General features: G+C 46.2%; 1 protein-coding gene across 3 annotated transcripts; it reads right to left on the minus strand.

Moving 5' to 3' along the window:
* Positions 1 to 2,485: 2,485 nt before the first annotated feature.
* Positions 2,486 to 59,620, minus strand: FZR1 (fizzy and cell division cycle 20 related 1). 3 transcript variants are annotated; one of them, XM_073543815.1, is made up of 14 exons: positions 59,464 to 59,620; positions 48,160 to 48,323; positions 34,151 to 34,276; positions 32,948 to 33,011; positions 22,450 to 22,577; positions 22,132 to 22,214; positions 21,847 to 22,030; positions 17,704 to 17,769; positions 14,132 to 14,234; positions 13,830 to 14,014; positions 13,511 to 13,744; positions 12,293 to 12,397; positions 4,236 to 4,328; positions 2,486 to 3,699 (listed from the first exon to the last, which is right to left on the minus strand). In XM_073543815.1, the coding sequence occupies exons 2-14, from the start codon at positions 48,226 to 48,228 to the stop codon at positions 3,658 to 3,660; spliced, it is 1,482 nt and encodes a 493-aa protein (XP_073399916.1). In that variant the 5' UTR covers positions 48,229 to 48,323; positions 59,464 to 59,620; the 3' UTR covers positions 2,486 to 3,657. The 3 variants fall into 3 exon arrangements, with proteins under 3 accessions (XP_073399916.1, XP_073399921.1, XP_073399926.1); XM_073543820.1 differs by lacking the exon at positions 59,464 to 59,620 and adding an exon at positions 59,318 to 59,438; XM_073543825.1 differs by lacking the exon at positions 48,160 to 48,323 and having other exon boundaries at positions 59,464 to 59,617.
* Between the last annotated feature and the right edge of the window lie 12,469 nt (positions 59,621 to 72,089).

Here is a 72,089-nt window from a genome sequence, read left to right on the forward strand (position 1 = left end):
TGCACCGACTGGCCGGCACCTCTCCTGACCTGAGCATGGCAGCATAATGGAATACTATGCAGCTGTCAAGCTCAGGTCAGGAGAGCAGACAGCCAGTGCGAGTTTTACCAAGCGATTCTCACACGAGAAATACGGCAGTCTGTCTCTGCCCTTACACTGAGCTTTTCTCATCAATTTGTCCCTTCTACTGGGCGAGATTTCATCTTGTCCGCAAACTCTTAGTAACAATGGCCATTTCCTTGTGTCAGTATGTCCGGCTGTTATGGTGTTTGGTTCCACCTAAGTTATATCTGATTTTTATTTACTTTTAATATGTCTAAATTTCTTGGATACACAAAGGATGGGGATGGACCAGACGGTGCAGAAAAGTCACTTCGTCATTAGCATAATCTTTGGAGAGTACCATTAGCCAGGCACCAGTGCCGATCATATTCACAGGTCACTTTTTTTTATAGCATAATCTTTGGAGAGTACCATTAGCCAGGCACCAGTGCCGATCATATTCACAGGTCACGTTTTTTTATTTCAATTATTAATTTATTTTAATTACCGTATATACTCGTGTATAAGCCGAGATTTGCAGCAAAATTTTTTTGTGCTGAAAAAGCCCCCTCGGCTTATATACGAGCCATTCAGCAGAAACCAGCTGGGGAGGGGGAGGAGCAGCAGGAGCCGGTGGCCGGGAAGTCATACTCACCCCTCCCGTGCCTCGCTGAACGTCCCCTGCATCCTCCTTGCCCAACGCTGACAGCTTCTTCCTGCCTTCAGCGGTCACATGGTACTGCTCATTAAGCTCATGAATATGGACACCTAAGGGCGTGGAAGCATATTCATGAGCTTAATGAGCAGTACCATGTGACCGCTGAAGGCAGGAAGAAGCTGTCAGCGCTGGACAATGGAGGATGCAGGGACGTTCATTGACAGCACAGCAGGGTGAGTATGAAGGTGGAGGACGACGGGGGGCAGCACGGAGGAGGATGGGGGGGCAGCACGGAGGAGGACGGGGGAAAGACAGGGAAAGCATGGAGGAGCCTGTGCCCGCTTGCTAAAGAGAAAATATTCACTGCGCTGGCAGTGAATATTCATTTCTCTGTAATAGCTGGCACAGTAGTCGCACTCGCTGGTTTCCTGCAGCGGCCGGGCGGTCATGTGCGAAACTACTTGAGAAATGAATATTCACTTCTCTTCACTCCTCTACCATGCGCTGCTTACAAGCATAAATCAGCTTTTTGCACCGGAACAAGACGTTGCGAGGGAGCGCAGGAAGGTAAGTAGGATAAAAAAAAAATAATGCTTTTTGATAGAGGCCATGCATTCGAGGATTAGGATGAGGAGCCAAGCAGACCAGGATGGGGACTGAAGAGCCACGCAGACCAGGATGGGGACTGAAGAGCCACGCAGACCAGGATGGGGATTGAAGAGCCACGCAGACCAGGATGGGGATTGAAGAGCCACGCAGACCAGGATGGGGATTGAAGAGCCACGCAGACCAGGATGGGGATTGAAGAGCCAAGCAGACCAGGATGGGGACTGAAGATCCCATGCAGTCCAGGAAGGGGAATGAAGATCCCATGCAGTCCAGGAAGGGGAATGAAGATCCCATGCAGACCAGGAAGGGGAATGAAGATCCCATGCAGACCAGGAAGGGGAATGAAGATCCCATGCAGACCAGGAAGGGGATTGAAAATCCCATGCAGAGCAGGAAGGGGATTGAAAATCCCATGCAGACAAGGAGGGGGATTGAAGATCCCATGCAGACCCAGGTAGGGGGATGAGAAGGTCATGCACAACAAGATAGGGATGAGAAGGTCATGAAGACCGGCATGGTGATGAGGGGGCCATGCAGACCCGGATAGGGATGAGGGGACAATGCATACTCTGCATACACTCGAGTCAATACGTTTTCCAAGTTTTTTTGTGGTAAAATTGGGTGCCTCAGCTTATATTCGGGTAGGTGTATACTCAAGTACATACGGTAGGTTTTTTTGTTATTTTATTTATTTTTTTTTTTAAGTATGATCCCATTGAGAGCCCAATTTGAATTTTGGTAGATATGGCTAGGAGCATAGGAGGCACATGTGACTTTTTTGAAAATTTATTATATTGATTTTTCGGAAATGCGTTTTGAAATTTTGTGTTTGATTCTGCATGGGTAAAACATTAACGAAGATACTCTTGTGACATATCAGGCCTGCACTGTTCTAAGTTGAAAGGTGTTCTTCCCATTGCTTTACCTTGCTTTTTGCCCGACTTATGAGAAACGTAAAAGGCATGCAACACAGAAATTTGCATTTTTTTCCCCACAACTTTGAAAAAAATTCTCAAAAGAATTAAGAAGATAGTGGTAATATTCATTGGTTCACTTGACATAGAATGACCCCGGTAGGTCTTTATTTGGGGGTGGGGAGGAAACACAGAAGCCAATTACTTCTTGTATGGGCACCGTTACCAAAAATATACTTATTAGTAATGAGAAAACGACATCTTGGGTAGAATATTGGACTCTTATAAGAAATAAATTGGCAATTACAAATGAACACATCCTTCACAGTTCAACATCAAGTGGCTTTTTTTTCTTTTTCTTTAAAAACAAAGAATAATGAAATTTACATGCCCCACGTCTGGGGAGAAAAAAAAAAAATGGAGGACTCCAATTTTTAGCATAGAGCAAAGGGCATCAATAAAGTTCTTACACCAACCCCATCGCTGTTATACATTATTCTACCGACTGAATCAATATTCAGAAACTAAGTGCTTTCCTTTAGCAAACAGACTTTCTTCTTCCTCCGCTGTGCAAAACAATGCAAGAAAAAAAAAAAAAAAAGTTGTTAGGGAACAAGATCAGGCAATATGTCTGACTGATCCTGAAAAGGTTACTTTAAATTAACATTAAAAATACAGAACATCACCCATAAAAAAAGAAACTGCACAGAACTAAACACAGATATTTTTGCTACAATAAGACTATCAATCGGTCATCCACACGTCCATAAAATAAGTCCCCTTTATATACGCCCTCCCACCTCAGAGTGAGCACATATACATATATATGTCACAAATAAAAAGTTACGTGAAAAGCTGTAGTAGAGTTGTAATGAGTGGGTTCTTTAAATATATATATTAGTAATAAATATTAGTAATATATATATATATGCACATATATATTATAATATATATTAGTAATATATATATATTTATTAGTATAGGATATCCTTTGCATGCAAACAAGACATTTGGTAGGGGGATTCTCTGTGCCTCTATAAAACAGAGCATGGTCCCAAAAAGTCTAAAATAGGTGTATTCATGGTAGCTTCAAATTGCAACTGATTCTTCAAGGGTTCCATCCCAAGCAATATGATATACATAAGCATTTATATTCAAGCCCTTAAATACATATCTATAGAACATGGTCAGTAGGGTTCTTATACCCACTACCCATTGTACGAAAAAATATGTGGCTCTTCTTTCCTCCGACGTCAATGATGGAAAAATGAATGAGATAGAACAGTGTGGTTTAATGCTTCCCATGCCTGTATAGGCGACTGATGAATCCCTGAACTGGACACAGCACATTAGTCTCTCAGCTGAATTGGAAAGCAATCGTTTCCGGGCTCCGTGAAGAAAGAAGAGAAAAACAGCCAATGAATGATGGACAGATTATCGTATCCTAGTGAAGAGGTTGAGAACGGAGACTGATTCCTAGAAGAAAAAAAGGGAAAATTTAACTCTCTGACTTTGTCAGATCATAAGAACACAAAATATTGACATTTTTAAAGAGAACCTGTCACCAGGTTTTTGCCACCTAATCTGAGAGCAGCATAATGTAGGGGCAGAGACCCTGATCCCAGAGATGTGTTACTTACTGGGCTGCTTAGTGTAGATTTCATAAAATCACTATTTTATCAGCAGGAAATCATTACAGGACTAGTAATCAGAGGTAGTTCATGAGCTTTGTGTAACCCCGCCTCCACCACAGATTGGCAGCTCTCTGTGTCCACAGCACATGAGCTTCCAATCGGTGATGTGGGCGGGGTTACACAGAGCTCAGCATTCAGAGAACTTTTAGATCTGCAGCAGAGAAAGCAGTGGTTTTATCAAAAGGACAGCAAGCAGCTCAGTAAGTTCCATATCACTGGAATCTCTGCTCCTACATCATGCTGCTCTAAGATGGGGGAGCAAAAACCTGGTGACAGATTATTATTTTTTAAGAAGAACAAGAACTGCATTTGCCTCACCTTTGTAGATCGCGTTTTACTAAAAACATTCCAAAATCTCAATGTTTCATCTCCAGCACCTGTAACAATAGCTTCACCATCTGGAGACATGGCCTGTGAAAAACAGAAATATATGTCGAAATGTAGTCTAGGCCAAAAAATACAGTGCAACATTAAAAGGAGACTCCTCATGACAAGACCTTTAGTAAAAAGGTTCTAAATGTAGTTGTAAATGAATATATAGAATATAGACAGCCTTTAGGCTATGTTCACATACGTTGTGGTTTTGCAACGAAAACCCCCCAGCATTTAACTGTCACCGCAAAGTGAATGAGATTTCTGGAATTTCATGCATGTGTTGCTAATTTTTTTGCTTACAGATGTGAAACTGTTCCATATCCGCAGCTTGACAATTCTTTCAAAAGTGCATGTGTTTTTTCTGCCAACACATCAGTACCTGCGCCACATTCTTCTGACGCAAATACTGAATGTGCGCACAAACCCTTAGAAGAGACAGCCTTCCATGAGAGCTGCAGAGTAACACCTTCCATGATGTAACTGGACAACTTATTTCTCCACTGTAGATACCACATTAGAATGATAGGAGATTAAATCAATGTATTTCATCCACATGCCATAAAACAGGCAGGGCTTGGAGATGGGATGAGTACAACTTCTAAACCTCTGAGGAGAACAAAAACATGGATTTTTGCGAGAACTCACCGTAAAATCCTTTTCTCCGAGACGCTCATTGAGGGACACAGGTACTGTGGTGTATGCTACCGATACCTGGAGGCTGACACTAAGTGAACAAAAAAAGGTTAGCTCCTCCGCCGCCGCATACAACCTCGCCCCGATTGCGGGCGGAAACCAGTTTAGTGCAACAGCAGTAGGAGAACACAAAACAAATCAGCATTAATGCAGATAACAATATGTCTGGAAAGGGACCACCCTAACATCAACAAAAATGCATATTAAATAAAGAGCCAATTGGCTATCAGGGTGGGTGCTGTGTCCCCCAATAAGCGTCTCGGAGAAAAGGATTTTACGGTGAGTTCTCACAAAAATCCATGTTTCTCCTTCGTCTCATTGGGGGACACAGGTACTGTGGGATGTCCTAAAGCAGTCCCTGGGTGGGAAGTTGACTCACCGATCCAAGCTACATGCACCTCACATCTAAAGGTGCGCCACCGCTGCTTGGAGAATCCTTCTACCCAGGCTCGCATCTGACAAAGCCTGAGTATGGACATTGGAATGTTTAGTAAACGTGTGCAGGCTGGACCAGGTTGCTGCTTTGTACACCTGGTGCCGAAGCGCCCAAGAAGCGCCCACTGCCCGAGTAGAGTGTGCTCTGATCCCCGCTGGAACCGGCGCACCCCTGGTGCGGTAGGTTTCCTGAATAGTTAGACGGATTCACCTGGCTATGGTCGATTTTGAGGCTGCGAGTCCCTTCCTGCGCCCCTCGGGTAGCACGAACAGCGTGTCCGTCTGACGAAAGGGTGCCGTCCGCAACATGTACCTCCTGAGTGCTCACCAGGTCCAATGTGTGAAGAACCTTTTCCACACGGTGTACTGGCGCTGGACAAAGCGAGGGCAAGACAATATCCTCATTAATGTGGAATGAGGAAACAACCTTCGGCAGAAAGGGGGGGAGCTGGTCTGAGAACCACCTTATCCTTGTAGAGGGTGAGGAACGGTGCTCGGCAGGATAGGGCCGCCAACTCCAAGACTCGCCTAATGGAAGTTATGGCTACAAGGAATACCACCTTGCAGGAAAGGTACGACAAGGAAATGTCTTGAAGAGGTTCGAATGGAGCTTCCTGGAGCACACTCAGGACCAGGTTAAGGTCCCAGGTGTTCAGGGGCACCCTATAGGGAGGTACCAAGTGGGAGACTCCCTGGATGAAAGTCCTCACCTGCATATTGGTAGCGATTTTCCGTTGGAAGAGGATGGACAAGGCCGATATCGGTCTCCTAAGGGAGCTCGGGGCCAACCCTGAGTCTAAGCCCGACTGGAGAAAAGCCAAGATGTTGGGGATAGAAAATGTCAGTGGAGAAAAATCGCGATCTCGACACCAACCAAAGAAGACCTTCCAGGTGTCATGGTAAATTTTCGCCGAGGTAGGCTTCCGGGCGCTAACCATTGTAGCGACCACCTCACGCTCAAACCCCGCCTGGGTCAGAATCCATGATTCAACGGCCAAGCCGTCAAACATAGGGCCCCTGAGTTCGGGTGGAAGATCAGGCCCTGGGCCAGTAGGTCTGGGCGCTCTGGCAGTTGCCATGGGACGTCGGCGAGCAGCTGTACTAGATCTGCGTACCATGCCCGATGGGGCCAGCAGAATCGCTGGAACCCCTTCTGTTTTGATCTTCTTGGTGACCCTCGGAAGTAGTGGCAGTGGGGGGGAACAAGTATGGAAGGCGAAACTGGTTCCATGGCAGAACCAACGCATCCACGGCGATCGCTCACGGGTCCCGAGACCGAGCGATGAACCCGGGCACCTTGGCATCCGGTGTTCCCCACCATTGGCAAATCTGCTGGAAGACCTCGGGGTGCAGAGACCATTCCCTGGACGCGACACCCTGCCGGCTGAGGAAGTCCGCCGCCCAATTTTCCACGCCCAGGATGTGGACCGCTGAAATTACCGAATGGTTCCTCTCGGCCCAGTGAAGCACGTTTCCCACCTTGCGCATAGTTGCCCTGCTGCGAGTGCCCCCTTGATGATTTACATAAGCCACCGCCGTGGCGTTGTCCGATTGAATCCGGACAGGACGTCCTGCTAGAAGGTGCTGAAAATGTTGCAGCGCCAGCCGGACCGCTCGTATTTCCAACAAGTTGAACGGGAGGCGTGCCTCCTGTTGCGACCATTGCCCCCCGAGTCGTGTGGTTGGTAGCGAAAAACTGCTCCCCAGCCGAGGAGGCTTGCGTCGGTTGTGACCACCAGCCACTGGTCTAGGGGGAAAGGTATCCCCTGAAGGAGGGAGGAACTGATCGTCCACCACTGTAGTGACTGTCTGACCTGAGAGGACAACCGGCACCGACGATCGAGCGTGAACGGGTTCTTGTCCCAAGATGACAAGAGGGCATGCTGCAGGGGGCGAAGATGAAATTGGGAAAATGGAATCGCTTCCATTGCCGCCACCATCTTCCCCTAGTACCCTCATCCCAAACCGAATAGTGTGAGGGACTGGTTGTAGAAGCTTCTGGACTCCTTGCCGGAGCACTAGAGCCTTGTCCTGAGGGAGCATTATCAACCCTCTGGAGGTGTCAAAAATCATCCCTAAAAAAGAAATCCTCTGGGCTGAGACAAGGGATGATTTTTTCCTGTTGACCAACCACCCTAAGCGGGAGAGGGTATCCAGCGTGATGCTGCCGTTCTCCTCGCATGCCCGAAATGAGGGGCCCTTCACAAAGAGGTCGTCTAAGTATGGCAAGACGACTATGCCCCGAGAGTGTAAGATGGCCATGACGACCGCCATTACCTTTGTGAACACTCTGGGGGCGGTGGCAAGCCCAAAGAGCAGTGCTACAAACTGGAAATGTTGGCCATTGAGGGTGAAACGTAGAAACCTCTGATGAGGAGGAAAAATGGGGACGTGTAGCTAGGCATCCTGGACGTCGATAGAGGCCAAGTATTCCCCTTGCTCCATGGCTGATATAACTGAACGGAGAGATTCCATTCAGATATGTTTGATCCTGATGAACTTGTTCAGGAGCTTTAGGTCCAGAACCAGCCTGACTGTCCCGTCCTTTTTGGGGACCGCGAACAGATTGGAATAAAAACCCTGAGCCTTCTCGTGCTCTGGTACGGGAATAATGACTCCGTTGTGCTGGAGTGACTCGACGGCTCCTAGCAACGCCTTTGCCCGGGCCTCCACTTTGGGAAGCTGTGAAAAAAAAAAAAGAATCATTTTGGGGGATACCTGACAAACTATCTTGTACCCAGAGGACACCAGTTCCGTCACCCATGAGTCGTGTGCTACCGTGACCCAGACGTGGCGAAACCGGAGCAGGCGGCCGCCTACTCTGCTGATGTCGGCTAAAAAGTGCTCCGAGTCATTTAGCTGAGGATCTCTGGGACCTGGTTCCTCTCAACCTGGGCTGGCGAGCACGCATCCTGCCCAACGGGTTGGCTCTATATGAGACCTGTCGATCCCTATCCTGTTTGGAGCGAGCTGGAGCGCCGGAACTGGCCGCTGCAGTCCAGCTGGGGTTGCGAAATGCCCGAAACGGTGCCTGAGGCTGGCGCAATGGCGGTTTGACCCTCTGTTGCGGGAGGAAACTGCTTTTTCCCCCTGTAGCATCGGAGATGAGCTGGTCTAACTTTTCCCCGAATAGGCGGCCGCCTTGATAAGGCAGGGAAGTCAAGGACTTCTTGGAAGTTGAATCGGCCCGCCACATTCTTAACCATAGGGCTCTCCTAATGGAAATTGCGTATGCGGCCGCAAGTGCCGCGTAATTGGCCGCATCCAAGGAAGCATTAAGTAATCACCAGCCATAGCGATCTGACACCTCCGTAGGCAGGTCCCTATCCTGCAGGGCCTTGTTCAATGATTCTGACCATGACATCATGGCCTTGGCTACCCATGTTGCCGCGAACAAGGGAGAGAGTGCTGATCCTAATGCTTCATATACCGAGTGAGCCAAGCTCTCTATGAGCCAAACAGTGGGGTCCTTAATGGAAGAACCACTAGGTACGGACAACAGGGTTTTAGAGGCCAAGCGTGACACTGGTGGATCCACCACTGGGGATTCCGCCCATTTTTTACAGAGTTCCGGGGCAAACGGATATCTTGCTTCGAGCGTCTTCTGGCCCGAGAAATGCCTATCCGGCCGTTCCCTGTGACGCTGCACTATGTCCTCGAACTCTGGGTGAGTGCAAAATACCCTATGGGGTCACTTAGCCCGCTTAAAGGATACCTTATGACCTGAGGTCAGGGTGACGTCATCCTCAATCCCCAAAGTCTGATTGACAGCTTCGATGAGGCTGTCAACTGTTTCCCGACACCCTGGGGACGGTGAGGAGGGCACTCCCTGATTATACGAAGCGTGGCCTCTAGGGTCGGGGTCGCACTTACCCCGGTCCTGTGTCCCCGTGTTCTTGCCGCGTGCTGCTCCTCTCTGCACTGTGCGTACTTTGGCTGTGGGTAGGCTGACGCGTCCTTTCCCGGTTGCGGCCCACCCTGGAGAGAAGCCGGGGGCTCAATTTACTCGGCAATGACGTCGCGACAGGAGGGCAGCCGAACACCGGCCGAAGCCGCGGGCTGGATTTTTTTAGCGTTTGCCCGCCAAGGGGTGGCGGTGGGCGGGTAGGCCGCCGCATACCAAGGGCGCAGCCGGCGTCGGGACCCGGCATCAGGCCAAACGCCGGGGGAAGAGCCTGCCCTTCAGTGCTACACATCCTGCCTTTGCACCTCGCATGACGCTAAGGGCTCCAGCTCTCTGGATGCTGCCACAGGGCCCTCCCAGGCCATCCTATGCATGACGACCTCGCCGATCAGGTAGAGGGAAGGAGAGTAATATCCAGGACGGTGCAGGCACCCTAGCTCCGTCCTCCTTCCAGGGATGAGGAGAGGGACCGTCCGCCGCCTTGCAGCACCGCCGTCTAGCGTTGGTGGAGCAGTGGGGGCCGCACGGACTAGTCTTGTACCTCTGTACAGCCCATGGTTTCAATACCTAGGGGTGGACAGGGCTAAGTCCGGCATCATGTCCCACGTCGCAGGAGAGAATACGTGGTGGGACACTCGCACGTGCTCGCCCGTTGATGGTCTGGTGAAATCGGACCCTTTCAATAGGGTCCGTTGCCCCTGTCTTATCTTCATAGAGAGAGAGAGAGAAAAAAAAAAAAAAAAGTCTGGGGAAAATGGCCCAGATATGTCCCACGGTGCGGGAGAGGGTACGTGGAGGCGATACTCAACACATGCTCGCCTGCTGATGGTTTGGGGAGATCGGATCCTTTCAATAGGGTCTGTCGCCCCTGTCTCATCTTCATAGAAAAAAAAAAAAAGTTAAAAAGGAAAGAAAAAAAAAAAGAAAAAAAGAAAGTCTGGAGCAAACCAGACGTGTGTGCCTCCAAAGGACACTAAGCATAAAACTGGTTTCCGCCCGCAATCGGGGCGAGGGTGTATGCGGCGGAGGAGGAGCTAACCTTTTTTTGTTCACTTAGTGTCAGCCTCCAGGTGGCAGTAGCATACACCAGAGTGCCTGTGTCCCCCAATGAGACAAAGGAGAAAAACCCGACTCACATTTTAAAATTATAGAGGACGTACAGGAATAGGAAAACAGCAGTTTACTCACAAAAAAACGGTGAGGGATTGTGTGTAGTATTGTAGCTCAGCGCCTTTAAAGCAGAGGCCTTAAAGGGTTAATATCAGATATTTCCAGGATCTTAGCTTCTCCTGAGACTGACCCCCCCCCCTTGAAACATCTGTATATGGTTAGATGGGGGGGGGGTCTCTCCTGTTAAGGACGTGGTCTCCCCAATGATGGCAGAATACATGGGAAAAGGCATCCAAATCCTCTATCTGCACCCTTTGTAAGGAAAGCCGATATAAAACTTTGATGTTTTGGCGTCACTCTGGAGCACCTTCGTAGACTGAGCCACCAGCTCCCATATATTTGCTGGCGCTGTTGCTCAACATCGGGTTCTCAGCTTCACATTTTCTGGTCTTGCCCTGGGCTGGCTTGATTTTGGGAAAAGGTGAAAACCTTAATACAAAAAAGTTCTATATGTGGAGGTTGAGCTGGACCCTGCTATACCCCTATTAAATGTTTCCCCTACAGGGATGGGGAGGAATTCGATCAGACTGCTGTTACGTCTGTTGGTGGCAGCTAGATGTTTGATTGCCCTTCATTGGAGACAGACTTCGCCTTCCACTTATCAGAAGGTTTTGGATAGAATAGCTGACATCCGCAGGATGGAGTGGAGCACATGACAGACTTATTGAATGTAAGTTTGGACAGATTTTAGACTGTCTGGGCTCCCTGGGACTATTTTAGGGCCCAAAACAACAGTTAGGAGCATGTTGGTTTTTGAACAAGTTTCTTCTTCCCTTCGTGTATGTCTTGTCTTATTTAGTATTGTGGTTTTATAAGAATTGTAATCTGAGTATGGAGATGGAGTCATCTTAACTTGGCATCATTTAGAACTGTTGTTGGACTTTTGTCTTTTTCGGTTCTATAGCACAATATGTTTTGATGCCACTGGGGAAAAATGTCTTCCATGAGTTCATTCTAATTGTCAGGGCTGTGGAGTCGGAGTCAGAGTCCGTGTCATGGAAATTAAGAAGTTGGAGTCAGAGGTTTGGCTTACCGACTCCACAGCCCTGGTATGAGGGAGTCGGAGTCGTGGAATTGGTGTCATGGAAATTGAGGAGTCAGAGGTTTGAGTTACAGACTCCACAGCCCTGCTAATTGTACTCCATTCATTCTGATCCTCTAATTTGTAAGCCAACTTGTGATTGTGTTGTCTCATTTCTGATTGTAAAATTTTACAAAATTGAATAAAAATTACAGTTAAAAAAAAAAAAAAAAAAAAAAAAAAAAAAAAAAAAAAAAGCATATAGGCCTGAGCTGTAAACCACACATCCCGTGCATGGGTATGCGTTAACTTTCTGATCCTTACAACCCCCTGAAAGGGAACTTGTCAGCTTAAAAAAAATGCTATTTACCTGCAGATAAAGTGGTAATGTGCAGGTAAATAGCGCTTATGTTTGGCTGAGTAACAGTGGCTACAGGGAGAAAGTGAGGTTATATTCTCTCTGCAGCCGCTCACTGCCAGTCATCGGGGCAGTGCAGGGGGCTATAATTTATCACTCACTGTATAGGGAGCGCTGTAGTCATTCCTGCCATATTGACTGACTTCGTACACACACACACACACACACACACACACACACACACAAACACACACAGGTAAATGGCATTTTTTATAGCAGACTCAAGTATTCCGAGCTAACGAATTTATTTTACCGAGCCCCAAATACCAAGGTGATCCGTGTACTATGATGCAAGGCCGCACAGTTACTCGCCCTCTAATTTTTCTAGACAACCTATACAATATATACAAAGTACTTACAAGGTAGAGAACTCTATAAGAGTGTCCAGTCAATTTTGCCACCTGCGTAAGAGATGGATACTTCCACACTAGGATCTGATTCTGAGAATAGCCATGTGTGCTCACCTGTGAGTGAGGAGAAGATAGCTTACAGTCAACAATGCTTGTATTTTATGGGAGACATTCTCCAATCTGTACATCTTTTTTATAAAAAAATACAATGGTGTCAGCTGATTTACTGCACCTACCTGAAAACATCCATGTTATTTACCACACAATATACACATTTAGGCTGCAAATGATATACAGTACAAAAATGCCAAAAGTAAAAAAACAAAAATAAATAAATGTTTAAAAATAAAAAAAAATAAAAAAAACATAAGTTTAAACCATTCCCCCGTCCCAATCAAAATAAAACAAACAAAAAAAAAAAAATCAAACCTACACATATTTGGTATCGCCGCGTTCAGAATCGCCCGATCTATCAATAAAAAAAAAGGATTAACCCAATCGCTAAACGGTGTAGCGAGAAAAAAAGAAAAAAAAAATCAAACGCCAGAATCATGTTTTTTTGGTCACAATTTGGTTACAATACAATAATGCGCGATCAAAAGAATGTATCTGCACAAAAGTGGCATCATTTAAAAACGTCAGCCCGACACACAAAAAATAAGCCCCCCATGTAGCTCAAGATCACGAAAAATGGAGATGCTACGGGTCTTGGAAAATTGCGCATTTTTTTTTAAGGAAACTTTGGAATTTTTTTTCACCACTTAGATAAAAGAGAACCTAGACATGTTTGGTGTCTATGAACTTGTAGTGACCGGGAGAATCATAATGGCAGGTCAGTTTTCGCATATTGTGAACCTAGCAAAAAAGCCAAACATAAAACAAGCATGGGATTGCACTTTTTTTTGCAATTTCACCGCACTTAGAATTTTTTTCCCCATTTACTAGTACACGACATGGTAAAACCAATGGTGTCGTTCAAAAGTACAACTCGTCCTGCAAAAAATAAGCCTCACATGGCCATATTGGTGGAAAAATAAAAAAGTTATGCCTCTGGAAAGAAGGGGAGCGAAAAACAAAAAAGCTCCGGTTATTAAGGGGTTAAAATCCCCACACTGTCTACTACTGGTGATCTTACACATTTCTAGGGGAGGGGGCTGACAGTCTACAAGGGGTTGGGGGAGAATCATAAGAGGTAAAAGCAGGCGGATCTGACAAGAGGCCACTTACCAGTTCGTTGGCATGCTTGGACCAGGCTAGGTTGCAGACCTGTGAACCAGTGTCAATACATTGCAGTGGCTGACCAGTAAGTGTGTTCCAGAACCTAATGCAACGATCAGCTGTGCCCCCGCCAGAAGCCAGCAGACCATGTTGGTGAGGAGACCAGGCGATTGCCTTCACTGCAGCCAGATGCTCTGTATATTGCTGAACAGGGGTCAAACTTGAGTGATTCCACACTAGGAGCTGGAAGAGGAGAAAGATATTTCACGTGGTAAAGAGGAAACCATCAACATTATTATATCTTCTATATACTGTATATACGTAATACCTTGTTGTCATTCCCTCCTGAGGCAAGCAGTTGGTGGTCGGTGGACCACTTGAGGCCACAAACTTCTTGCCGATGCCCTTGTAGCCTCCTTTCAGACTGCACTGGTGGAGTTCGGATATCTCTCTGAAGGATCATGCGGTCTCTACTTCCGGACGACAGCTGATCTGCATTCCAAGCCAAGGCACCTATAGCAAGTAGACGGACAACACTGCTGTGACGGTGCGCACAGGTTACAAGAATAGGACAGAAAAAAAAGATGATCTCTACCAATACTGGAGACAAGACAATAAGCTCAGCCTTACCGACTCTGGCTGTATGCCCCTCGAGTGTGGACAGCTTCTTCCCTGCAGATGCATCCCATATCTGTACAAAACCTTTGTGCGTCCCAACAGCTACAAGATTTCCCTGAAAATAAGAGGGACATTAATACCGTTAATTCTGCAATCATTTTTTGGATTTTTTTTTATATATATGGTGTTCATTGTTCAGGAAAAATGACCTTCTTATTGAATTTTATTGGATTATTATATCATACATTGGGTACAGTGGTACAATGCAGGATGTGCTGGAAATGTGTTGATAAGAATTTGGGAAAGTTATGAAATGTCCTATAAATGTCTGTTCTGTTCCTGATCTTAGGATCTGGGGTTTTAGGGGAGATGAATCTGTGCTGCACTTTATGTACATGCTCAGTAGTGACCAGTGCTGCACTTTATGTACATGCTCAGTAGTGAATCTGTGCTGCACTTTATGTACAGGCTCAGTAGAGAATCTGTGCTGCACTTTATGTACAGGCTCAGTAGAGAATCTGTGCTGCACTTTATGTACAGGCTCAGTAGTGAATCTGTGCTGCACTTTATGTACAGGCTCAGTAGTGAATCTGTACTGCACTTTATGTACATGCTCAGTAGTGAATCTGTGCTGCACTTTATGTACTGGCTCAGTAGTGAATCTGTGCTGCACTTTATGTACATGCTCAGTAGTGACCAGTGCTGCACTTTATGTACATGCTCAGTAGTGAATCTGTGCTGCACTTTATGTACATGCTCAGTAGTGAATCTGTACTGCACTTTATGTACATGCTCAGTAGTGACCAGTGCTGCACTTTATGTACATGCTCAGTAGTGACCAGTGCTGCACTTTATGTACAGGCTCAGTAGTGACCAGTGCTGCACTTTATGTACATGCTCAGTAGTGAATCTGTGCTGCACTTTATGTACATGCTCAGTAGTGAATCTGTACTGCACTTTATGTACATGCTCAGTAGTGACCAGTGCTGCACTTTATGTACATGCTCAGTAGTGACCAGTGCTGCACTTTATGTACAGGCTCAGTAGTGACCAGTGCTGCACTTTATGTACATGCTCAGTAGTGAATCTGTGCTGCACTTTATGTACATGCTCAGTAGTGAATCTGTACTGCACTTTATGTACATGCTCAGTAGTGACCAGTGCTGCACTTTATGTACATGCTCAGTAGTGACCAGTGCTGCACTTTATGTACAGGCTCAGTAGTGACCAGTGCTGCACTTTATGTACATGCTCAGTAGTGAATCTGTGCTGCACTTTATGTACATGCTCAGTAGTGAATCTGTACTGCACTTTATGTACATGCTCAGTAGTGAATCTGTACTGCACTTTATGTACATGCTCAGTAGTGACCAGTGCTGCACTTTATGTACATGCTCAGTAGTGAATCTGTACTGCACTTTATGTACATGCTCAGTAGTGACCAGTGCTGCACTTTATGTACATGCTCAGTAGTGACCAGTGCTGCACTTTATGTACAGGCTCAGTAGTGACCAGTGCTGCACTTTATGTACATGCTCAGTAGTGAATCTGTGCTGCACTTTATGTACATGCTCAGTAGTGAATCTGTACTGCACTTTATGTACATGCTCAGTAGTGACCAGTGCTGCACTTTATGTACATGCTCAGTAGTGACCAGTGCTGCACTTTATGTACAGGCTCAGTAGTGACCAGTGCTGCACTTTATGTACAGGCTCAGTAGTGACCAGTGCTGCACTTTATGTACATGCTCAGTAGTGAATCTGTGCTGCACTTTATGTACATGCTCAGTAGTGAATCTGTACTGCACTTTATGTACATGCTCAGTAGTGAATCTGTACTGCACTTTATGTACATGCTCAGTAGTGACCAGTGCTGCACTTTATGTACATGCGCAGTAGTGAATCTGTACTGCACTTTATGTACAGGCTCAGTAGTGAATCTGTGCTGCACTTTTTGTACAGGCTCAGTAGTGAATCTGTGCTGCACTTTTTGTACAGGCTCAGTAGTGAATCTGTGCTGTACTTTATGTACAGGCTCAGTAGTGAATCTGTGCTGCACTTTATGTACATGCTCAGTAGTGACCAGTGCTGCACTTTATGTACATGCTCAGTAGTGAATCTGTGCTGCACTTTATGTACATGCTCAGTAGTGAATCTGTACTGCACTTTATGTACATGCTCAGTAGTGACCAGTGCTGCACTTTATGTACATGCTCAGTAGTGAATCTGTGCTGCACTTTATGTACATGCTCAGTAGTGAATCTGTACTGCACTTTATGTACATGCTCAGTAGTGACCAGTGCAGCACTTTATGTACATGCTCAGTAGTGAATCTGTGCTGCACTTTATGAACATGCTCAGTAGTGACCAGGGCTGTGGGGTCAGAGGTCAGGGAAATTGAGGAGTCTGAGTTGGCGATTTGGCTTACCCACTCTACAGCCCTGGCAAAGCCTGCAAACTACAGTACTGCAGTTTAGAGGTTTTTTTCGTTCTCTTTATGTTTCCTACCAATTAGGTTAATTAACTGCATATTTTGAGAGATTGGACTTATGTTAACAAAGTTACATTTTTTTTTTCATTTCTTCATTTTTAATTGGATGAGGGAGGTGGGCTAAGTGAGAGGTGTTTCTAAAAGCCTTATCGCCTATATTATATGTAGGAAATATCAAGGTCTCCTATGAACGCCAGCCATAGACTAGTTTTCGCATGAGGACCATCAAGGCAGGTATGAGGGGCCTTCAGCAGACATGTGGTTGTCATGGTAACCCATCGATTGCGCCTCAGAGGAAAGAGTGCTGATGGGCGCCTGGAATAAACATAACTCCATGCTGTAAATACCGCTATCAAAGATTGACAGAGCCATATACAAGTAACTGGCAGAGCTCAGCTCCACCTTTGGCTGTTAGAAACAGATGATGACTGAATAACACAGCCTTTATCTGCCAGGAATGGTGCTGGCTCATCTCGTGAGCTTGGTCCATACTTGTACAGTAATAGTCGCTAAGGGGTTAAAGGGCTTTCATCAAGTGAATGTTATCCCCTACTGATCTCAAGAACAGAGCTCTGTAGAGTCCCGTATAAATGGAACAGAGGTTGAGCATGAGCATCTCCAAGTCATTCATTCTCAGATATCGGAGGTGCCCATGCTCAGCTTGGCATCCATTTGGATGAGGCCCTTCAGAGCCCTGTTCTCAGGATCAGTGGAGATCCCAGAAGCTTCTACCCTTCGTACAAGTCTTTTATTGGCAGGAGCTTCACAAGGAGTACTGAATCATCTGTTCCCCCAGAGTATTAAACGTTAAACGCAAATTGCTTGAATTTGAATAAGATTATTTTATGCTACGTAAATGGGTTATCCCCAACTATAAAGCCCCTCATCAAATCTCAGGAGATCTGACGCTATAACCCTTATATCCCCAGCAGATGATGAAGGTGGCTACTACATGGCACATGTTTTGAATCTGTACTTCCCTCCGGCTAATAAGTTTGTCAGAAAATGTCTAATGTGCACTGTATTGATTATAAAGTATCTGTAGCATGGGAACATACTGTGATATAATTTGACACGTCTTAACGATAACTCACTCTTTCAGACCAACCCACTGATGTCACTGAATCCCCTTCTACAGATAAGTCACAGAGCCTGGTCACCTAGAAAGAAGAAAAAAAAAAAAAGACATAGAATGAAAAACGAATTCAAGTGTAGAAAATACGAGGTTACAGTACACTATATCTACAGTGTGGCTCCTGACATTAAAGCGGAACTGTCAGCTCTCATGATGCGTCTGTTCAGGTAAGAATCGTATTCCTCATGACATGAAAATTAAACGGAACCTGTCACATGAAAAAACAATATTAGGCTGGTTTCACATTCGCGTTAAAACAACGCTGCGCACTACGTCGTTAAGCCCCGCCCCGATCCGGCTCCCTGCCCGCCCCATCCGGGATCACCGCCTACTTTCGCATTTGCACGCATGCGATCGGCGCACCCTATCTTTAGCATAGGGTGCGCAGATCATGCGCTGCCAGTGTGAAAGTAGCGTGCTGCACACTTTTGACGGTGCGCCGTGCGTGCCGAAATGCAACATGCTGCATTTCGGCGCGCACGGCGCACCGTCAAAAGTGCGCAGCACGCTACTTTCACACTGGCAGCGCATGATCTGCGCACCCTATGCTAAAGATAGGGTGCGCCGATCGCATGCGTGCAAATGCGAAAGTAGGCGGTGATCCCGGATGGGGCGGGCAGGGAGCCGGATCGGGGCGGGGCTTAACGACGCAGTGCGCAGCGTTGTTTTAACGCGAATGTGAAACCAGCCTTAGCCTGCGGATATGGGGTTAATCTGCAGGTTAACAGCGTTCTGAACCTGCCCGATGCCTGTACTGAGACCTCCACTGCCAGGAGGAAATGCGCTTTAATCTTCCTGGTAGCGTTCCGATTTCAGTCATGGGGGCGGCACCGGTTCAGTCACCGCTGTTTATAGAGTGCAGTGGCTGTAACTGTGCCACCGATACTGACTGCCTGGGTCTAATGCTGCGCTGTCAGTCAGTGCAGGGGGCACAGATACAGACGCCACTCTCTATACGCAGAGCAGGAACCGTGGCACCCACGTGACAAATACGAACATTACTGGTCCCTCCCAGTTCATTTTCTCCCGGCAGCGGGGGTCTAGGTACAGACGCCAGGCAGATTCAAAAGCTATTAACCTGCCCGTGACAGGTTCACTTTAAGGAGCACCTTTATTGACTCACTAGTTTGGCGGTGGGTGGGTGGTGAAAGTGGGTGTTATGACAATTTTATTAGTGCAGTGTCAAGTTGTCACAAGGAATGGTAACACCCAGTTGTCAAAATGGTTTAACATTTCTAGGCAGAAAGATAGGAGGAGCAACATTAATTTGTTTTCCACCATGGATGTAGAGGATAAGTCATGGCCCCAAATACGTAGTTTTCACCAGAATTTGTGGTTGTGCAAAAACTTTTTACAACAGTTCTGCCCAGCTCTGCTGGTTTATTTTTTGTAAAATGGTGGTTCTTAGTAAAGGGGAGGCAACAAATCATGGCCGTAAAATGAGAACAGTTCCTACACTAGCAGCTGAAACTGGCGCCAGATTCATGAAGAGGCGCATGCCTTTTAACTGCTCCCAGACCGCCATAACTCAAGAACGTTTTAGAATGTAATGGAAAAGTAAGGAGCAGCTTTGTATTGTGCAGCTACAGGAACAGGAAATGGCTCTGTATGCAGTATAGGAATCATTACCATTCTAGAAGACCCAGATCAGCTCTGCAGTTAAAGCAGCAGGAGTCCACCCTGCAACTGGGACTTATATGCAGGACCCAGTTACAGGAGATATTAGAAATAATAAAAATGAATTTTAATGTTAAAAATCCTTTGTGTGCAGCATTTCATGATCTTATGTGTGAAAGCCAGCCACCGCCAATCCAAATCACGATTTCTATCCCATCAATGTGCGATATATTACAATAATTTGTACAAAAAGGGAACATTTGAAATTAAGTTTACTCTGCCTTTGTGAAAAATAAACAGATTTCTTTTTTCAGCAAAGATATGGGGCCTAATTTGTATGTAATTTACATGAACAAAATAAAAAAAAGGCAAAACATTATCTGAATATCCGAACAAGAATAAAAAATTAGAGCTGTTGAACAGCAAGAATTAAAAGTAACCTGACAGCAAGATTTCCCCCAGCCCCACACAATTTATAAGCTCTGTTACTGAGAAATCAGTAAATGAATTGATATGCAAATGAGGCTAAAGGACTACGGTAGATCTGAAGCCTGTCACTCCAGCTCTATACCCCGCTGATGGCTGCCTCCTCCTGCTCAACAAGAGTGGCGCTTGGGTGACCAAGACTTTAGATTTACTGCCACATTTGCATATTAATTCAAACATTAGATGGCTATTGGCCAAACAATGCTTTGGCCAAGCGCTACAATATTGTTTATGAGAAAGCCATAGACATCTGTGCCGCTGGATTATCGCTGGAAGAACAAAGTGACCAGCAGTCTAAAATCCGGCAAGCCCAATCAACATCTCCCTCAACAATCAGTTTGCTGATGCTCTCAAACATACTGGGGTGTTGGATGTACCCTCCAATATCAGTGTGTGGCAAACATTAGTCTAAGCCGACATGGGGTCTTAAACTCATCTGGGTATATGGGCCGCACATAAGAACAATTTGAAAAGTGACATTTTTTGTAGGGGAAATTACATTTTCAGTGATAGCATTTTTTTCCCATACAACTTTTTGATCATTTTTGGAGTTTTTTTTTTTGTTTTTTTTTAAGCCATTCATTGGATGTGTATGTTATGGTACAATTTTGCAGCTGACCACCTTTGTATAGGAATACCCCCATTCTGGTCACCTTCTCGTAGCAAATGTCTCCTATGTCGGTGTCTTAACATAGACATAAAAAAAAAAAAAAAATCCTTCTCACTTGGCCTCGCTCCCTTGGCGAACAGTGACCTCTCTTCCTCCAACACGGCCGATGCAGTACATGGCAGTGACGTCATACGCTGCCTGCGCCAGCATGCCGACGTCAGCTGCCGACCTTGGATTGGCTGGTATTGCAGTGCAGAGAGAGGGGCTCTGCGCCGCAATATATTTCAACTGAATGTGCGTCCAAGGCATTCAGCTGAAACAAATCTCAGGCATTGGCGGCTGTTGGACTAGGCCGCGATAGTCACAAGGAGCTCCGGTGCATGTTTGACACCTCTGGTCTAAGGTGTATGGAACACTGAAAAGGATTGTCCACTACTTTTTATATTGATAGCCAACCCTAAAGATAGGCCATCAATATCTGATGGGGTTGCGACACCAGGCACCCCCCCGATCAGCTGTTACTGGCACAAATGGCAGACGGAAACACAGCAGCTCCATCATCTGTATAGTAGCCACGGCGAGGTAATGCAGACCCACCCTCTATACGAACGCAGTTGGTAACAGCTGATTGCCAGGGTGCTGTATGCTGCACCTCCACAGGTCAAATATTAATGGCCTATCCTAAAACAAAACCCATCAACATAAAAGTAGTGGCCAACCCCTTTAATTCATTAAAATCCCTGGTATTTATATGCTTGAGTCCTGTGGGCTTTCCTACCGTCTTTCCTGTATGACTGTACATCACTGAGTAGGACCGCCCACTGGACTCCTATACATACAAACACCAGGGATTTCAATTAATAAACTACAAGTTATACTGAATAATTTTCCACAAAAACGTACACCATTCTGCTCAGCTTCTCCTTCTCCATACCATGCTGTCTACAGATCAGGCGGCATTGTACAACGTGACAGGTTCCATTTAGCTTTCAAATACAGGCAGTAGCCAGGCAAAATATTCTAGGGGCATATACAGGGCACAGTCCTGAAAGTTTTGCTTTCTTGTTCTATGTAATCATTCTTAGATACCATTAGAGGACATATGCCCTCTAATTGTCACCGTTAGGGAGTGTACTTCTCAGGCTCCGCTTGGGTGTGATTTCTTACGGTAGTATAATTCAATTTTAGAATCCAGATTTCGAGTTTCAAAATTGTACAGGCAGTGAAAGGATTAATCTGTAACCAATATATCATGTGTGACGTTTAGGTGGCCATAAAACACCAGCTGACTATCGAACATGCATGGGGGTGGCCCTACTGGTCCCCAAGGGCAGATGTGCGTACACACTTATACAATACATATACTTACACACGGCTCCTCTCCCTTACCTGGCTTGTACATGCGCTCCATAGATAGACACAGGTCCCCAATCCTACACTCAACACATTCAGGGATGACCAGTCCACTAGATTAAGGTAGAAATCATCTTGCAGTTCTGGGGCATCGAGTACCTTAAATGGAATTTTAGAAATCTTCCGTGTGGGTTTTCGTGGAGAGCGCAAAAGTTTTTGACTGTGTAGTAGGGAAAAAAAAATAAATGAAAAATATATATATATAGTCTTTACCCCAGCAAGCTAGTTTTAAACTTTTAAAATGACAACTAAAAGGCTTACCTTTTGTTACTCACGGGTGACAAAGAATATGGCGACACTTCATTTCCTTCATCGGGGCTGGATCGCTTTGAGCTTAAGGAATACTGAAAAGAAAAAAAGCAAACATTCAAAAATAGAAAGTGATGGAAGACCTCATAATAAGCACAGTATTATTTCTCTTTTCCCAGAGTAGGCCATTACAATCAAATACACTTTCTATTAGGATTCCCTACTTATAGCTGCCCCCACATGCTCTAGGACCGCCCTAGTTCACAACGATGCCACTGCCAGCTGGCCAAAGCGAAATGATAGGAAACATTTGGAATGTTGGGACCATACCGTGAATAGGCTCTTTTTTTCAGGTGTGGATGGTTGAAGGCGCCGGTCTTCAGTTTGAGGGTCCTGAACTTTTTCAATTCCGGCCCCCAACAATTCATTTTTCAGCAAAGCAGAATACGCCAAGCCATCTATAAAGATATCACAAAGAAAACTTTAGAGCAACATGAATTGCAAGTGAGCCGATGTCAAATCATCACGTGAGGAATAAAACGACACACAGATATACTTTTTGTAACCCATAGCCATAAACACAGTGTACTAAAAGGGATCGTCCATTTTCTACTTCTGTTAAAAGAACTCCTTCCATTAACCCCTTCACCACATTAGGTTTTTCACTTCCCTTCTTCCCAGATGCAGAACTTTTTTATTTTTCCGTCAATATGGCCATGTGAGGGCCTGATTTTTCTGAGGAACGAGTTGTACTTTTGAAGGACATAATTGATTTTACCATTACCGTGTACTGGAAAACGTGAAAAAAAAATTCAAAGTGCAGTGAAATAGCAAAAAAAAGTGGAATTCCACAATTTTTTTTTTTTTTACCATTACACTAAATGTTGAAACTGACCTGCCATTATGATTCTCCAGGTCATTACGAGTTCACATCTACCAAACATGCATAGGTTCTTTGCTATTTAAGTGGTGAACAAAAAATCTAGTTTCTACGAAAAAAAAAAAAATTGACATTTTCCAATACCCTTAGCGGCTCCATTTTTTGTGATCTCGGGATGGGTGAGGGCTTATTTTTTGTGTGCCGAGCTGATGTTTTTCTTGATACCTTTTTGATGTCGATATGACCTTATGAGCACCTGTTATTGCATTTGAATGAGTTGTTGCAGCAACCAAAAAAAACGTAATTCTGGCGGTTTGATTTTTTTCCATTACACCATTTAAGGTACCGGATTGGTATCGCCGCGTTCAGAATCTCCTGATCTATCAACATATAAAAATAATTAACCCAAATATATGTTGTTTTTTATTTTGAATGGGGCAAGAGGGGGATGATTTGAACTTATACATATCTTTATTTTTTTTTTTACTTGACACTGGTTTCAATAGTCTCAATGTGAGACTAGAAGCTGCGATCATCCGATAACCTGTGCTACACAGAGCACAGCTTCAGCTCTTCTATGTGCAGCAGAAATGCTCACTTGCAATGAACGCCGTCCGCTGGGTGGCGCTCATAACCACAGGGATCTCCTGCAGAACCCAAGTTGTCATGCCAATCCATTGGTGATGGGTGGGATTAGTGTTAAATGCCACTGTCAGAGATTGACAGCGACATTGAACAGCTGCGGGTGGATTGTGATTCCACTCGCAGCTGTTAGAGGCACATGTCAGCTGATGAAATCAGCTGACATGGCCAGAATAGTTGTGGGCTCAGTGCCGGTGCCCACAGCAAACAGGGAGAGACAATCTTAGACTTAAAGGGAACCTGTCACTTTTTTTTTTTTTTTGCTGCCGGCATTGACATCAGGGGCTTATCTACAGCATTCTGTAATGCTGTAGATAAGTCCCTGATGTAACTTGAAAGATAAGAAAAACACATTAGATTATACTCACCCGGGGGCGGTCCGGTCCGACGCCTCCCATCTTCCTACGATGCCGTCCTCTTCTTCCCTTCCTGTAGTGGCTCCGGCACAGAGCAGAGTTCTGCAGTGCGCAGGCGTCGGAAGAGGTCTGGCGCCTGCGCACTGCAGTATTCTGCTCTGCCCTCAACAGGGCAGAGCAGTGCGCCTGCGCAAGAGCCACTGCAGGAAGGGAAGAAGAGGACGTCATCATATGAAGATGGGAGGTGCCAGAACGGACCGCGACACCCATCGGACTGTACTGCCCCGTCCGGTGAGTATAATCTAACGTGTTTTTCTTCTCTTTCAGGTTACATCGGGGGGCTTATCTACAGCATTACAGAATGCTGTAGATAAGCCCCTGATGTCAATGCCGGCAGCTGATAGTCAAAAATAGGTATTAGACCTACCGGTAATGATGTTTCCAGGAGTCCATCCTGACAGCACCATGGAGGACGTCCTCCTCCTCCTTACACGGACAGGAAAAGCATACGAGAGGTTAAAAGGTTCCGTCCCACCCCATTTCCCTCAGTGACTTAACAAGTACCACAGCGTGGATAATGCACGTAAAATTTTAATGATACAATCATATTACAGTATATGACATAACATAACAGGGAGGGAACTACCCGTGCTGTCAGGATGGACTCCTGGAAACATCATTACCGGTAGGTAGGTCTTTCCAGGACGTCCCCCTGACAGCACCATGGAGAGAACCAAAGCACCTCCCTAGGGTGGGATTACCGCCCGGAGAACCTTTCTCCCAAATGCGGTCTGCTGACTTGCTAGCACCTCAAGCTTGTAGTGCTTGCAGAATGTATTAAGTCTGGCCCAGGTTGCTGCTCTACAGATTTGATCAACAGAGGCGCCCGCCCGTTTGGCCCATGAGGCAGATACTGCCCTTGTAGAGTGGGCCTTTAACCTATCTGCCGGGTTCGCGCCTTCGGCCTGGTAGGCGTCAGATTACTGACGTAATCCATCTGGCGATGGCTGCTTTAGAGGCTTTCTTCCCCCTATTTTTACCCCTAAAAAGGGCGAATAGATTTGGGTCAATACGCCAACTGTTGGTGGCCTCTAAATAGTCTATAACCGCGCGTCTCACGTCCAGTGAATGAAGACGCTGTTCCTTCTCATTACGGGAAATGTCACAGAAGAATGGTAACATTATCTCTTAGTTTATATTTTGGCAAGAGGCTACCTTTGAAACGAATCCCGGGTCTAATCTCAAGATTATACGATCTTCTCTAATCTGGAGATATGGGTCTCTGGTGGATAAAGCCTGGATTTCCCCTATTCTCTTGGCCGTGGTAATGGCTACAAGGAAGGCCGTTCTGCGAGTGAGAGTTGAGATAGTCATCTCTTCATTGGGGATGTAGGGATCCCTACATAGGAACCTAAGCACCAGACCAAGGTCCCAAGGCGGGGTGAGCTGCCTAATCGTGGGGCGAAGACGCTGCGTGACCTTTATGAATCTTATTACCCAGGGATGAGAAGCTAACGGGTAATCGAAGTATGCGCTTAAGGCCGAAATCTGGACTTTTAAAGTGCTGGGCCTAAGACCTTTATTAAACCCTGACTGTAGGAAGTTTAAGATACTACAGAGATCAGGGGTACCCGCCACGAGGTCGGACCTGCCACCGTCCAGACAGAATCTCTTCCAAATCTTCCGGTATATTGCGGACGTAATCGGTTTCCTGCTGGCCTGTAGGGTAGATATGACCTGATCTGATAAGCCCTTTGCCTTCAGGATGTTCCTTTCAGGATCCAAGCCGAGAGGTGAAGCCTTGCTGGATTCAGGTGGCGGATCGGGCCCTGGTGGATGACATCTTTCTTCAGAGGTAGTTCGACTGGGATTTCCACTGCCATAGCTCCTAGTAGGGGAAACCAGCTTCTCTTTGGCCAGTATGGAACCACCATTATCACCTTTGCGCGGTCCTTGAGAATCTTCCTTAGTACCGGCGGTATGAGCGCTAGTGGTGGGAACGCGTAAGAGAGGGGTTCTTCCCAGACTTGGTTCAGGGCATCTATGCCTTCCGGTTGGTCTGCCGGGTTCAGGGAATAAAATCTGGAGACCTTTGTGTTTCTTCGATTTGCAAACAGGTCTATACTGGGGGTCCCCCAACACTGACACAGTTGATGAAAAATCTCTTCATTCAGTTCCCACTCTGTCGGGTAGACCTGTTGTCTGCTTAGGTAGTCTGCTACCACATTTTGGGAACCCTCTAGGTGGACTGCTGTTACTGAGAGGACTATTCTTTCTGCCCAGGAGAATAGTCTCCCTGCTAGAGCCTGGAGCGGTGGGTGCCTGGGGCCTCCTTGGTGCTTCAGGAACGACACTGCTGTTAGATAATACCCGGACATGTCGATTCTTCAGGATCGGTCGGTTCCGCAGGAGAGCTTCCCAGACCGCGTAGAGCTCCCTGTAGTTGGAGGATCTGTTTTCGATTTCTGCCGGCCATCTCCCCTGGAAGATCTTCCCTTTTACGTGGGCTCCCCATCCCCACGTACTGGCGTCTGTGGCGAGTACCACGTATGGAGAGGTTGTCCATAATACGCCCAACAGGAGATTCCTGGCCTGGGTCCACCACCGTAGTGACTTCTTCACTAGTTCTGACAGCCTTATGGGTCTGTCGAGTGAAGCCTGACTTCTGTCTCATACTGCGAGGATCTGCTTTTGTAATGATCTCGAGTGGAACTGGGCCCATCTGACACACGGAATGCAAGCAGTCATTAAGCCCAGAACCTCAACTGCCCCTCTTATGGAGGAGCGATGCTTCAAGAGGTCCCCGACTCTGTCCTGAATAGTCTTCTGCTTGCTCCTTGGTAGCAGGGATATCTTGTCTTGTGAGTCTAAGAGAACTCCAAAGAAGACCTTCCTGCACTCTGGTATGAGATCTGACTTTTGCCAGTTGATCACCCAGCCGAGGAACTCCATTAGTGTAGTTGCCGGTCCCTGTCTCGGATGATTGCTTCTTCGGATACTGCCACCAGGAGGAAGTCATCTAAGTACGGTATGATGACGATACCCTGACTTCTCAGGAAGGCCACTACCTCCGCTAGCAGCTTTGTGAAGATTCGGGGGGCCGAAGACAGCCCGAATGGAAGGCATTGGAACTGGAAGTGGCAGGTCCGGGTTGGTAATTTGACTGCAAATCTTAGTAGATTTTGAGATGAGGGATGGAGAGGGACCTGATAGTACGCACTCTTCAGGTCGAGGGTGCACATGACAGCGTCCCTGTCTATTAGTTGTATTGCGGACCGAATAGATTCCATCCGGAACCTCTTGTACTTGACCCAGGCATTTAGAGGTTTTAAGTTTATAGTAGTCTGGGCCTCGACGGATGGCTTTGCAATGGAGAACAGGGAGGAGTAGTGTCCCTTTCCCCTTTCTGTCAGAGGAATCGGTACTATAACCTCTGACCTGATCATGTATTGTATGTCTGACCACATGGCGGAGTCCACCGGGACTACGGTGGGGGCAATGTATCTGTCGGGGGAGAGGAGTAAAGTTCTATACTGTAGCCCTCCACGATGGATCTGAGGACCCACTGGTTGTGGGTGACTCGGGCCCAATTTACTGCGAAGTGGCGAAGTCTTCCCCCAATAGTTATGGCGTCATTTCCTCCTAGACCTGGAGGTTGATGCAAACAGGGAGCCTTTGCTTCTCCCACCCTGGCCGTGGGGGCTTCTATATGAGCCTCTTTTGGACCTGACTTGGGTTCTAGAGTTGGTCTGTCTCCTATAGAAGGGGCCTCTCCGAAAGGGCTGGGGTCGCTTAGGTTTCTCTTCCGGGAAACCTTTATTTTTGTCAGACACTAGCTCTAACATATTATCCAGGGCAGGTCCGAATACCCTTAGGCCCGAGAAGGGAATGGAGCAGAGCATCGCTTTAGAAGCATTATCCCCGGACCAAAATTTAAGCCAGACTGCTCTTCAGGCCGCATTAGAGAGGGAGCTGTTTCAGGCTGCAAATCTTACTGATTCGGCTGACGTATCTGATAGGAACGCCATGGCTGACTTCATGAGGGGAAGGGAAGCTAGGATCTCGGACCTAGGTGTCTTGTTGGTAAGGTGTTCCTCCAACTGCCCCATCCACAAAAACATAGACCTGGCCACTGAGGTGGCTGCTATGTTAGTTAGCCCTGATGAGGGCCGCCGAAATCTCCCATGTTCTTTTTAATAGAACGTCCGCCTTTCTGTCCATCGGGTCCCGGAGACTAGATGAGCCCTCGAACGGGATGACGGTCTTCTTGGTGACCTTGGCTATAGGAACGTCGATCTTCTGAACTTCCTCCCACGATCGCGTTTCCTCGGGATCGAAAGGCAGTCGACCTTTAAAGTCACGGGATAGTACAAGTCGGCGTTCCGCCTCCTTCCACTCCTCGAGGACCATTGTTTTGATGTGTTCACTTACAGGGAACACTATCTGCGTTCGAGACACTAGTCCTCCAAACATCAGGTCCTGTCTAGTTTGCAGCTTAGGAACTTCCTCAATCTACATGGTGTTCCTCACCGCCTGGACCAACTCGTCCGTGTCCTCTAATTGGAACAGGTATTTCCTGCCTCGATCCTGACTGTCCGCCGGGATCTCTCCTTCCTCCTCTGGATCAGAGTCCCGGAAGTTTGACCCCTCATCGAAGCTTGGTTCGGATAATAGCTCTGCTTCCCACCTCAAACGCTTCCGGTTTGTCCATGGACTGGGGGACTGTCGCTGCGCGAGGCTGACTCTGGAGGCCTGGACTTCCTCCCGTATCAAAGATCTCATCTCTTATCACCCTCGACGTGCAGGGTCCAGAGGGTTTTGGTATAGGTGTCTGGCAGCTTTACCCTGCATACTGGGCATCTGACCGACTTAAGATGCGGCCTTGGCCGAGTCTTTAGCCACTATCGGGGGGGGGGGGGGCTGCTGGGGTTCCCTTATCCTATGATTACAGGATAGGGTAGTCAGGTCCCTTGTCCTGGGCTGCAGAGGATGGTTTGGGGAGTGTGATCCGCGCCAGGCGCACTTACCCCTCCATTCACCAGTTCGGTATCCATTCCTCCTGTTGTCTGCGCTTCCAGAGAGACGCCGGGCTCCTGGAGCGCGTGCCGAGATTCAAACCCGGCCCGTGACGTCACCGGAAGTAACGCGCGTCCTCCCGCGAGAGGCTGGGAATCGCTTCCGCTTACCCGGACGCTAGCTCCGCCTCTTCCTGATGCCGGCGGGGGTCCGGCCTTCGCCACCATGGCAGCCACTACTGGAGCAGAGAGCCTCCCACAGGGAGGAGCGGCTCCCTCCAGGTGCGTCGTCCTGCTCCTGGCCTTTGGGGCAGAGGGACTCCCCACCGGAGAGTTTCGGCTCTGGGCGTCTTGACAGGGGGAAGGATTAGACTGGCCGCCCGATCCCCCTGGGCCCTCCGGTAAGCACTGCAGCGCTTCCTCTGGTGTGCTCCATGCTCATGGGGAGGGACGGAACCTTTTAACTTCTCGTGTACTTTTCCTGTCCCTGTAAGGAGGAGGACGACGTCCTCCATGGTGCTGTCAGGGGGATGTCCTGAAAAAAAGGGTGACAGATTCCCTTTAACCCCTTCATGACCAAAGCCTATTTTGACCTTAAGGACCAGGCCATTTTTTGCAATTCTGACCAGTGTCCCTTTATGAGGTAATAACTCTGGAACACTTCAACGCATCCTAGCGATTCTGAGAGTGTTTTTTCGTGACATATTGGGCTTCATGTTAGTGGTAAATTTAGGTTGATAATTTTTGTGTTTATTTGTGAAAAAATTAGAAATTTGGCCAAAATTTTGCAATTTTCAAATTTTGAATTTTTATTCTGTTAAACCAGAGAGTTATGTGACACAAAATAGTTAACAAACATTTCCCACATGTCTACTTTACATCAGCACAATTTTGGAAACAAATTTTTTTTTTTGTTAGGAAGTTATAAGGGTTAAAATTTGACCAGCCATTTCTCATTTTTACAACAAAATTTACAAAACCATTTTTTTTTTAGGGACCACCTCACATTTGAAGTCATTTTGAGGGGTCTACATGGCAGAAAATACCCAAAAGTGACACCATTCTAAAAACTGCACCCCTCAAGGTACTCAAAACCACATTCAAGAAGTTTATTAACCCTTCAGGTGCTTCACAGGAACTAAAGCAACGTGGAAGGAAAAAATGGACATTTTAATTTTTCCAACAAAAATTTTCTTATTGCAATTTTTTCATTTTCACATGGGTAACATGATATAAGGGATCCTAAAATTTGTTGGGCAATTTCTCCTTAGTACACCGATACCTCATATGTGGTCATAAACCACTGTTTGGGAGAACGGCAGGGTTCAGAAGAGAAGGAGTGCCATTTGACTTTTTGAATGGAAAATATGCTGGAATACTTAGCGGTTGCCATGTCGCAAACTGGAGAGTCCCTATGTGCCTAAACATTGGAGCTCCCTCACAAGTGACTCCATTTTGGAAATTAGACCCTCCAAGGAACTTATCTAGGTGCATAGTGAGCACTTTGAACCCCATGTGCTTCACAAATTGATCCGTAAAAAAACAACAAAAAAAAAAACAACTTTTTTTTTTTCAAAAAAATTTTTTTAGCCTCAGTTTTTTCATTTTCACATGGGCAACAGGATAAAATGGATCCTAAAATTTGTTGGGCAATTTCTCCTGAGTACACAGATACCTCATATTTGGTCATAAACCACTACTTGGGCGCACGGCAGGGCTCAGAAGGGAAGGAGCGCCATTTGACTTTTTGAATGGAAAATTAGCTCCAATCGTTAGCGGACACCATGTCGTGTTTGGAGAGCCCGTGTGCCTAAACATTGGAGCTCCCCCTCAAATGACCCAATTTTTGAAACTAGACCCCCTAAGGAACTTATCTAGATGCATAGTGAGCACTTTGAACCCCCAAGTGCTTCACAGTTTATAACGCAGAGCCGTGAAAATTAAAAATCATTTTTTTCCCCCTCAAAAAATTATTTTTTAGCCAGCAATTTTTTATTTTCACAAGGGTAACAGGAGAAATTCGACCCCAAAAGTTGTTGTCCAGTTTGTCCTGAGTACGCTGGTACCCCATATGTGTGGGGGGAGACCACTGTTTGGGCACACGTCGGGGCTCAGAAATGCCGACTTGATGGAATGGTCTGCGGGCGTCATGTTACGTTTGCAGAGCCCCTGATGTTCCTAAACAGTGGAAACCCCCCACAAGTGAACCCATTCTGGAAACTAGACCCCCAAGGAACTTATCTAGATGTGTGGTGAGAACTTTGAACCCCCAAGTGCTTCACAAGCTGTGAAAATTAAAAATAATTTTTTTTCCACAAAAATAATTTTTTAGCCCCCAATTTTTTATTTTCCCAAGGATAACAGGAGAAATTAGACCCCAAATTAGAACCCCAAACTTGTTGTGCAATTTTTACTGAGTACGCCGATACCCCATATGTGGGGGTAAACCACTGTTTGGGCACACGTCGGTGCTTGGAATGGAGGGAGCACTGTTTGACTTGTTGAACGCAAAATTGGCTGGACTAAATGGTGGCGCCATGTCGCGCTTGGAGACCCCGTGATGTGCCTAAACAGTGGAAACCCCTCAATTCTAACTCCAAACCTAACTCCAAACCTAACCCCAACACACCCCTAACCCTAATCCCAACTCTAACTCAAGCCACAAGCCTAACAGTAATCCCAACCCCAACCCACCCCTAGTTACAACCCTAACCCTAGTTACAACCCTAACCCTAGTTACAACCCTAACCCTAGTTACAACCCTAATTCCAACCCTAACCCTAATTCCAACCCTAATGGAAAAATAATTTCTTTATTTTGCTATATGTGCCTGCATATGGGGGTGATAAAGGGGGGGGGGGTTATTTACTACTTTTTTCATTTTGATCAATCTGAAAGAATATTATAGTGATCAGAATGAATGAATGAGAATCTGCAGCGCTTGCAGATTCAGGCAGGCGCACTGCGCCCGCCATTTTCCAAGATGGCAGCGCCAACGAAGCAGGACGGCGGGACACCGGGAGCAAGAGCGGGACATCGGAGGTCGGGTGCTGATGATGACGGCGGCGGCATATTGCCGCCGTCAGTCGGTATCGGGGGCCGGTCGGTGAGTGTGTGGGGGGCAGCATCGGCCATGGCTGGATTGTAATATTACTATCGCTCTGATTGGCTGTTAAAAGTGAAACAGCCAATCAGAGCGATCGTAGGCCGCGGGGGGGGGGGGGGGCTTTGAAGTCATGACACAGCATATGCGTCATTGGTCGGAATGGCACCGACTTTCATGACGCATACGCTGTGTCACTGGTCGTGAAGGGGTTAACTATACGTCTAAGGTGTTAAGGTATTTATCCTCTTAATATACTGCAGTCATCATATTATAAAGCATTGTGCTCTCACAATTGCTCATTTTGCCCTTCTACCCAGGTATTTGTTTTCCATTAGGTCTATGACATCATACGATTAAAAACTGACTAGCTGAATCCTTCTAAGCTCAATGCAGAAACAGGAAGTCAATTTTCCCTATATGAATCATCATTAGAACTACAATCCAACATCACTGACAAGTCCCTGGCAGCCCAGCTGCACCAACTTTTCAAGTCCTGACCCAGCTGCTTCCACCTCCTTTGCTTTTATTGCTTGTTCTCATTTATTTTTGTCAGGGAGAAAGACTTCCTGTTTCTACATAAAGCTCAGAAGGATTCATTTAGTAATTTTTTAATAACACAATTTCATAGACCTAATGGGAAAGCAAAGAATTTACTGGGTAGAAGGGAAAAATGAGCAATTGTAAGTACACAGTGCTAGATAATATGACTGCAATGTATGCGGATCCAAATGTTGATGGGAGGAGGAGGGCTACTTTATTTTAGACATGTAGATATTCTCCAGAAAATACCACCAAGATTATAATGCGAACAAATTATGTAATCCCTCACCTTTCCCAGTATCAGAAGTGGCATCTTTGGCTTTTCTGTTTTGACTGGGAGATTTTTCATTTTCCTTTAAAAGAAATGGGAAATACTTGGTTTTAAGGATTATACATAGCACTGTTAACCAAAATAAAATCACTAAGGCTGGGTTCACACTTGCGTTTGGCTGGTCTGCGTACCTCTTTCCTTAAGCTCCGCCTGCTTCCGCATGCGTCCTGCGTACCTATCTTTAACATTGGGTACGCAGGGACATGCGCTGTTTGCGGATGTGTCCACATGCGGCGTCTTGACGCGCCGAACACAACATGTTGCATTTCTGTGCAGTCGGCGGGCACGTCAAAATGCCGCATGCGGACGCATCCGCATACAACGCATGTCCCTGCTTACCCAATGTTAAAGATAGGTAACAGAGGACTCATGCAGAAGTAGGCGGAGCTTAAGGGAAAAAGTCCACAGCCATACGTAGACCAGCCACACTCAAGTGTGAACCCAGCCTAAGATCTATAGCATTGAATATTTAGAAATAACTATGTGCACAAACCAAATGACCCAAAAAGATAGCATAGATAAAAGGAGCTCATTTTCCACTCCTGGTATCACTCCCCCGGCCGACATGTACCGCATGTGCCAATAAACCAGCGATATCTTCACCAGCTCATTTGAGTGCTTTCCTTCTGTTTCTTTGTGGATTTTCCTTGCTTACCCCCAAAGTGAAGATTACTGCACTGTATGTAATATCAGTGACTGCAGTTTGTACTGTGACCAGCAGGATGTAGGGGCAGAGACCCTGATTGCAGTGATTTATTGAACTGCTTAATGTAGTTTTGATATAACCATTATCAGCAGGAGATTCTCATTAGAGCGACTAGCAAACCCGCTGCCGTGTAATCCTCCATATTCATGAGCACGTTATAACCCACCACTGATTGGCAGCTTTCTGTGTACACTCTGCATAGGAAGAAAGTGGTCAATAAGTGGTGTGGCCGGGGGAATACAGAGCTCAACAATCAGAAAACTGACTAGATCTGCAGCTGATTAACAGATTTTGTTAAAATGACAGTAAGCAGCTCAGAAAATGATACATAACTGGAATCTGGGTCTCTGCCCCTACATCTTGCTGCTCTCAGATGGGGTAGCAAAAACAAGCTGACAGATCCCCTTTAGCGTTATTAATGGTACTGAACTCTTCAGCACTAATATTTCACTCACGTTTATTCGGTGAAAGTTAATACTCCAGTTTGCTCCGGCTCTAGATGGAATAAACCTATCGCCATGCTTACTGGGAGAAGACATAGGAGAATTGGATGGCGTCAAGGTCCTTCTCATTTCGGCTACCTGCATGAAAATAAAGGCAACTGCTTAGTGACATGGAAGGGAAAAAGTTCTGTCTCTTCTATTACTTCGCAATACTTAAGTTTCTTGGCAAAGGTTAAAGGGAGCCTGCCACCATAAAAATGCCACCCAACCTGCAGGTGCCATGTTATAGAGCAGGAGGAGCCATTTGGATAAAAGTGCGTATAGTGAGAGCTGTCTGAAAATCCCAGAAAGAGCAGAGGATTAAATGATTAATACACGGTTATACCGAGTGTTTTCTCACAACTGTATACAATCTTCTCCTGCCCTATAACATGACGCCTGCAGACTGGACGACATTTTCATAGTGACAGGTTCCCCGTAAGGCCTGTTTCACACATCCGTATTTTACCATCAGTCAAAATCCGCCGTTTTGCAAAAAAAAACAAAAAACGGATCCGCCATTTTGCTTGGCGGATCCGTTTTTTTCCCCTATTGAGTTGCATTACCGGCGGATCTTGACAGATGGCCATCCGTTGGATCCGTTTTTTTGCGGATCCACCAAAATTTGGGCGCCCGCCGACATGCCTGGACGGACAATGCAACGTTTTTTCGGGCGGCCGGATCCGCATTTTACATTGCGCATGCACGGAGGATTTGCCTCGGCCGCAAATTTAACCCTAAACCCTGTTCTGGTGGCTGAAAAAAAAAAATCTCTCTCCCCCCTCCCCAGGCAGCGGTTCCTTTAAAATTCTTTCTTCGACAGATCCGTTAAAACAACGGTCCGGTGCCAACCGTTGTGGTCAGTACAGGAACGGATCCGTTGTCCGCCATTTTATCGGATTTTAACTGACGAAAAAAACCGATGTGTGAAACAGGCCTAACAAGTTGTATACTTGGGAGCACGCTTGCTTTGCCGGAGGCGGTGTGCCCCTGAGAACTTACATGGTCACGCTCTCTGACAAGCTGCTAGCAGAGCCAGTGATGCCTCCGTAGCGCACTGGAGAAACCCAGCGAGACTGAAGCGACCCGGAGAGTCTCAGCGTAGCGCAAGCGTACAGCCTGCTGGTACCGGAAACACCTTACCTAGGTATCCGGCCAGGCGCAGGTAATAGGGTGGCCGATCACTTACTCATAAAAGCGAAAATTGCACCGTTGCTTGTTTTAATCCGTTTATGAACTTGAGACTACCCCTTTAACTCCATACGGGTTGCCCCGTCAGTTTTTGATACATCCGACCATAGGACATAGGGGATAACCTTCCACTTTAATTGTTGGGATTCACACAAATCTAACATTTATTTTCCAGCCAAAAAATAGGCGACAAATTTTTGCAAGCTAGAGTACCCCTTCCCAATTGGTATGCTTTCAATATAGTGAATGTAGCTACAGTTACTAAAAAAATGTCACGTCTAAGACCCTCATACACAGCGCAGATCCTGTAGAGTGCAGTGGATTTGGAGACCGGACGCACAGCTCATACTGGGCACGGCACATGGAATGGCGCCGAGTAGTCACATCAGGCTGATCAATGTACGGTCTGGGCGGTAATCATTTTGCCCTTTAAAGGAACATGTGCTTTTAATTTAGCAAGAGGCCAAGGGAAAAAGCAATAACCCAAGTTTTGTCTCCTGCACCTGGCTGATGCAGGGACTGATCGGCAGGGAGGCCATATGTACGACACGTCTAAGCTTCCCGATGAGCAAGTGCTCACATATCTACACGTTACTATTCTAGAGGTCATCGTTCACGGCACAGTGTAAGGCCGACCAGAGTGCCCGGCAATACTGACACCACAGAGGTTTCTCCCATATAACTGGACACCATCAATAGCCACCGGCCACTATCCTCCTGGCCGCTGTGTACAGTCAGCCGAATTCTCAGTATCAGTCAGACATTCGGTGGTCCTTATAGTCCGGTGGTCTCATCATGTGCCTCCCGACTCGTCCAGAGAAAATGAACCAAAAACTACAAAAATTCAATTGGGCGCTAATATCTTACACTGGCACTATAAAAGCTAGAATAATTAGAAACAATAATGAATACCCATAATACAAATACACAAGGACCCTCTATACAGCACTGAGTCACAATAATTACCAGTAGGCTACGGTTGTCACCGAGCGGAGCACCATGGCGTCTCTTCATGGCAGGTCAGTGCTCCTCTAGGATACCAGCGTGCACAACGCTACACGGAGTAGATCTCACAAGGTGAGAGGCTATGGGGAAGAGGGGGGTCCCGAATATAAAGAAGCCAGCAGCTGGAGGGAACTGGGGGATGGGATGTAAATAATGAAGCCAACAGCTACTGCTTTCTGAAAAGGGCATCACTAAGGACCCACAGATGCTACTGGAACTGGGCAGATCTGTGGTCACACTAGATTCTTATTAGTAACATATAGTCAATTGTATGATGCAGGGCTGTGGAGTCGGAATAAAATGGTCTGACTCCTAAAATATATAATAGATTGGGTACAGTAGTTCAATGCAGAATATGCTGAATATTTTTTCATAGGAATTTGGGAAAGTTATGAAATGTCCTATAAATGGCTGTTCTATTCCTGATCTAAGGCTACATTCACACACAGCGTTTTTCCTGTGTTTTTTGAGGATACGTTTTTCAGCTGCAAAAGCTGATCATCTTTTTAAAAAACTGCATCACCTGAAAGGTTTTTGAGCTCATAGATAATGTTTTCAATAGCAAAAGCAGATTAGAAATCTGCTCTATCTATATATCCATATCTGTCTATCCATATCGTATCTGTACCAAAAAGAATGAAAGCCGGGTAGCACACAGACACTGCGATATCGCTAGCAATATCACTGTAAATCACCGATTTTGTGACGTTGCAGCGATATTGCTAGCGATATCACTGCATGTGATACTTACCTCCGACCCGCTCCCCCGCTGCTCATCGTTGGTCCATTTCTCGTCGGGCGCTTCCTGCTGGGCTTCCTGTGGCGCCGACGAGCGAGGCGTGCGGGAGGACGTCAGGATCGTCGCGTCTGACAGGTAAGTAGCGACCCCTGCGATGTCGCTGTTGAGATCTGCCTGTGTGGCAGCTCATTAGCGACCACTTAGCGATGCACCAGCGATCCATATCGTTGTCGGGATTGCTGGTGCATCGCTACGTGTAACTGTACACACTTTTTTTTTTTTAGCACCAGTCAGGTACACCTCATAGCTGCCCAAAAGGACGCCCAGGACAGGCATTGCTCGTCTTCAGTAACACATCAACATCAATTGATAGTTGGAATAAATAGATTGCATTCACCGCATCTTAAGGTGCAGGCTTTATTTTCAAGTGTAGGGGTGTGCAGTATAAGGTTCTGCAGCAGCTGAGGTGTGCAGTATGAGATTCTGCAGAACAGTATGAGGTCCTGCCTCCCCTAGTTTTGATCCTGGCTAAAACCGTTTCTTATAGATATGGCGAACCCTCGGGTAACCCTAAATGAAGGTCAATGGACACAGGTGGCTGAATTGAAGGAATTGCTTAATCACCTATTTACCGTGACTAAAAAAATAACAAGCTGAGGATTTAACTCCTGGCATTTTCATAAGGGAGTGGAAGAACTTGCTATTTTGCCTGTCCCAAAGAGGAGATTTAATCGCAGATAGCATTTCTGCTTCAATGAAACGGAGAGAGACACAGCTATTGGAAAATAAAATTTTTCTGGCAGCTGTTTATGTGGACCCAAGTCATCGTACATTGCTTGATGATCAACAGCTTACTAAAGGAAAAGAAGCTCTGACTGAGGTAGCAGTTAGGATGAGTGGCCTACAGGAGGACTGCCAGGCGCAAGAGGACTCGGGTCCCGACAGTGCTACTGCTGCCATATCTTCATCCTCATCAGATGAGGAGTTTGACTTTGACAAGTATTTGGATGACATGGAGCAGGCAAACCGTTTCCGCAAGGAAAAAGATTTCATTCCGTCTACTATAGCAAGCAGATTGACCAGATTTCAGCAAAATGTCTCACTTGCTCTCAAAGAAAAATTCAACCGTTCATCAAAACTGACTGTGCATGAGGCAATTCCTTTATACCCGGAAATTGTTAGAGATGTTGCCCATGTGGTTACGGCTTTATAATAATAATAATAATAATAATAAATTTTATTTTTATAGCGCCGACATATTCCGCAGCACTTTACATTTCAGAGGGGATTTGTACAGACAATAGACATTACAGCATAACAATAATCACATACAGTAGATTATAACAAATACCAAGAGGAGTGAGGGCCCTGCTCGCAAGCTTACAGTCTATGAGGAAAGAGGTAGACACTAAAGGTGGGTGGTAACAGTTGCCCTGATTGTATGGACCAGCCATAATGTTAAGTGTGTAACAGTACAGACACAGAGGGCTAATGGATGCATAAAGCATGTGGGAACATGATGCTGGGAACCTGGTTATGGTAAAACTTTTGGCTCTGCCACACAGGGATAGGTTAGGTTAATGTGTTGAGGCGATAGGCCAGTCTGAATAAATGCGTTTTCAGGACACGCTTAAAATTGTGGGGATTGGGGACTAATCGTATTGACCTGGGAAGTGCATTCCAAAGAATTGGCGCGGCACGTGTAAAGTCTTGGAGACGGGAGTGGGAGGTTCTGACTATTGAGGATACTAACCTCAGGTCATCAGCAGAACGGAGGGCGAGGGTAGGGTGGTATACTGAAACAAGGGAGGAGATGTAGGGTGGTGCTGAGCCATGGAGGGCTTTGTGGGTGAGGGTAATAAGTTTATACTGAATTCTGGAGTGGATGGGTAGCCAGTGTAATGACTGGCACAAGGTAGAGGCATCGGTGTAACGATTGGTGAGGAATATGATCCTGGCTGCAGCATTCAAGACAGATTGGAGAGGGGAGAGTTTTGTAAGAGGGAGACCGATTAGAAGAGAGTTACAATAGTCGAGACGAGAATGAATAAGAGAAACAGTAAGAGTTTTTGCAGAGTCAAAAGTAAGAAAAGGTCGAATTCTAGAAATGTTTTTGAGGTGCAGATGACAAGAGCGAGCCAGTGATCGAATGTGGGGGGCAAAGGAAAGCTCGGAATCAAGTATGAGGGCTTTGCCTCCAACCCAAGTTAGTGTAGAGAGGTTGTTCTCTGGCCTTAAAATTATTAGGTCAGATTTTAGGTCATCTATGAAGGATCTGATGGAGGCAATTCTATTTCTTAGAACAAATTCATAGACTGCACAAATGTTATTTAGTATGTTTTTGTTGAAAACTGTTATAGTTTATTACATAGTGTTATATACTGTGTATATATATCTTATCGTGTCTGTCTGTAACCAAAATCGCGGGCCGGTGATCGGTCGCGACAGGCGCAGCTGTTTGCAACGGTAAGCTGCGCCTGCCGCCAATCAGCGGCAGGCGCAGGCCTTAATCTGTAAAAAGAGAACTAAAATAAGAAAAAGTTATTCTCACCTTCCGACGGCCTCCTGTCTTCTTTCCACGCGCCCGGCCTCGCGTTCCCAGAAATGCTTTGCGGCTTAGACCGCTGATGACGTCACTCTCGCGAGAGCGAGAAAGAAGACCGACGTCACTCTCGCGAGAGCGAGAAAGACGACCGATGTCATCAGCGGTCTAAGCCGCAAAGCATTTCTGGGAACGTGAGGCCGGGCGCGTGGAAAGAAGACAGGAGGCCGTCGGAAGGTGAGAATAATTTTTTTTTTTTTATTTTGTAATATTTTTGTACAGGGCCGCGACGCTGATTGGTCGTGGCTACACGGAAAGGGGGGTGAGAGGACCATGCATACCAGGATTGGGGGGGTGAGAGGACCATGCATACCAGGATTGGGGGGGTGAGAGGACCATGCATACCAGGATTGGGGGGGTGAGAGGACCATGCATACCAGGATTGGGGGGGTGAGAGGACCATGCATACCAGGATTGGGGGGGTGAGAGGACCATGCATACCAGGATTGGGGGGGTGAGAGGACCATGCATACCAGGATTGGGGGGGGTGAGAGGACCATGCATACCAGGATTGGGGAGGTGAGAGGACCATGCATACCAGGCTTGGGGGGGGGGGGGGGGTGAGAGGACCATGCATACCAGGCTTGGGGGCGTGAGAGGACCATGCATACCAGGCTTGGGGGGGTGAGAGGACCATGCATACCAGGCTTGGGGGGGTGAGAGGACCATGCATACCAGGCTTGGGGGGGGGGGGGGGAGGGGGGTGAGGACCATGCATAGCAGGATTGGGGGGGTGAGAGGACCATGCATACCAGGATTGGGGGGTTGAGAGGACCATGCATACCAGGATTGGGGGGTTGAGAGGACCATGCATACCAGGATTGGGGGGTTGAGAGGACCATGCATACCAGGATTGGGGGGGTGAGAGGACCATGCATACCAGGATTGGGGGGGTTAGAGGACCATGCATACCAGGATTGGGGGGGGTGAGAGGACCATGCATACCAGGATTGGGGGGGGTGAGAGGACCATGCATACCAGGATTGGGGGGGGTGAGAGGACCATGCATACCAGGATTGGGGGGGTGAGAGGACCATGCATACCAGGATTGGGGGGGTGAGAGGACCATGCATACCAGGATTGGGGGGGTGAGAGGACCATGCATACCAGGATTGGGGGGGTGAGAGGACCATGCATACCAGGATTGGGGGGGTGAGAGGACCATGCATACCAGGATTGGGGGGGTGAGAGGACCATGCATACCAGGATTGGGGGGGTGAGAGGACCATGCATACCAGGATTGGGGGGGTGAGAGGACCATGCATACCAGGATTGGGGGGGTGAGAGGACCATGCATACCAGGATTGGGGGGGTGAGAGGACCATGCATACCAGGACTGGGGGGGGTGAGAGGACCATGCATACCAGGATTGGGGGGTGAGGGGACCATGCATACCAGGATTGGGGGGGTGATGGGGACCATACATACCAGGAAAGGGGGGTGATGGTGAGCATACATACCAGGTTTGGGGTGTGAGAGGACCATGCATACCAGCAAAGGGGGGTGAGGGGACCATGCATACCAAGAAAGGGGGGTGAGGGGACCATGCATACCAAGAAAGGGGGGTGAGGGGACCATGCATACCAGGATAGGGGGTTGAGGGGTAGCATGCATATCAGGATTGGGGGTGAGAGAACCATACATATCAGGATTGGGGGGTGCATTATTGCATTATTATTAAATCTTCAAAAATAAACTGCATATATATTCTAGAATACCCGATGCATTACAATCGGGCCACCATCTAGTACTGTATATATGTGTGTGTGTGTGTGTATATATATATATATATTCCAATAAATAGATATTATGTTCTATCTAAATATCTTGATTATTGTATCATAAAAATGATTAAATGTCTGATGTTCACATTGTACTACAATACATTCTTCACTTAAATATAAGCAATATATGTGGGAGGTGGAGTCGGTGGAAGGGAAATTGAGGAGTTGGAGTCGCAGGTTTGACTTACCGACTCCACAGCCCTGGTATGATGTGCAAAGCATTTCAATACAAGGGCTCATCCAGACATCCGAGGGTCTTGGACCGCAATGCCTCTGGTCGGGAGAGTTAGTGGTCCGTGCTCACACCGATTTGCATGGACGTCTGATTAATAAGATTATCACATTTGTAATTTTATTGTCAGGCTACTAAATGTCTGACTCCTATTACTCTACAGCACTTTGTGCTTCCTAAAGCCCCCGTCACACACAGCGATCTCGCTAGCGAGATTGCTGCCGAGTCACAAGTTTTGTGACGTAACAGCTATCAGCGACCGGCCCCCCTGCCGGATATCGCTGTGGAAACCTATGGATATTTTTGGGGTCGCTGGTCTCCCGCTGGCCAGCACGCATCGCTGCGTGTGACAGGCGGGCGATCAGCGATCAGGAGCTGGTAACTAAGGTACACATCAGGTTTCTAAGGGGGCGCGCTGTGCACATTAGTTACCAGCGCGCTGATGCATGGAGCTGGTAACCAAGGTACACATTGGGTTTCTAAGTGCTATGCGCCCCTTAGAAACCCGACGTGTACCTTGGTAACCAGCTCCCTGCATCAGCGTGCTGGTAACTAAGATACACTGCGGGTAACTAAGCGACGTGCGTCGCTTGTTACCCGCGTGTCACTGACCTGATCGCTGGGGAAGCTGCCTGTTTGGCAGCTCACCAGCGATCACATAGCGACTCACCAGCGATCCTGACAAAGTGATATTGTTGTCGGGATCGCTGGTGAGTCGCTATGTGTGACGGGGCCCTAAGAGTGCGGCTGTGGCGGTGTGTCATCAGCATCTTTGGCCATTATTATTATTTGCAGTTTATAGGGCATTTTTCTTAAGTACCACAATTCTTAGAATAAAGAGCACGCAACTTAAATTTGGTATAATTTCAAACTGCCCTAACCTCAGAAAATTCAAGGGGTATTCTCATCTCCAAGATCCTATCCTAATATATAGTCGGTGTTGTAATAATAATATTAGTAAATACCGACAATTAAAAATGCACTATAGTCCTTCTGATTGCTGCATTGCTTACTCCATGTGCAAGAATTGCAGTAACTTCAGTATCCATGGTTATGACCACTCATAGTGACCGTTAGTTAACTGTTAGTGATCGTAACCATGGATACACAAGCTACTTCTATGCTCTCCGCATCTGATAAGCGATATAGCAAATAAGAAGAACTACTACATCTCTAATTTGAAGTACTTGCAAATATTATTCCTACATCTACTACATGTTGGGATAGGACCTTAGATGGGAACACCCCTTTATCTTATAAACATGCAAGACATTTTCTGGCTTATACCTATATTACTTATTGCAATTTACATAAATACGGCTTTATTAGATACTAAAAGAGGGGAATCGGGCACCATTCCACCCCCTCTACTCCCATTTTCCACACCTATATGATTGGAATACTATCAGCAATGAGTGCTCAGTGATCATTGATTGGATTTAATTGTGGTGTCCAAGAAATGTGATGTAACTGAACCATGAAAATAATTTTGTTCAATAAACATTACAACTTTTATTTGAAAAAGGTGTCTCGTTCTTTATTTTACAAAAATCAGTACTGTTTATTTTATCAAATTATCAATAAAAGAGAATAATTATTGGACCTATAACTAACAGGCCCTATATAAATAATAGGTGTATCAAAAGCCTATAAAAGATTAATGATCCTTAGGCCCTATATAAATAGGCACAATGAAACAATTCTGATTAACTTTGATTACTGGGAATCGTGTCCGTAATCAATTTAATACACTGATACACTACGATATCCACATGATATCTATATACTACACTTTGATAGGGGCGTGGGAACGGTCAAGATTTCTTTTTGACGAATCATATGGCCCCCTTACACCTTCCCACCTGCTTAAAGGGAATCTGTCACCCTTTTTTTGCTCTATTAGCTGCCGGCACAGCCATCAGGGGCTTATCAACAACATTCTGTAATGCTGTAGATAAGCCTCCGATGTAACCTGAAAGATAAGAAAAATGAGTTATATTATACTCACCGGGGTGGGTGGTCCGGTCCGATGGGTGTTGCTGTCCCGTCCGGCGCCTCCCTTCTTCATGCGATGACGTCCTCTTCTCCCGTCCTGTAATCCTCAACAGGGCAGAGCAGTGCGCCTGCGCCGGAGCCATTATAGGACGGGAGAAGAGGACGTCATCGCATGAAGAAGGGAGGCGCCGGACGGGACAGCAACACCCATCGGACCGGACCGACCCCTCCGGTGAGTATAATATAACTCCTTTTTCTTCTCTTTCAGGTTACATCGGGGGCTTATCTACAGCATTACAGAATGCTGTAGATAAGCCCCCCGATGTCCATGCCGGCAGCTAATAGGGCAAAAAAAAAGGGTGACAGATTCCCTTTAGTTTTCCTCTCTATCCCCACTCCCACCTTTCCCTCTTCTTTGATTGACAGATCTGGTTTTATAGAGCCCGAGAAAGGTGGAGATACAGTAGATGGAAACCAAGCAGGTGGGAAGGTACATGTAAATGATTGGCCCTGTCCTGATGCACCGAGCGCCTCTACTTGGTTTGAACAGTCATTCTGCGCTGACAGAGTCCCTTCAATGGACCCAATGATTGCTGCACTGTTCAGCAGTCAATTGATTTCATATGACAATGGCTTTTTGGGGGTTAAACAGGTGTTCCCCTGCAAAATCCAGTGATAAGTTTCAAAGCTGTTATAAAAAAAAAAAAAAAAAAAAAAAAAATGCAATAGCAATTAGCCTTACGCTTAACTCCATATTCACACATCCTGGGCCCCTTCCAGGTAGAATGTCCCCCATCCTGGGCCCATTCACATTATAACAGGATGGGGGGCATTATTATGTATAATTCCTGGTATAAAGTCCCCCATCCAGGGCCCCTTCCAGTAATAATGCCCCCCATCCAGGGTCCCTTCCAGTAATAATGCCCCCCATCCAGGGCCCCGTCCAGTAATAATGCCCCCCATCCAGGGCCCCGTCCAGTAATAATGCCCCCCATCCAGTGCCCCGTCCAGTAATAATGCCCCCCATCCAGGGCCCCGTCCAGTAATAATGCCCCCCCATCCAGGGCCCCGTCCAGTAATAATGCCCCCCATCCAGGGCCCCGTCCAGTAATAATGCCCCCCATCCAGGGCCCCGTCCAGTAATAATGCCCCCCATCCAGGGCCCCGTCCAGTAATAATGCCCCCCATCCAGGGCCCCTTCCTAGTATAAAGTCCCTCATCCTGGCCTGCTTACAGTAATATATGTCCCCATCCTAGTATAATCCTTCCAGTAATAATGTCCCTGTTCTGCGGCTCTTCAAAAAATAACAAAATGGAACACAAGTTGTATCTGCCATTTCCAACACCCCTTCTTCCTGAGAGTCATAGCCATGCCACATTTCACTAGTTGCCCCTGGAGAAGGTAGCCATTATTTTTAGACATTAGTGACAGGTTTACTATGAAACAGTCACACACCAGGTTTCCAACACCCGTCTTGTAACGGCACTAACCATCATCTGACTAAGCAGCACATACCCGTAATAGGCTTAGGGCCTGTTCACATTTCATTCCTTCTTCTGTTGGTATGTAGGCTAGATTCGCCGATGTATGCCACTCTATAGGCATGCGATGGGGGATACAATGGCTACTGAATCCCATTACAAAAGAAAATAAAAATAAGTATTTTGTCCTACTGATTAGGGTTATGCCGAACACTATCCTCTCCTATATGATAAAAAAAATGAACACATACACATAACAGCTCATAATATAGAAAAGACATACAACATTAACATACAGAGTGTATAGAATGAGAAACTCATAAGATGCACTAAACGTAAGAAAGAAAAAGCTAAGGGGCCGACACAGGCCAGCAGGACATTCAGGAAGACTGGCATAACACAGTATTAAAGGGATCTTGTCACCTGAGAAAGCGCCATTAACCTGCAGGTACGGGCTAATTAGCTGGTTGTCAGTCAGCACCGGGGTGCTGTCAGCGGCGCTCTCTATATACAACGTGGTGACCGAACCGGTGCCGGCACCACCCCCGTTACTGAGCACTGCCGGAAGAATAAACTTAATTTTCTCCCAACAGAGTGGGCATAAGGGCGGGAGCCAGGCAGGTTCACAACGCTATCAACCAGCAGATTAACCCCATATCCGCAGGTTAATGGCGTTTTTTGATGTGATGGATTCCCTTTAAGCTGAAAAGTATCACACATGATAAGATTAGATGCAGTGGCTCAGTGGACAGTACCACAAATGATCATAACCCTAGATACACTGGCTCAGCATGACTTGTGTGCACACTAGCTAGGCCGCATATCAGTATTTAGGAAATCAGATACAAGGGTACAGCAACACAGTATCGTTTAGATCAGACCTGGGCAAAGTGAGGCCCGCATAGGGAGGCTATGTGGGGCTCATGCAGTTTATATGGGCAGGCTGTGTGGGGCTCATGCAGTGTATATAAGGAGGCTGTGTGGGGCTCATGCAGTGTATATAAGGAGGCTGTGTGGGGCTCATGCAGTGTATATAAGGAGGCTATGTGGGGCTCATGCAGTGTATATAAGGAGGCTATGTGGGGCTCATGCAGTGTATATAAGGAGGCTATGTGGGGCTCATGCAGTGTATATAAGGAGGCTATGTGGGGCTCATGCAGTTTATATGGGCAGGCTGTGTGGAGCTCATGAAGTGTATATAAGGAGGCTGTGTGGGGCTCATGCAGTGTATATAAGGAGGCTATGTGGGGCTCATGCAGTGTATATAAGGAGGCTATGTGGGGCTCATGCAGTGTATATAAGGAGGCTGTGTGGGGCTCATGCAGTGTATATAAGGAGGCTATGTGGGGCTCATGCAGTGTATATAAGGAGGCTATGTGGGGCTCATGCAGTGTATATAAGGAGGCTATGTGGGGCTCATGCAGTGTATATAAGGAGGCTATGTGGGGCTCATGCAGTGTATATAAGGAGGCTGTGTGGGGCTCATGCAGTGTATATAAGGATTCTATGTGGGGCTCATGCAGTGTATATAAGGAGGCTATGTGGGGCTCATGCAGTTTACATGGGCAGGCTGTGTGGGGCTCATGCTGTGTATATAGGGAGGCTGTGTGGGGATCATGCAGTGTATATAAGGAGGCTATGTGGGGCTCACGCCGTATATAGGGAGGCTGTGTGGGGCTCATGCCGCATATGGGGAGGCTGTGTGGGGCTCATGCCGCATATGGGGTAGGCTGTGTGGGGCTCATGCCGTATATAGGGAGGCTGTGTGGGGCTCATGCCGTATATGGGGTAGGCTGTGTGGGGCTCATGCCGTATATGGAGTAGGCTGTGTGGGGCTCATGCCGTATATGGAGTAGGCTGTGTGGGGCTCATGCCGTATATGGAGTAGGCTGTGTGGGGCTCATGCCGTATATGGGGTAGGCTGTGTGGGGCTCATGCTATGTATATAGGGAGGCTGTGTGGGGCTCATGCTGTATATATAGGGAGGCTGTGTGGGGCTCATGCTGTGTATATAGGGAGGCTGTGTGGGGCTCATGCTGTGTATATAGGGAGGCTGTGGGGCTCATGATACATATGGGGGAGGATATGTGTATAGCCACTATACTAGCCTCATTACAATATGCTTATAAAACCCTGCCCACTAATCGGAGAAGACCCTTTAGACCAGTGGTTCCCAAACTCCAGTCCTCGCGGACCCCAACAGGTCATGTTTTAAGGATTTCCTTACTTCCATCACCTGTGAAATACTAAGGAAATCCTGAAAACATGACCTGTTGGGGTCCGCGAGGACTGGAGTTTGGAAACCACTGCTTTAGACCCTGCACAGAAGTCCTATCAAGAATCCACACCTTCTGAGTCACATAATGGCTCTTCTGACTTTCAAGCTCACACAGGGTTCTGTGTGTGAGATGGATGTGAATGTTACAATGTAAGGCTCCATAGACTTACATTGTAAATGGGACTTCCAGTTCACACATAATCGTCTTTATTTATATAGCGCCAACATATTCGGCGCTTTCCAGTTTAACAGACACCAGTGTGACTTAGAGAGTCTGAAATGCCGTCACATGTCTCAGAAGAGAACTGAGTGGCGCTGGATAATGGAGAAGACAGAGATTGGGGAGTATATTAAATAAAAACACCCTACACTAACATTTACACTGGGATGGGGAAAAAAAAATAACGGGAGTGCTTCTTTAAGTAAAGGGGTTTTCCCAGAATTGACATCACCATCTATTGGATGATCACTAGGGCCCTTCATCTACCACTAGAACAGGGCGCAGCTCCCAAATCCAGCACTCCTCCTTCCTGCAAGACTACAAGATGGAGGCGTTTGAACGGAGGGAGTTTCATCTTACCACTGAATGCCTGAGATTGATAAAAACACTCAAGAGCTGTGCCAAGGAAATCTGGGAAAGCGATTGTAGAAAGCTCAAAAATGATGCAACTTACGCAAGGCATAGTGTTCTCATTCTGGAGGTTGATTTGCCGCAGAAGGCGCCTTTCATAATCTTGGTCCATAGTGGCAGCAAAGTGTAGAATCGGAAATGGGAATAGAGTTGACCACGAGGTGCAGCTCTGGTGGGTAATGTCCACCTAATGCCTAGGGCAGAGAGCTAGACAAGCAAAAACACCGTCAATATACACCCATATAAAATATAGTCATTTGCACTTACAAGGGGTATTCCAGCCTCCCAAAAACCTGTACAGGAACCAATGGCTAAAACTGACAAGTTCAGTGTAATACGCTCCAGTGGTCTTCAACCGATAAGGAGCCATGACATCACCAGTTTTCTGTCACAGAACCGCAGACACCTGTGATTGGCTGCAGTGGTCAGGCGACTAGATCAAATGTCAGCGAACTTCTAGGGTGAACACACAAGGCGATCTCCTATTGATGGCTTTTGACTTGACAGGGTCAAGTTTGGAGCGGATTTCACTAAGAATCTGCATCAAAGAACTCATTTATTTTCCTCTGCAAGATTCAGGGAAATATAAATCACTATATAAACAGAAATGAGGATTTCCCAAAAAGAGGACTTGAAGCAGAGCAGACTTAAAATCAATGTAAAAATTTCTGACCATACCCTCACATGTTCTTGGAATTTCACTTGCATATATTGACTTTATTAAAAGGGAGTGTTGAAATCAGCATTACAGGTTTTTTTCTGTAATGCTGTAGATAAGCCCCCGATGTAACTTGAAAGAGAAGAAAAACGAGTTAGATTATACTCACCCAGGAGCGGTCATGGTCCGATGGGGGTCGCCGTCCGGTCTCTCACATCTTCTAACAGTGACGTCCTCTTCTTTGCTTCCCGTCTCGGCTCCTGCGCAGGCGCACTGCTCTGCCCTGTTGAGGGCAGAGCAGAGTCATGCAGTGTGCAGGCGCCAAACCTCTCTGATCTTTCCTGGCGCCTGCGCACTGCAGTACTCTGCCTTCAACAGGGCAGATAAAGTACGCCTGCGCCGGAGCCGCAACGGGAAGCAAAGAAGAGGACGTCATCGCTAGAAGATGGGAGGCGCTGAACCAGACCGCGACACTCATCAGACCAAGAACGGACCCGGACCGCCTCATGGCGAGTATAATATAACTAGTTTTTCTTCTCTTTCAGGTTACATCGGGGGCTTATCTACAGCATTACAAAATGCTGTAGATAAGCCCGATGGCGGTGGCCACATCTCATATGCGAAAAAATGGGTGACAGATTCCTTTTAAGGTCCAGGGGTATTTCGGCTTTTGCGTTTCCATTTTTTTGCTCCCCTTCTTCCCACAACCATACTTTTTATTTTTTTGGTCAATATGGCCATGTGAGGGTTTTTTTTTTTGTTTATGCGGGACGAGTTTTGAACGACACCATTGATTTTACCATGTCGTGTACTGGAACACGGGAATAAAATTCCAAGTGCAATAAAATTGCAAAATAAGTGCAATTTCACAATTGTTTTATGGATTTTTTTTTTTACCATGTTCACTAAATGCTAAAACTGACCTGCCATTAGGATTCTCCAGGTCATTACGAGTTCATAGACACCAAACATGTCTAGGTTCTTTTTTTAGCAGTGAAAAGAAAATCCAAAGTATGTGTGTGTATACACAAACACACACAGTTGTGGCCAAAAGTATTGACACCCCTGCAATTCTGTCATATAATACTCAGTTTCTTGCTGAAAATGATTGCAAACACAAATTCTTTGGTATTATCATCTTCATTTAATTTGTCTTAAATGAAAAAACACAAAAGAGAATGAATGGGCCAGATAAAAGTATTGGCACCCTCAACCTAATACTTGGTTGCACAACCTTTAGCCAAAATAACAGCGACCAACCGCTTCCGGTAACCATCCATGAGTTTCTTACAATGCTCTGCTGGAATTTTAGACCATTCTTCTTTGGCAAACTGCTCCAGGTCCCTGATATTTGAAGGGTGCCTTCTCCAAACTGCCAATTTTAGATCTCTCCACAGGTGTTCTATGGGATTCAGGTCTGGACTCATTGCTGGCCACCTTAGAAGTCTCCAGGGCTTTCTCTTAAACCATTTTCTAGTGCTTTTTGAAGTGTGTTTTGGGTCATTGTCCTGCTGGAAGACCCATGACCTCTGAGGGAGACCCAGCTTTCTCACACTGGGCCCTACATTATGCTGCAAACTTTGTTGGTAGTCTTCAGACTTCATATTGCCATGCACACGGTCAAGCAGTCCAGTGCCAGAGGCAGGAAAGCAACCCCAAAACATCAGGGAACCTCCACCATGTTTGACTGTAGGGACCGTGTTCTTTTCTTTGAATGCCTCTTTTTTTCTCTCCTGTAAACTCTATGTTGATGCCTTTGCCCCAAAAGCTCTACTTTTGTCTCATCTGACCAGAGAACATTCTTCCAAAACGTTTTAGGCTTTTTCAGGTAAGTTTTGGCAAACTCCAGCCTGGCTTTTTTATGTCTCGGGGTAAGAAGTGGGGTCTTCCTGGGTCTCCTACCATACAGTCCCTTTTCATTCAGACGCCGATGGATAGTACGGGTTGACACTGTTGTACCCTCGGACTGCAGGGCAGCTTGAACTTGTTTGGATGTTAGTCGAGGTTCTTTATCCAACATCCGCACAATCTTGCGTTGAAATCTCTTGTCAATTTTTCTTTTCCGTCCACATCTAGGGAGGTTAGCCACAGTGCCATGGGCTTTAAACTTCTTGATGACACTGCGCACAGTAGACACAGGAGCATTCAGGTCTTTGGAGATGGACTTGTAGCCTTGAGATTGCTCATGCTTCCTCACACTTTGTTTTTTCAAGTCCTCAGACAGTTCTTTGGTCTTCTTTCTTTTCTCCATGCTCAATGTGGTACACACAAGGACTCAGGACAGAGGTTGACTCAACTTTAATCCATGTCAACTGGCTGCAAGTGTGATTTAGTTATTGCCAACACCTGTTAGGTGCCACAGGTAAGTTACAGGTGCTGTTAATTACACAAATTAGAGAAACATCACATGATTTTTCGAAGAGTGCCAATACTTTTGTCCACCCTCTTTTTTATGTTTGGTGTGGAATTATATCCAATTTGGCTTTAGGACAATTCTTTTTGTGTTTTTTCATTTAAGACAAATTAAATGAAGATAATAATACCAAAGAATTTGTGTTTGCAATCATTTTCAGGAAGAAACTGAGTATTATCTGACAGAATTGCAGGGGTGTCAATATTTTTGGCCACAACTGTATATAAAAAAAGTCACCATTTTCCGAGACCCGTAGCGTCTCCATTTTTCGTGATTTCAGGTCGGGTGGGGGCTTATTTTTGCGTGACGAGCTGATGTTTTTAATTATATAATTTTAGTGTCCATATGATATTTTGATTGCCTGTTATTGCATTTTAAACAAAAGGGAAAAAAAATGATGAAAAACTCCCTTTTGGTATATTTTATTGGACTGACGGAGTGGTTTTGTCCTGAAAGCTTGCTGCTTAGGTGGTATAAAACGCAGCACCGATTGTTATTTCATTTATCTGCATTTTAAACAAATCGCAATTCTGACGTTTTGATTTTTTTTTCTCGCTAAGCCATTTATCGATTGGATTAATTCTTTTTGTAAATTGATAGATCAGGCGATTCTTCCTGGTGGTACCAAATATGTGTATATTTGATTTTTTTTATTGTTTTATTTTGAATGGGGCGAAATTTCAACTTTATTTTCTAAAAACTTTTTTTTTTTTTTTTACTTGCTTCAATAATCATCATGGGAGATTAGAAGCTGCAATCATCCGATCGCCTCTGCTACATAGATCAGGGCTGCAGACTTGCTCTATATAGCAGAAATACTCATATAATATGAACGCCGATACCTATCTGGCTATGACAAACACAGGGGTCTCCTGCAGACCCCGGGTTGTCATGCCAACCCATCGGCGACCCACGGTCATGTGACACGGGCGACGACAGGAAGAGGTAATGATGCACTTTCCGCGTGTGCATGTTAAATGCCGCTGTCAGAGCTTGACAGCGACATTTAACATGCTAACAGCCATGGGTGGATCACGATTCCACCTGCGGCTGGTAGGGGCACATAACAGCTGATCAGATCAGCTGTCATGTGCCGGAAAAGGTGAGGGGGCTCATCGCCAGAGCCTGCACCAAACAGGGGAAGGCATCCAATGACGGTCACTGGACATCATTAGATGCTATGGGGTTAAAAAAGTAAATGCCATTTTTTAAAAATACACTCAACACAAAAGCCTTTTTAACAATTCAGAACCAGTCCATTTATCAGAATTCCTGCCCACTTTTTGGACAGCGTCCCCATGATCAGGAATAGCATCTTTTGGACATTCAAACGGCTGCGTTGTACAGCACAAGCACAGTGGATGGGACTTATAGAAATCCCATGCCCACTGTGCTTCTATTTGTTGCTGCGTAAACTGACTCGTGGTGCGGGTTTATGAGCCACAGCATGTCAATTTCTGTTGTGAAGACTCTAGTTTCGCAACAGAAGTTTCCACAATTCTAAATTCATTGGATCCGATAAATCTGCATTGTTCAGTGAACACATTCGGATTTACCTGCATGATTAGAACGGAACGGTCCTAATCGTGGGAACGTAGCGTTAGGGGTCTTCTCTGGATAAACAAATAATTTTTGCATCTTAAATTTGTGATAAATCATCATTTTTGCAAATATATATGGGAAAAGAAAATACATGTTGGTTTTTCACATTTGTTATTTATTTTTTATGAGCCACTAAAATACATCTTATAATTTGTTCCACATTCCGTAACAATTATTTATATATATCAGATTTTTTTTATGGGGTGGGGATAGTTATTAACAGTAAGTGGCTCGTTTTATTTTACCTTTTCATTTTATTTATACATCGGGTCACCCATTGTGTCATAAAAAAATCATTTGAGGGGGCATTTCAACATTTACATACTTTTTTTAATCTTATTTCCCCTGTAACTGGCACATTAGCCCCAGTGACAGGAGGAATACAGCCTCCTTCCTGCATAGCAGAGACGTCTGGGACTCGCAGAACCATGCAATCATATGTCTACAGGGTCCGGAGGACACACTCATTGCATTTTCTATTTAGTTTATACAGCACTTAACGCTGTGTAACAGAGGGGTTTTCCACTGCTAGGACAAATCTTCTTGATCTAAATGTTTGGCCTTAATAAAACAAGCTTATACTCACCTCCTGTGCCGTACTAGGCTGTTATGACACGTGGTGCCTGTGGGAACTGCAGCGGCATGGGAGGCGAGTATAGGCTAAGTGTGGGGTATGAGGTGTTGTCTTAGTAGTGGTCGATTTCTTTAAGGCAGAAAAGGTATTGAGAGCTTTACACTAGGGCAATATGGGATTGGAATTATACGGCCAGGAAAAAATATGCAGCTAGTGAATTATTTTGAGAACCTGGCTATTAGAAGTGGAAATAAAGAACAAAAACAATAAATTCTGAATGAAAATAGATGAGCAAGAGAAACAGTCTATTCAAATGCACAAAGCATGGGAAACAAACAAGGAGAATTGGAGCTGCTAACACAGGAAGAGAGACATGTTGTCATAGGCATCACTGAAACTTGGTGGGATGATACACATGATTGGAATACAAACCTTGAAGGCTACTACTTATTTATTAGAAACAGGATTAACAGGAAGGGAGGAGGTATTGCATTGTATGTTAGGAAAATGTAAATCTCCACAGAGATCCAAGCTTGAGAGACTGGTAGCTCTGTAGAAACTTTTTGGGTAAGGACACAAGGAGAGAAGAACAGAATGGACGCTATTGTAGGTGTTTACTATATATAGGCCACCTGGACAGTCTGAAAATATGGATGAACTCTTTTTACAGATCTCTCTGTTCTCAAAAAAGTATGATAGATTTTAACTCTCCAGATATAATTGGGAATCTCACTAACACAAAAGTAATGGGTCCAGAAAATTCTTACCTTCTCTTGCTGACAACTTTATCTTTCAAAAGGTAGAAGAGAGAAGAAGAAGAGGATTTGCAATCTTAGACCTAATTTTTACCAACAGGGAGGAAATGGTTTAGGAAGTAAAGGTGGCTGGGAATTTAGGAGGCAGCGATCATACTATCTCCGAATTTTGGATAACAAGAGGAAGACCAGCGAGGACTCAGACATTTCCTACCCTCTTTCTGGGTCCATTAAAATCTACCTTTCTTAAGTCCAACTTTAAAGTGTAATGGCTGGATGTTCTGAAGAACAGAAATGTTGAAGAAAGATGAGAGATTTTGTTAAATGAAATTCTCACTGCACAATCGGTAACAATACTGAAAAGGAAGAATTGGAAGCATTTAAAGAGACCATGATGGATGGACACAGGACTTAATCACTTGTTCAAAATTGAAAAAAAGTACATTAAATGGAAAGAGGGCGGGGCATATCTAAAGAAGAATATAATACTGTTTGCCGGGCAAGAGTCAGAAGAGCAAATGCCAGTAATGAAGTGAGGCTTGCAAGGGAGACCAAGAGCAGTAAGAAAGATGTTGAGAAGGCTGAATGTTTAAATTCATATTTTGCATCTGTATTCTCTAAGAAAGCAATTGTAACATCAACTGATCTTCACGGTGTCATTGAAAGAATAAGAGAATAGCACTAAATGGTGAGAGAACACAATCTCGTCATCACTCTCCTGCGCAGACGTACTTCTCTGACCTGTTGAGGGCAAATAAAAGTACTGCAGTGCGCAGGCGCTGGGAAAGGTCAAAGAGCCGCGGCGCATGCGTCCTGCAATACCTTGCTCTGCCCTCAACAGGACAAAGGAGTAAGCCTGCGCAGGAGAGCGATGACGAGGAGATTGTGTGGATGACATAGGGACGTGTCATCTACATGAAGCAAGCAGGAGGACGGCGATTGTAAGAAGATGGGCGGAGCCGAACCAAGACCAGTGACACTGCTTGGATCGGACCACCCCGAAGGGGAGTATAATAAAACTTATTTTTCTTCTCTTACAGGTCAGGTTGGAGGCAGATATACAGTATTATAGAATGCTATATGCCAGCACTGAATGGTGGTGGCCTTACTTAATATCGGCCAAAACTGGTGACAGGTTCCCTTTAAAAAAAGACATCGAAAAACGTATGCAAGTTCAGAGAAGAGCTACCAGGATGGTGAGTGGTTGGAAAACTATGTCCTACGAGGAAAGGTTAAGGGATCTGGGAATATTTAGTTTGCAAAAAAGAAGGCTAAGAGGAGACTTAATAGCTGTCTACAAATATCAGAAGGGATGTCAGTGTAGAGGGATCATCCTTATTCTCACTTGCATCTGGAAACACAAGAAATTTAATGAAACTGAAAGGGAGAAGATACAGATTAATAAGAAAAAAAAAACTTTTTGACAGTGAGGGCGATCTATGAGTGGAACAGGCTGCCATGAGAGGTGGTGATTTCTCCTTCAATGGAAGTCTTCAAATAGAGGTTGGACAGACATCTGTCTAGGATGATTTAGTGAATCCTGCATTGAGCAGGGGGTTGGACACAATGACCCTGGAGGTCCCTTCCAACTCTAACATTCTATGATACTATACCAGTGATGGTGAACCTTTTAGAGACAGAGTGCCCGAACTGCAATCTAAAATCCACTTATTTATCGCAAAGTGCCAACACGGCAATTTAACAGGAATACTGAGGTTTTAGATTAGAAAAACAACTCCTACATTAGCGCGCTATAGCAAAGAGCTTGTTAGCCCTGCACTCCAAGACTAAGATACTAGCCACCGATTGCAGTGGAGGTCTGTTCTCCATAGAACATAATGTGCCCTACACAGTCCTGCATAAAGTGTAATGGGCTCCACATAGTATATGGGGGCCCCGCATTGCCTTCCATACAATAATATGGCCCCACGTGACGCTCCATGCTGTATAATGGCCCCACGTGACGCTCCATGCTGTATAATGGCCCCACGTGACGCTCCATGCTGCATAATGGCCCCACGTGACGCTCCATGCTGTATAATGGCCCCACGTGACGCTCCATGCTGTATAATGGCCCCACGTGACGCTCCATGCAGTATAATGGCCCCACGTGACGCCCCATACAGTATAAGGGCCCCACGTGACGCTCCATACTGTATAAGGGCCCCACGTGACGCTCCATGCTGTATAATGGCCCCACGTGACGCTCCATACAGTATAATGGCCCCATAAAAAAAAAAAAAAAAAAACTACTCACCTCTGCCCTTTCCAAACCTGATCTTGTCTCTTCATATATCAGTCCTGCCTGTGGGCACACACGCCATTTCGGCAATAACGCTGCCGCCACTCTCCTCAGCCGCGTGCCCATACCTGTCCTCAGCACATGCGCAGACTAATGAAACGGCGCACGGCCTGATGTGAGAGTTGGAGCAGAGGAGGGAGGTTACGAGTGTGCTGAGGACAGTAGTGGCAGCACTAGTTTTGAGGAGATGGCATGCGTGCCACCACTGTAGTATACCATCTGGGCCTTCTCTGGCTTTATCTGATAGCTCCCCACTCCTGCAGATGCCCGATGTTGTGCAGCTGCTATACATTGCAGTGACATTTTAGAATGTCAGTGCAGAGGTTTAGTCTGGACCACCTGCTCGTTCATAGTCCATGGACAGTCATTTACTGATGACCGCTTCTCTTTAATGGCACTTCATCACTTCTTTGAGAATAGAAATAAAAACTAGAGATGAGCAGATGGATCTGCGGGACGCCAGTCCAGCATGCAGGTAAGTGATAACTAGCGGCTAGACGGGAGGCCCACCAATCTCTTTCCTTCCGGCATTGCTTTTAATCAGCCAGCCCTTACAAACCAAATTCCACGCTGGGGAGCTGGAAGGTAAGACATTTGTGGGCTTCCGGTCTAGCCGCCATGTACTGCTGACCTGCATGCTGGACAAGAGTCCCACATATCGATCTGCTCATTTCTAATAAAAATGGTTTTCTCAGAATGACGTAAAAAATATCCAAGATGTTGGATTCATTCTCAGCAGTCTGTCAGCATTATAGGCAGCAAATGCGACCCACCAGTTGGCCATTTTGATCTGGATCTATATGATCCTATTTCTAAGGCATGAAGAATTTCCTAATCCATGATGGAGGCCAAAAGCCATACAGTCATCAGAGCACAAAGGATCAGGCTCATTTCACAACGTGCACTGTGTGCCTGATCTTTCTAAGGACATACATGATGAGACTGCGAGGAATCCATCAAGCAAAGGCTTCCATTCAGCGCATTCTGCTGCACTGTTCAGAACAGCCAAAAAGGAACCCGATGTGTACCAGCCAGACAAGACGATTACCTGGTACACCCAGGGCATTAATACAATGGAGAGAGCCTTACTTATAACATTGGCGTAAGAAGCAGAGAATCGCACAGGTCCAGAAGACCAAGGGTCTCTTTATACATGATGCTGGTGTAGGACCCATAGATGCCACCCCTCCATAAAGGCTGGGTAGAGGTAAGAAATTGGTGTAAAAACAAAACAGATGTCTCAATTACTAGTCAACTAAGTCGCTCCAAAGCTGCTAGACCAGGATCTCCACCAGGACCAGAAGTAATAGTGTCAGGTTAATGGACATCACTTGTGGTGCTCGTGGAGACCACCAGTGATAGTGGTCCGGACTGGTAACACTATCGCCAGTTTTGAATGAAGGGTGGAAAACCTTTCTTAATCATGTGAAACATGATTTCCACTCTTAAGACCGCTCCGGCAGAGCCCTTACTATACCGTATGGCTTCATCTTACCAAACTGTGATCTATTTTGATCTTACTACCAGATTTATTAGGATGCGTGCACGTGACATCTATGTCAGAGTACCCGCATAGTTTACAAAGCTGAAGACACGCGAGGATTAGGTTTTTAGGTTTTTTTTAATCAGGTTCCACGCGTTATGCATCTAAACAGACGTCACGTGCACATACCCTCAGACATCGAGTGTAACGGACCCAATGTGTCTCTGGTGTTCTCTACACGATGGGGCAAGAAAGCCTGGGAAGTGCTCCTGGCCAATAAAAGCCCGAGACCCGATGTTACACAAGTATCTGACCAGGCTCGGCGCAGCGCTCATTCAGGAGACTGAACTGGTGAACGAGCCCAGTTACTGGCCGTGTGACACACCTGGCTGCAATACTGCCGGAAAACCTGCAGAAGACGCCGTGCAAGCAGATTTATAACAGGGGGATGCCATTTCTTAAAGGGAATCTGTCACCTCATTTTGGCGGTCTATGTCAATGATTTCGGTCCAGTGGGCGGTGTTTTGGCTCCTTTCCTCCACCCCTCTTTGGCCGCAGTCTGCAATATTTCTGGGAATTTCCCTAGTTGACCTCCATATTACGAGCGTGCGCATTGCAATCTTGACTCGCGCATGCGCAGTATGCTTTGCCCAACTGCGGGCAAAGCCGAAAAGCATTAATGCGTATGCGCCGGTGAACCATGTCCCAGAACACAGCAAAATACTTCCGGGACATAGTTCACCGGCGCATGCGCACTAAAGCGGTGTAGAGGAAAGGACCCAAAACACCGCCCATCATACCGGGCCCAAATCATTTACATAGACTAGACCGCCAAAATGAGGTGACAGATTCCCTTTAAAAGTGATGGACTACTGCTAGGTTCCCCCCCCCCCCCCGAGAACGAAACAGTCACAACACTACCGTAGCTCTGCGCCCCCAGTGGGCAGAGGACTGCAGCTATCAGAGGCAACAGTCCCGCACGCCCAGCACCCCCCCCCCCGGAGGGGACAGCCGTACCCCCCCCCCCCGGAGGGGACAGCCGTACCCCCCCCCGCACCCCGGAGGGGACAGCCGTACCCCCCCCCCCCCCCTGGAGGGACAGCCGTACCCCCCCCCCCGCACCCTGGAGGGACAGCCGTACCCTTGGCCATTTATAAGGCTGTCTATAGACAATAAGCTGAATGCAGGTTCCCAGGAGAATCCCGGCGGCTGCCATCTGATCTGCCCGGTGATCACTGTACACGGTGCCACTATATAACACTGGAGCGATGCAGCGAGTCTGACACCGAGTATGAGTAATCACAACGGATGGCGTAAGACCGGACCACCGCTCTGACAGCACGACCGCACACGGGAACCGGTAACAGCAGAGCAGGCTGTCAGGGCTCATCACGGCGGAGTGGCCGCTTATTACCGGACTGTCCGCCGATCGAGACGTGTACACTGAGCTATATACAAGAGGAGGCGGCACATCCACCACCTACAACGGCCAAGCGTCACCATCCGGGTGTTCCAGCACGGAGATTATCCCCGCCTCCCCCACATTAGTGTTCCACTTGCCTGATCCCCGGTGTCCCAGCTTTCCGTTCACTTCACGGTGCCAATATGGCGGCGCTGCCGTATCTTGTTCACCCCTCCCCCTTTCAGATTTGGTTCCCGCATTGCATGTCGGGAAACGCAGTCAACGTCACTGTTTTCGAATCAATACAGGAAAGGCAGGGACACGCGTCTCCGTGGAAACCAGACATGCGCAGAGAGTAGCTGTGCGGCCATTTCTATGACAACTGCAGATGCAGAGCCAGGCGTTTGGCTTGGGGGCTGTAGATACGGCGGGCATCACTGTGTGGTAGGGAAGTCCTGGAGCACGGCGGAGTGACGCCCTCAAGTGGAAAGTTCATGTTGTTGTTCCTAGCCAAGCTCCACGTTCTTATTGGGACCACCATAATAATGAATGGAGCGACAGTGCACATGATCAGCCAGCGCTCCAGTCACACTGCGCTCTTCAGGGCCTTGTTTCGGGATTGGTGGCAGTCCCTCCAGGGAGTGAGGAATTATCCATAGTACTATAGGGGATAACATTCTAGCTTGAGAATACCCCGTTAAAGGGAATCTGTCACCCCATTTTTTGAGTATCAGCTGCCGGCACCGCCATCAGGGGCTTATCTGCAGCATTCTGTAATGCTGTAGATAAGCCTCCGATGTAACCTGAAAGAGAAGAAAAACGAGTTAGATTATACTCACCCTGGGGTCCGGTCCGATGGGTGTTGCGGTCCGGCGCCTCCCATCTTCTAATGGTGACGTCCTCTTCTTTGCTTCCCGTCGTGGCTCCACGGCAGGCGCACTGCTCTGCCCTGTTGAGGGCACAGTACTGCAGTGCACAGGCGTCGGACCAGGACAGAGAGGCCCGGCGCCTGCGCACTGCAGTACTCTGCCCTCAGTAGGGCAGAGCAGTGCGCCTGCGGCGGAGCCACGACGGGAAGCAAAGAAGAGGACATCACTGTTAGAAGATGGGAGGCGCCGGACCGGACCGCAACACCCATCGGACCAAGACCGGACCACCCTTAAAAAAGTCAAATATACACATATTTGGTACCGCCAGGAAGAATCGCCTGATCTATCAATATATAAAAAGAATCCGATCGATAAATGGCGTAGCGAGGAAAAAAAATCAAAACGTCAGAATTGCATTTTGTTTGGTGACTGCAATTAATTAATAAAATGCAATAACGAGGCAATCAAAAGATCGTATGGACACCAAAATTACATAATTAAAAACATCAGCTCGTCACGCAAAAAAAGCCCTCACCCGACCCGAAATCACGAAAAATGGGAGACGCTACGGGTCTCGGAAAATGGTGACTTTTTTTTTTTATACAAACTTTGGATTTTTTTTTCACTGCTTAAAAAAAGAACCTAGACATGTTTGGTGTCTATGAACTTGTAAAGACCTGGAGAACCCTAATGGCAGGTCAGTTTTAGCATTTAGTGAACATGGTTAAAAAAATTCCATAAAACAATTGTGAAATTGCACTTATTTTGCAATTTCACCGCACTTGGAATTTTATTCCCGTTTTCCAGTACACGACTTGGTAAAATCAATGGTGTCGTTCAAAACTCGTCCCGCAAAAAACAAGCCCTCACATGGCCATATTGACTAAAAAAAATAAAAAAGTTATAGTTGTGGGAAGAAGGGGAGCAAAAAAATGGAAACGCAAAAGCAGAAATACCCCTGAACCTTAAAGGGAATCTGTCACCTATTTTTTCGCATATGAGATGTGGCCACCGCCATCAGGGGCTTTTCTACAGCATTCTGTAATTCTGTAGATAAGCCCCCGAAGTAACCTGAAAGATAAGAAAAACGAGTTATATTATACTCACCCAGGGGTGGTCCAGGTCCGGTTTTGGTCCGATGAGTGTCGCGGTCCAGTCTGGCGCCTCCCATCTTCTAGCGATGACGTCCTCTTCTTTGCTTCCCGTTGCAGCTCCGGGGTAGGCGCACTTTATCTGCCCTGTTGAAGGCAGAGTACTGCAGTGCGCAGGCGCCAGGAAAGGTCAGAGAGGTTCGGCGCCTGCGCACTGCATGACTCTGCTCTGCCCTCAACAGGACGTCACAGTTAGAAGATGGGAGGTGCTTGACCGAACCGTGACACCCATCGGACCGGACCGCCCCTGGGTGAGTATAATCTAAAGGTACTGTCACACTTAGCGATGTACCAGCGATCCCGACCAGCGATATGACGCGGTCAGGATCGCTGGTACATCGCTAAGTGGTCGCTAGTGAGCTGCCACACAGGCAGATCTCACCAGCGACATCGCAGGGGTCGGGGGTCGCTACTTACCTGTCACACCAGGCGATCCTGCGTCCTCCCGCCCGGCTCCACGCGTCGCTCGTCGTCACAGCAGGAAGCGCCGCAGGAAGCAGACAACGAGAAACAGTCCTGAACGTTCTCGCGCGATCAGCGATAACCAGCGGGGGAGCCGGTCGTAGGCAAGTATCAGACACAGCGATATCGCTAGCAATATCGCTATAACATCACTAGTTATAGCGATATTGCTAGCGATATCTCTTAGTGTGACATGCCCTTAACTCGTTTTTCTTATCTTTCAGGTTACATCGGAGGCTTATATACAGCATTACAGAATACTACAGATAAGCCCCTGATGGCGGTGCCGGCAGCTGATAGTCGAAAAATGAGGTGACAGATTCCCTTTAACTGGAGCCTAATTAAATTACTGGAGATTTTGTTGATTATTTTCCTGTGCTGCTGTATAAGATTAAGGAGCAAACAATTCATAAAAGAGATGATGGTTTATTCACAATCTCAACGCGTTTTGAAGTACAAGACTTCTTCCTCAGGAGATGATATAGAATTACAATCCCGTTACTTGCTGGTTAAATACAGTCAACATTTGAAACTGGCGCCAAATACAGTCACACGTCAGAGAAAAGTCAAAGTTCATACAATGACCTATGAATTATCACATGATTTTTACAGATCGTATTCATTTATCTAGAAAAACATTATTAATAAGTATATCATGTAATTTAATTTAAATTGCAGATAAGAGAGAGAAAAAAAAAGAAAAAACTACAGAAAAGGCAAAAAAGGGACACGAACCAGCAAGAGAAAATGCAGAGAAGATATTTGAGTCTTATGCAGCAGCGCAGCAAAATAATCCACAAAATCTCCAGTAATTACGCTTGCGGTCCCTAGCATTGACCTGTGGATCTGTGGCAGCTGACTGGTGATTCTATGTGCCTTTAATTCTCACATATCAGGTGAGTGCGATCTGACTACCTTCTTTAATATACCCTATTTTGCGCTTCTTTCTCCTACAGTGTGAATTATTGTTTAACCGGAACCTGTCATGTAAAATAACCTGCAGCTATGGGGTTAATCTGCAGGTTAATAGTGTCCTGACACTGCGATGCCGATACCGAGAGCCCCGCTGCCAGGAGGAAATGAACTTTATTCCCCCCGGGCAGCGTTCAGCTTCCAGACATAGAGTTGGCACTGTCACGGTTCATATCACCGCTGTTAACCCCATATCGGCAGGTCAGTAGCGTTATTTTACATGACAGGAACCTATGGAGCAATTCGTGATTCGAAAACCTCCGGCACTATGAATCGCCAGCCTGGCTGCACAATTCCAGATAGCTATATTTTTTTCTGAAACTCTCCAGCCATGGACCATAGGTAGAAGCAAGACTAGTCGGACTGTGACCCCAGCCGTCTCTGCCCAGCGCTGTGGCAGTTGAGTCACTGTATTACAAAGCAGAGCTTCTCTTCTCTCGCAACACAAGGTTTGGAGCTGATGGCAGAAAGCGCTGCAGTGGAGCCAGATAGTTCTAATCTTCAGCCACCATGCTTTGTATAAGCGTAGCGATGCTATAAGCCTTTCCCTCGGCAGCCAGTGTTCCTCTTTGCATTTCCGTTTTTCCTCCCTTTCTTCCAAGAGCCATATTGATTTTACCCCTCCATCGACATAGCCATACGAGAGCTTGTTTCTGGCAGGACAACTTGGAGTTTTGATAAACATCATTAATTTTACTGTACTGGAAAATAGGCAAAAAATCCCAAGAGCGATGAAATCTCTGCCCCAAAAACACTATTCCACCATGTTATTTGGGGTTTTGTTTTCATGCTATACATTGTGTGCTAAACCTGACCTAAAATGACATAAAATGTTTTGACTGCTTTTTGTTGCATTTTTTTCACAGGTGCGGTGACTAAAAAACTGCAACTCTGATATTTCCGTGTTGTTTTTTTTTTGTCTTAACAGATTTTATCAGGCATGTTAAATTATTTTATATTTTGATAGACCGACATGGATGGGATCGCTGGGACATTGTTAGCTGATCGCTGGTGAGCTGTCACATAGACAGCCTCTCCAGCGATCAGGACCAGCGAGCACGCTGGTTACCAACGTAAACATCGGGTTTCTAAGGTGCTCCAGTCCCTTCCGGGATCACGTCACGTCACCATACCTGTAACCTGTCAGCTGACTGTGTGGAGTATAGGTAACTTTATCAATGCAAGTACTCATTCAGACGTCATTTTTTTGTGTACAAGTGCTGCCTGTCACAACTCTGTTGTTGGAGTACCCGGGGCCAGGTGTTCCTTCCCTGTCACTAACACTAAGGGCGCCTTAGCTCTCCCTGCTCCCTGGATTTCTTCTGATGGTGAAGACGCTGGGGCCATGTACCTTGCTGAAGTTCTAAAGCCCTATATCTGTCCCCTTCCCCCAAACAGGGAAGTGAGGAGCAATAGTGTATGTATATACACAAACCAAACTAACAATCGAGGACATGCAGGTGCAGGGATAAATGAAAATACCTATCATACAAATATGCACTCACAGACAACAGAGAGGAACACTGGGGAGAAAAGGAAGGAAAACCAAATAGGAGAGAATGAGGATTTTGCACTAAGCTGAAACACCAAGCAACAGTCCCAGATCAACACTCCAAACGCTTGTGCAAACAACCGACTCCTCCACTCCACACCAGGCAGTATAAGACTAAGGCCACTTTCACACTTCAGATTTTTCGCATCAGTCATAATCCGCCAATTTTTGAAAAAAACGGATCCGCCAAAAAAGGGGCGGATCCGTTTTTTTCCCCCATAGACTTACATTATTGGCGGATCTTGACTGACGGTCGTCCGTCACCCCCGTTTTTTGACGGATCCGCCAACATTTTCCTGGCTCCCGGGCAGATGAGACGGACACTGCAACGTTTTTTCTTCTTGACGGACCGCTATTTTCATGTGCGCATGCCCGGAAGCTTTGCTCTGGGATCATTTTTAACCCAGTAATGTCGTTCCGGGATCGTAAAAAAACTCTCGTTTTTCCGGGCAAGGGTTCCTTTAAAATTCAACCTTCGCCGGACCCGTCAAAACAACGGTCCGGTGCCACACGTTGCTGTCAATCCGCCGACGGATCCGTTTTCCGCCATTTTCGCGGATTACAACTGATCTGAAAAACGGACGTGTGAAACAGGCCTAAGAGTCCTGCTACATTTAGCGATGCACCAGTGATCCCGACAATACGACCTGGTCAGGATCGCTGGTGCATCGCTAAATGGTCGCTAGTGAGCTGCAAACAGGCAGATCTCACCAGCGACGCAGTAGCGATAAGCGATCCGTCGGTAGTCGCTCTTACCTGTCACACCGCAGCGATGATGACAACTTCCGCCTGTGTCCATGCGGCGCTAGAAAGAAATGGCCCAGGACATTCGAGCACGATCAGCGATATCCAGCGGGCGGGGGCGGGCACAGGTACGTGTCACACAAAGAGAGATTGCTAGCGATATCGCTGTTGCATCACAAAATTGGTGACGCTTTAGCAATATTGCTAGTGATCTCGCTATGTGTAAAAGGCCCTTAACACTGGCAATTGCCAGAGAGTATATATATATAGGAGAGTGGAGTGGTCAATACTGAACAGCTGAGATCATCCAAGCAGGAAAGCTTCAGAGACTCTAAGCTGGACAGTTTAACACCTTCACTGCTAGCAGAAACCTGCACCGTTTAATGCGAAGGAGAAGAGCTTCTAATTAGTGCAGAAGTACTTGAAGTCAGATGCTGTGGTCTTCTGGTCCATCTCTGTCATGGTAAATTCGTGACACTATCCATGTTTTTCATAGATAACATTTGTACCTATCATAGTGGACGGGGCCATTCACATGTCCGTGATTTTTCGCGATCTACACAAAATCGTGGATACATGTCCAATTTTGATCTGAGTACCAAAAAAATCGGATAATACTATGATACCATCTGACTGTGGACACAAATGCTCTCATGCAAGCAGGGATGTGCTTCTGACCATAAACAAACTGTATGGGCAATGAATGATCATGTTTAAGGGTTTGCCTACTACTTTGATATTGATGACCTATACTTTGAATAGGTAGATCATAATGTTAGATTGTTTATGGCCTAACACCCAACACCCCATAAATCAGCTGTTCCCAGCTGCAGTAGCGGCAGCATGTAAACTGCATATGGAGTTGGACCACTGCGGATCCGTGCACTACTTACACTGTAGAGGCCGCTACTGACCATTTGGTTGAGCCAAAAGGTCAAATGAATAGAGAAGTCAGGAGAGGAGGTAGATGCTGACAGCACTCGTGTGTGTATGACCAGCTTTAGGACCCACTTAGATGCACTGATAATTAGGAAAAGAGCAATGCTTACTTCTAGCTATTGGCCCAACTAACAAGCCACAAACACCCGATAAGACATTTTCAGTGATGCTAATAAACAATCAACCGCCAAAAGCATTTTTAAAATAAACCAACAACATGAATAGTATAGGAAAGCTTTCTTTTGAAATCCCCCATAAAAGTGAATTTTTACCAGTCTGACTGCGGGCTCATTGCGGGTTTACGGACTGAATGCAGGCTCACCGATACATTTCCCACCAGTCATTTCAGCCTGTAGTTATAACCCGCTGCTGCTCATGTATAAATTTAGGTGGGTTGAATAAGGACATTGGATTTGCCATACACTAGTGACACGGGGAAACTACTGGTCACCAATGAGCAGTTTTTGACAAACCCATAAGAACAGTGTCAAAAAGCTAGCAGTTCCTAGCAGTGAGCATCTCCTTGCAGTGCGCAGCTCCTAGCAGTTTATGTATTTATCTCATTTATATAGTGCCATTAATTCCACGGCGCTTTACAGACATGATCATTGCTGTCCCCATTGGGGCTCACAATCTAAATCCCCTATCAGTATGTCTTTGGAATGTGGGAGGAAATCGGAGAACCCGGAGGAAACCCACACAAACACAGGGTGAGCATACAAACTCCTTGCATATGTTGCCTTGGTGGGATTTGAGCCCAGGACCCCAGCACTGCAGCAGTGCTAACCACTGAGCCACCGTGTTCCCAGCAGCTCTTTGCCATTCCTAGCAGTTTCTCATTCGCACAATGAAAAAAATGGTTTTATACTGCTTAGACAAGTGGGAAACCACAAAAGCATCATTGCTCGAGTGAGGGATTTGTAAGCTGAGTTTTTGCCTATTTGTCTTTTTATGGTATAAGTAGCTGAAAAAGTTTAATTATTTTAGTTTTGAAAACCCTTTTAACCCCTTCCCAGCATCCCTTTCATCTATACTTTGCTGACATCTGCTGTACATGTATGGCGCAAGTTGGGAGCCGGTGTTTGGAGGCCCCATACCCAACAAATAATGGCTGTGTGTCACAGCCTTGATCTGTCTCTAAGGCCCAGGTCAGACTTGCGAGAAACTTGCACAAGTCGCGCATCTTAATACCTGGCTCTGCTGCCGGCACTCGGGACCGGAGTGTGCGGCTACATGTATTTCTATGCAGCTGAGCGATCCGGTCCGAGTGCTGGCGGCAGTGCCGGGTATTAAGATGCGCGACTTGTGCAAGTTTCTCGCAAGTGTGACCCCAGCCTAAGAGTCGCAAATGGAGCGGAGCTTTGTCGGCTTCTTTTAACTTGTTAAAGGGACCCTGTCGCCAGGTTTGACCGATATGAGATACGGCCACCACCTTTCAGGGTTGATATACAGCATTCTATCATGCAAGACAAAAATAGACCTTTTATTATATTTACATTCGGGGTGGGCCCGTCCGAGGGGTGTCGCTGGTCTTGGTCCGGCGCCTCCTTTCTTCTTACCATCGCCGTCCTCCTTCTTGCTTGATGTGGATGACGCGTCCCTACGTCATCCATACAGTCTCCTTGGCATCGCGCTCCTGCACTGGTGTACTTCTCTGCCCTGACTAGGGCTGGAGCTCCTTGACCTTTCCTGAGCACGATGCCAGGGAGACTGCGTGGATGATGTAGGGCCCCCTTATCCACACAAAGAAAGAAGGAGGACGTCATCACAGAAAGAAGGGCAGTGCCGGACCAAGACCAGCGACACCCCTCCGACCGGACCGCCCTCAGGTGAGTATAATAAAAGGTCTATTTTTTGTCTTGGATTATAGAATGCTGTATATCAGCCCTGAAAGGTGGTGGCCGTATCTCAAAGCAGCCAAGCCAGGTTCCCTTTAAGGCTAAGTTCACACGTACCGGAACTCTTGCGGAAATTACCGCGAGAGTTCCGGAATTCCATTCCGCGGGAAAATCGCATTTTAAATTCCCGCGATTTTCCCACGGAAAAACTAGCATTTTGTAAGCGTATTTAGCTTGCAAAATACTAGCGTTTTCCAAGCGATCTGTAGCATCGCTTGGAGAACTGATTGACAGGTTGGTCACACTCGTCAAACATAGTGTTTGACTGGTGTGACCAACTTTTTACTACTGAGGCCGCCTATGCAGCATCAGTAGTAAAAGATAAAATGTAAAAAAAAATAAAAAATGGTGTTATTCTTACCTTCCGACGTCCCGCGCAGCCGTTCCCAGTAATCCTTTGCGAAAATGCCCGCGATGACGTCTGTTCTCACGGGATTGTGACGTCTCACGGTCATTCGCGATGACGTTGCGCGAATGACCGCGAGACTTCGTGATCCCGTGAGAACGGATGTCATCGCGGGCATTTTCGCAAAGGCTTACTGGGACCGGGAGCGTGGAGAGAGGCGGGAATGCTGCGCGGGACGCCGTAAGGTAAGAATAACAATATTTTTTATTTTAAATTCTATTTTTTACAGGGATATGGTACCCAGAGCCCGGAGGACAGTCTCCTCTCCTCCGGACCGTGGGTACCATCCGCAATTGTTCTGCTTACTTTCCGCATGGTGTGCACAGCCACATGCGGGAAGTAAGCGGAACAATGCATTCCTATGGGTGCGGGATCGCCGCGATTCCGCAAAATTAATGAGCATGCTGCGGTTTTTACCGCGAAGCAATTCCGCCGCGGTAAAAACCGCAGCATTAGCACAGCATTGCGGAATCCCATAGGAATGCATGGGATGCTTATTTTTCACGTTTTCGCAGCAAAATCGCACGGTTAAAACCGCCGCGGAAACGCGAAAAAAACGCCACGTGTGAACTCAGCCTAAATGTTGCTGTCAATCACTGATGGTGCTGTTAACAGCCTGGGTGTGAGTCATTCTATGGCTATCCCAAAATGTGATCACACATTTGCTCTCTGAACATATACATCAGGAGACCAGTAGAGGGCAGTACATCTCAGCTATCAAGGCCTTTGTCTCCTGTCATATTGCAGCCATTGGAAAGGCAGAGTAGGTGGAGAATCACAGAGGAAAGGCCATAGGAGGACAATTGTGTGATGAGGAAGCTGCTGAAAGCAGAAATCACATGGCTGTCAACAGAGAAGATCATCTCCTTTTTCTCATGCATTTCTTTACGAAAAGGACGCGGAGGAATGGGCTGCAAAATGCTATGGAGAAAATCAAATCTGAGAGACGCAGGAGAAGAAGGCATAGGCTCTGGACACACCACCTACACCGCCAGCAGCAAATCATGATGGTAACTATACAACAATGTGCATTTCGCCTCCGATACTGTGTGCATGCTGTACATTGGCCAAGACTAGGCCTAGCTCTACCTGTAGAGTGTAAAAAACCCACAGCAAATGTATTCTGTCATTGCCAGACCCATTATCACTCCTAATGTGAGTACCGCCGTCTCGCACTATAAATTGCACCGATGCGTCACATCTGTCCTATGTGGAGGATGTTGTTTCTAACAATTGTTGCTTTATACATGTATAGCAGTAGTTTCCATCCTGTGACTCGGCAGCTGTTCTAGAACTACAATACCCAGCATGCTATGGCACTCACCGATAATGATTGCCAACATTGATTCAATCCACTTCTTGGAGCATGCACTAAGCTTATTGGCTGCGTTCACATGTTGCAGCTGCGTGTTTTTTGTTAGTTGCAGTTGCTGCCAAAAAAACCCAATATTATTGCAATGTGTAAACGCCGCCAGAGCAGGAGACGTCCGGGTAAATACAGCTGAAATTATGAGACAAAGAATTGTCTCATACACTTTTGCTTTACTAGATGTACAGGGAAGATAGGCATAAACGCACACAATGTGTTTACTTTCTAAATGGAAATCTGCACCATAAATGCATCATGTGCTCCAATTACATTAGCTAATGAATCCTCAAATCTCCTTTTTGAAGCTCGGTACCCCTTCTAGCTTACTATAAAGCTGACGACTGACATTTTCCATTGGGATATCATTGGCAATCAGCTATAAGGGTGATTTCACATTGCGCTTATCTTCACGTTCGTTGGTCCCATTAGGGCTTACGTCCGAAAGCCACCACAAACGTTAAGTGCACTCTGCCATGCATCATTTCGGGGTAAGTATGCCTACTGCAGGTGGACTCTCAGACGTAGCAGAACTAAGCTGTTCTTCAGCCACAAAACAAAAGGAGAGCCAACACATTTAAATGTCCAGCAGTCTCCTTATTCTTGTCAAGGAGACCAGGTCCAAGAGGTCTATCACCTCCCACTCACAGACTCAAACACTAGAGGTGTTACTACATCCAAATCCATACGCTTGTGAGAAGGTCAGCTGCCATACCATTTAAACCCAGCTGCACCTGATGGATTGAAGGATGGGAATGACCTGTCCTGCCGATCTCTTATCAGCCATTCCTAAAACCTAGACCCATGCTGCTCCATATAACAAACCTCAGTGCTGGAGGCCTTCCTTCTACATTTTATAACACCTTGGTGATACCTACGCTCCGTTCTGGACTAGTCCAGCTGCTTGAGTACAATATACAGCTCCGGCAAAAATTAAGAGACCATCACATCAAATCCCTTTCATGGGCAGCCCAATCTCCAGACCTGAACCCATTGAAAACCTCTGGAATGTAATCAAGAGGAAGATGAATAGTCACAAGCCATCAAACAAAGAAGAACTGCTTTAATTTTTGCGCCAGGAGCAATGTGAAAGACTGGTGGAAAGCATGTCAAGACACAAGAAAGCTGTGATTAAAAATCATGGTTATTCCACAAAATATAGATTTCAGAACTAATAGCAGAGACATGGTGTAATAAATTGACATTTGAAAAACAAGGATAATTAAAGTACATTTTACTTAATAGATCTTGAAATAAAAATAAGTTCCACAATTGGATGTGCTAAAATGCTCCTGTGATGAGATAATGTTATAAATGTACCCCTGCTGTGTACTGTGCAATGGCTGTGTCTTATCAAGCAGAGCTGCTCTAGTTCATGGTCAGCATGTAGTCAGGGGGAAGTATTAAGGGCCTGTCACACTAAGCGATATCGCTAGCAATATCGCTGTAACGTCACTGGTTTTTGTGACGCAGCAGCGATTTTGCTAGCGATATCGCTATGTGTGATATTTACCTCCGACCGGCTCCCCCGCTGGTTATCGCTGAACGCGCGAGAACGTCCTGGGCCGTTTCTCATAGTCAGCTTCCTGCTGGGCTTCCTGTGGCGCCAACGAGCGACGCATGGACGCGGGCGGGACGACGTCAGGATCGCCTCGTCTGACAGGTAAGTAGCGACCCCCGACCCCTGCTATGTCGCTGGTGAGATCTGCCTGTGTGGCAGCTCACTAGCGACCACTTAACGATGCACCAGCATTCCTGACCACGTCATATCGCTGGTGCATCGCTAAGTGTGACAGTACCTTAAGTCACTTATGATAAGTGTGTATACAGATCACACAGCAGGAACTTCCACCTGCTACTTTGTTTAAAGTAACACATTTCCCTGCCTGTTTTACCACAGGAGTGAGTGTTTCTTCTGCATCGCCAGATCTGTGAGCTCATCATAAATCAAGTCAGTGACATATAAACTCATCGGCCACTGGAGTTGCTACAGTTAATTCCATAAATATTTGCACAGTGACCAAATCTTTGTGATTTGGGCTCTGCTTCCATATTCCATGTATATTGTATGGAGCGCTATTTGGAGTCCATTATGCTGTATGAAGGACTATATAGAAGGAAATTATAGAGGGTACACTGCTGAAGACAGTTTCTACTGATGGGGTACATTTATATCAATATCCTGTTTACCTCTAATACTACAGGTACTGAAACCTATGGACCCACGATCACCTGAATCCCCTCTGCTGTATGGTATTGTAGATTTACAATAGATATCACTCATTTAATGTAAGAAGTAAGTGAAATGTTTGTCATAGTACTATACCTTTATTTCTCTGCCGTATTTGTGCATCATGAATCATGGTATGTGTTAAAGGGGCCCACTGAGACTCTTTCGCCCGTGGCCTATGAAAACCAGGAGCAG

The sequence above is a fragment of the Dendrobates tinctorius genome, unplaced genomic scaffold, assembly GCF_039654945.1.
Source record: "Dendrobates tinctorius isolate UK_male_01 unplaced genomic scaffold, ASM3965494v1 ptg000011l, whole genome shotgun sequence".
Taxonomy (NCBI): domain Eukaryota; kingdom Metazoa; phylum Chordata; class Amphibia; order Anura; family Dendrobatidae; genus Dendrobates; species Dendrobates tinctorius.

Excerpts from the sequence above, each read along its gene's own strand:
- FZR1 (XM_073543815.1), bottom strand. The coding sequence starts at position 48,228 with ATGGACCAAGATTATGAAAGGCGCCTTCTGCGGCAAATCAACCTCCAG. Across the intron at positions 22,578-32,947 it reads CACTTCTGATACTGGGAAAG|ATGGCTTGGCGTATTCTGCT; the intron begins GTGAGGGATTAC and ends ATATCTTTATAG. Across the intron at positions 14,015-14,131 it reads GGGGCATACAGCCAGAGTCG|GTGCCTTGGCTTGGAATGCA; the intron begins GTAAGGCTGAGC and ends TACTTGCTATAG.